The following is a 72,089-nucleotide window of genomic DNA, read 5'->3' on the forward strand; positions in this document are numbered from 1 at the left end:
GCCAGTACAGTTCAAAGCAATGTTGAAGGAGAGAGCGTCAGCTGACTCTCCCTCTCACATCATTCCCTGCTCTGCCTCTGACAGCCTTATTTGCGATGACATCATCATGCACTCATTGTGTGCCAGGCAGTGTAGCCGCCAAGACAGGATCCGGGAGCAGCGCAGGCATGATGAGAAGTGAGGATTGTGGGTTTTTTTTAAATGTAACAGTGAGTACTGCACTGTGGGGCCATTCTCGGGGGGCTATGTGGTGCTATGCTATATACCATGTGGTGCTGTACTATATACCATGTTGGGCTGTGCTATATACCGTGTGGGGCTGTGTTATATACAATGTGGGGTTTTGCTATATACCGTGTGGGGCTGTGCTATATACCATGTGGTGCTGTGCTATATACCATGTGGGGCTGTGCTATATACCATGTGGTTCTGTGCTATATACCATGTGGGCTGTGATATATACTATGCGGCTGTGTTTTATACTATGCGTCTGTGTTATATACTATGTGACTGTGTTATATACCATGGGGGGGTACATTATACATTATATTCCATGGGGATGTGGGCTGTATTATATTCCATTCGGGGCTATATTATATTCTATGGGGTGCTGTATTATATTTATTATATTCTTTGGGGGGTGATGGCATCATAGTGGGCTACATTATACCATACTAGCTGAAGAACCCGGTGCTGTCCGAGCATAGTAACTAACTACGGTTAGTTGTAACAAATTATAATGACTCTATATATATATATATATAGATGAGTGTATAGCCCAGCCCACTCCGCATAGCTACGTTCACTATAATATCCCACATCATCCCGTCAGCCAGTGCTACTGGACTACTACCACATTTCTGTCATGTGCTCTGTGCTCCTTTCTGGGGGGGCAGACGATGGCTGGGAGCTTATGTTCCTGGGGATGCTAGACTTCTCCCACCATGTCAGTGTCTGCTGAGGTGTTGTCATGCAGTGACAAAACTGTTGGTCATAGCAACCAATCACAGCTCAGCTACTTTAAACCAGCTCTGGTGAAATGAAAGCTGCTTTGTGATTGGTTGGTGATACACACATACATACATTCATTTTTATATATCGAGATATATAAAGATGAGTGTATAGCCCGCGCCCACTCCGCATAGCCACATTCACTATAATATCTCACATCATCCCTTCAGCCAGTGCTACCAGACTACTATACCTAATATCCCACATCATCCCATCAGCCAGAGCCACCGGACTACTAATATCCCACATCATCCCGTTAAAGCCACCTGACTACTACCCCTAATATCCCACATCTTCCCGTCAGCAAGAGCCACCAGACAACTACCACTAATATCCCACATCATCCCGTCACATCCGCCGGATTACTACCCCTAATATCCCACATCATCCTGTCAACCAGAGCCACCGGACAACTACCACTAATATCCCACATCATCCCGTCACAGCCACCAGACTACTACCCCTAATATCCCACATCATTCCTGTCAGAGCCACCGGGCTACTACCCCTAATATCCCATATCATCCCATCAGCCAGAGCCACCGGACTACTACCCCTAATATCCCACATCATCCTGTCAGCCTGGGGTCACAACCAGAGCGCAGAGTGGAACGGTCCTAACTTCCATACCGGGGATCCCTTTAAGAAAGCCTGGGATCAGAACCAGAGCGCTGAGTGGATTTGCCCTGACTTGCATAACAATGATCCCTTTAATAGAACCCTGGGGTCAGAATCAGAGCGCTGAGGGATTTGCCCTAACTTCTGTACAGGAGATCCCTTTAAGAGATCCTGGGGTCAGTACCAGAGCATTTGAAGCCAATTGCCCTGACTTCCATACCAGGGATCCCTTTAGGACTGGGTCAGTACCAAAGTGCAGATTGGATTTGCCCTGACTTCCATACCGGGGATCCCTTTAAGAGAGGACTGGGGTCAGTACCAAAGTGCATATTGGATATGCCCTCACTTCCATACTGGGGATCCCTTTAAGAGGGGCCTTGGGTCAGAACCAGAGTGCTGAGTGGATTTGCCCTAACTTCCATACATGAGATCCCTCTAAGAAAGGCCTGGGTTCAGTACCAAAACCCTGAGTGGATTTGCCATAACTTGCATACCATTGATCCACGGGAGGGGGGGATTCATTTCTGTCATGTGCTCTTTGCTCCTTTCTGGGGGGCAGACGATGGCTGGGAGCTTATCTTCCTGGGGATGCTAGATTTTTCCCACCATATCAGTGTCTGCTGAGGTATTACACTCCTCATAGTCCTCCATATAGTATAATACACTCCTCATAGTCCTCCATATAGTATAATACACTCCTCATAGCCCTCCATATATCAAAATACACTGAGCCTCCATATAGTATAATACACTACTCAGTCTTCCATATAATATAATACACCCGTCATAGTCCTCCATATATTAAAATACACTGCTCAGTCCTCCATATAGCATAATACACTCGTTATAGTGCTCCATAGAGTATATTATACTATATGGATGACTATGGGGAGTGTATTATACTATATGGAAGACTGAGGAGTGTATTAGACTGAGGAGTGTATTTAACTATATGGAGGACTATGGGGCACATTATATTATATGGAGGACTATAGGGAGTGTATTATACTATATGGAGCACATTATATTATATGGAGGACTCTGTGGTGTAAACTGTAGATGTGTTGCTGATAGCATGATACTGTATGGTGATCTGTTAGTGATCCATTAGTGATTGTATTGTCCCCATCATTATTTCTCAGATGGTGGAAAGAGGCCGGGAAACAAGTGTTGAATGACTTCAATATTGTTGATTACACTCATTTAGCGACCCAAACTCAGCGCATGTAAATACAATCGAAATGCTTCTGTGTGATGTGCAATATGTTAGGGCCCTATTTTAAACTTTGCCTAGTGCCCCACTTTGCCTAAAACCGGCCCTGGTCACAGGCACGCTGCTGTGACCACAAGGCAGTTCAGCAGATCTAATATGCTTCTGAACGCATCCTGGGGGACACATAGCGACCCTCACATATGACACTGGTCACTGCCTCACAATATATATAAAGCTCTTGGAAAATTTAAGAGACCACAGTTTTATAAAAATCAGCTTCTCTACATGTCTGACAGCCATTCCATTCCAGTGTCAGTTGAATTTCAGTACACCTAATTCTACTTAATGTACTTCTGATTAGGTGATCATCTGAACCAAATCTTATTTAACAAATGAAAGTATAAAAAACCCTGCTGTGGTGTTCACAATCCTTTTGCAATTTGGACAAGTTGGATGGCAAAACAAGTGCTAGTAATTCCCCAAAATTAATAGGAATCAAAAAATAACCTTTAACCATGCCAAAGGAGTTGAAAAGAAAAGTATTGAGTGAGGAAAAGAATGGCTCAAGCCTGGCTTTACTAGCAAAGGGATGCAGTGAGCGTCATGTTACCTCCATCCTTAAAATTTCTAAGAGGGCAGTCCATTGCATCAAGGTCAAGCAGCAGACATTGGGGACAACAAAGCTACAGACCGGCAGAGGGCAAAAACGACTCTCCACTGACCAGGATGACCGTCATCTTATTTGAATGTCACTCAGCAACCGCAGGATGTCATCAAATGACCTACAAAAGGAATGGCAAATGGCAGCTGGGGCGAACTGCATGGCAAGAACAGTTCATAACAGGCTCATAGAGGCAGGGCTCAAGTCATGTAAAGCTAGAAAAAAGCTTTTCATCAATGAGAAGCAAAGGTGAGCCAGGCAGAAATTTACCAAAGACCATAAGGATTGGACCATAGAGGACTAGAGTAAGGTAATTTTCTCTGATGAGCCTAATTTTCAGCTCTGTCCAACACCTAGTTGTCTATTGGTTACACGGAGACCTGGAGAGGAGTACAAGCTACAGTGACTTGCACCCACTGTGAAATTTGGTGGAGGATCGGTGATGATCTGGGGATGCTTCAGCAAGGCTGGAATTGGGCAGGTAAATCTTTGCGAAGGACGTATGAATCAAGCCGCATACAAGGTTAACCTGGAAAAACTGTTGATTCCTTCTGCTCAGGCAAAGTTCCCCAACTCTGATGACTGGTTTTTCCAGCATGTCAATGCACCATGTGTAGGGTCGGTGGGCCGAGCTGGGGGGGTGATCCCTCGATATACCGCGCAGTGACGTACAGACACACGATGAGGCAAGTTTCGGGTGCAACAGGTCCAAGTTTATTGTCCACCGTCCAACTGACGGCCCTCACAGCACACCGCAATACCTTTCTCACGGCCCTCTGTGTCCAGGGCCGCTTCACACACCGTACTTTACACCAGGGACGTATTTATACGTACCGCCCCTTTTTCACTCTGTGACGATCCTGTCAGCTCAGTCACTGTGGCCGCCTTAGGCCCGTACACCATCAGTACTTTACTGGTCAGTTTCGTCGTTCCAAATACGGTGTCCTACACCCAAAACCTCGTCTATACTGCGGTTCTTCCTGTCAGGACCACCCCCCTGACTTTCTCTCTCCTCAGTCCCCCTGGTTCGGTTTTCCTCACAGTGCACAAACTGTCGTAGTCCTCCTGTCACTGGAGCTCCCTCTGGGGACTGGAACTTTCTGGAACCCTCCTTCAAATTTATATCTTTCCTGGTTCCCTGTAATAATAATAATAATAATCTTTATTTTTATATAGCGCAGTTTGCACACATTTTCATCACTGTCCCTGATGGGGCTCACAATCTAAATTCCCTATCAGTATGTCTTTAGAATGTGGGAGGAAACCGGAGTACCCGGAGGAAACCCACGCAAACACGGGAAGAACATACAGACTCCTTGCAGATGTTGATGCAAGGCTGCAGCGCTAACCACTGAGCCACTGTGCCGCCCCTGTAACTCCTCCCCCCATGACCAACGGTTTCCTAAGCCCTAAGCTGATGTCAAGTCCTTTGCTCACACTCCTCCCTGCCCTCTAATGGTCAACCCAAGGTACTGCACGTCCACTACACTTTCTCAGCTGTTTCCCCACTGTAGTAACTGACACCTGTCTAAACTGTGCAAACCTTCCCTTCTCTATTCTGACACGTCCGTCCGTCAGTCAGGTCACCTTCCCTACACATGCCACACAGCTAGGTCAATCAATGTGTAGATGAAGGACCACCACATCAAATCCCTGTCATGGCCAGCACAATCTCCAGACCTGAACACCAGGAAGATGGATAGTCACAAGACATCAAACAAAGAAGAACTGCTTAAATTTTTGAACCAGGAGTCGCATAAGGTTACCCAGAAGCAGTGTGAAAGAAAGCATGCCAAGACGCATGAAAGATGTGATTAACCCCTTCACGACCAATGACGCCACGTAGGCGTCATGAAACCTGGTACAAAACTGACCAGTGACGCCTATGTGGCGTCATGACTTTAAAGCCCCCCTGCGGGTCGGGTGACCTAGGTCACTGAAAGGTCACCCGACCCGCAGATACAGGGGGCTTTGTTCTTCCCCACAGGGGGCGTGGCTTCGCCCCCACGTGACTACGATCGCTCTGATTGGCTGTTAAAAGTGAAACAGCCAATCAGAGCGATAGTAATATTTCATCAATGAAAATTGATGAAATATTACAATCCAGCCATGTCCGACGCTGCTGTAGCATCAGACATGGCTGGTAATAGCGATCTGACCCCCCCTCCACCCGTTAACGTGGGCGATCTGCCCCCCGCCACTGAATGACATCGGCGATGTGCCGCCGCTGTCATCATCTCCCCCCCGCCTTCCCTCCGCTACCCCCGGCCTCCGATCGCCCCTCCTCCCACCCCCCGGTCCTCACTGAGTGCCGTTATGGCTCCCGGTGTCCCGCGGTCCCGGACCATGGGCGCCACCATATTGGAAAATGGGCGCATGCGCAGTGCGCCCGCCGGCTGCAATTCCCATTTGTCAGGAACACCGCACTGCACTTGCTCACTGAGCCAGGGCGCGTGTCCTGAGTACAAAGACTGTGCACAAAGATACCTGCGGAGCGAGCAGCAGTGGTGACAATGCATGCTTCGGGACCTGAATCACGTGACTGCTCGGGGCGTGGCCTAAGCTCCACAGAGCTAGGAGCTGCAGGGAAACTCCTAGAAGGGAAACTACAGGACAATGTTACCAAGGAGCATAGACAGAGACAGACACCAGATCAAGCCGGGTCAAAGCACGAGATAGCAGTACAATAGGGGTAAACTGTAACGGAGTAACGATAGCCAAGCCAGGAGGTCAGAACCAGAAAAGACAATGGTACCAAAAACGAGAGACGGAGTACAGAGTGAAGGAACAAGCCGGGTCATACACGGGAAGCAAACAAACAATGCAGAGTACACACGCACCAGGGGTCAGACACACCAGAATAGCAGTATAACTGACAGAGAATGCCAGTATGGAGTGAGCATAAATACCCCTCCCAGATCCAAAGAGAGGCCGGCAATGTTAACCCTGTCAGAACAGGACATTAACCATGTCCTAACCATGACAGTACCCCCCTCCGGTGGCCCCCAGGTTTCTCAGGGTACCTGGCATGAAAAGCCCGCACCAGTCGATCAGCGTGCACCGAACTGGCCGGAACCCACGATCGATCCTCAACGGAATATCCCTTCCAATGGATAAGGTACTGAAGTCTCCGGCGCACCCACCGCGAATCAATGATGCGCCCTACCTCGTACTCCAGTTGACCCTCTACCAACACTGGTGGAGCCACGGATGAGGGATCTTCTCTAACTGTCCCCACAGGTTTTAATAGGGACCTGTGGAAGACGTTAGAGATTTTGAAGGAGGTGGGCAACTGTAATCTGTATGCCACCGGGTTGATCACCTCTACAATCTTGTATGGGCCAATAAATTTGGGGCCCAACTTCATAGAGGGTATTTTAAGTTTGATGTTACGAGTGGACAACCAGACTTTTTCCCCCACTGTCAACGCAGGAACCACCCCCCTCCTCCTGTCTGCAAAATGTTTGAACTTCTTCTGGGCTTTGGAGATGTTCCCCTGTACCTCCTTCCAGAGGGTTTTTAATTGTTGTACCATCCCCTCGGCACCTGGGCAATCCGAATCCATACGGGAAAATTCCCCAAACTGCAGAACAAACCCATAATTGACCAGAAAGGGAGGCTTTCCGGTAGACTGATTAACCCGACAGTTGAATGCGAATTCTGCCATGGGCAATACCTCACACCAGTCTTCCTGTCTGGAGGAGGCCAGGCATCTCAGAATCTGCTCCAATGACTGGTTGGTGCGTTCCGTTTGTCCATTAGATTCCGGGTGATAGGCAGAGGAGAATGACAACGTGACCCCCAACTTCATACAAAACGCTCTCCAAAACCTGGCCACAAATTGCACACCCCTGTCCGACACCACGTTCACAGGCACTCCATGCAGTCGAACAATGTGCTGTATAAACAAACGAGCCAAGGTTTCAGCAGATGGTAACGCAGGTAATGGCACAAAGTGGGCTTGCTTAGAAAATCTATCAACCACTACCCATACCACTGAGTTGCCCTTGGAAGGTGGAAGGTTAGTGATAAAGTCCATGGACAGGTGTGTCCATGGTTTATCCGGAATTGGCAAAGGCACCAATTCCCCGGCAGGCCGGACCTGAGAGCTTTTAGAGCGCGCGCACACCCCTCAAGTATTCACAAACCTTTTTATATCAGTACCCATAGAGGGCCACCAAAAACCCCTAGCTACTGCCCCCCGGATAGCTGCAATACCAGGGTGTGCACTTAACATAGAGTCATGAAATTCTTGAAGGAGTGTGGGACGGAATTGTTCGGGTACAAACAATTTACCTGGGGGTTTATTCCTGGGAGCTTGTGCTTGTGCTTCCAGAATCTCTCTCTGTAACTCAGAGGAGATTTCGGCTACAACCACTCCCGGTTGAAGAATGGAGGAAGGAGGTTCTGGAGGGGACACAGAATCAAAACTTCGGGATAAGGCATCTGCCTTTACATTTTTAGACCCTGGTCGGAACGTGATGGTAAATTGAAATCGAGAAAAAAAAAGTGCCCCCCGAGCTTGTCTGGGGGTCAATCTCTTAGCAGACTCGATATAGGCCAGGTTTTTATGATCAGTGACGACCGTAATGGGATGAGCGGCCCCCTCCAAAAAATGCCTCCATTCTTCAAAGGCCAATTTAACTGCTAACAGTTCCCTGTTACCGACATCATAGTTTCTCTCGGCCGACGAGAACTTCTTAGAGAAAAAGGCACAGGGTTTGAGGTTAGTCAGGGTAGAGGGGCCCTGTGACAATACTGCCCCCACCCCCACCTCCGAATCGTCAACCTCGACGATAAAAGGTCTTGACAAATCGGGTTGTACCAACACAGGGGCTGTAGTAAAACACTTCTTTAATGCCAGGAAGGAATTTTTTGCGGCCACAGACCAACTTTTTACATCTGCCCCTTTAAGAGTGAGGTCCGTCAAGGGTTTTACCACCTGCGAGAACCCTTTAATGAACTTCCTATAATAATTAGCGAAGCCCAGAAATCGCTGCAACCCCTTCAGGTCATGAGGCTGCACCTAATCTGTAATGGCCTGAACCTTCCCTGGATCCATGCGGAATCCCTCCCCGGATACAATTACACCCAGAAAAGACAGTTCTTGCATAAAAAATGAGCACTTCTCCAGCTTAGCATACAAATGGTTCTCCCGGAGTCTCATAAGCACCGTACGCAGATGATGCAAGTGTGACTGACTGTCCTCAGAGTAAATCAAGATGTCATCCAGGTAAATGACTACATAACGTCCAATCAAGTCAGAAAAAACAACATTAATAAAGTTCTGAAAAACCGCAGGAGCATTAGTGAGGCCGAAGGGCATAACCAGGTTTTCAAACAGCTCCTCAGTTGTCAGGAACGCTGTTTTCCATTCGTCCCCCTCCCGGATCCTTATAAGGTTATAAGCCCCTCGTAGATCGAGCTTAGAAAACCATTTGGCCCCTGTGAGTTGATTGCATAGATCAGGAATCAACGGGAGAGGGTACGTGTTCATAACAGTAATTTTGTTCAGTTCTCGAAAGTCGAGGCACGGTCGCAACCCACCATCTTTTTTCTTTACAAAGAAAAACCCCGCTGCCACGGGTGAGACCGAGGGCCAAATATGCCCCTTGCGAAGGCTTTCTTTAATGTACTCTTTCATAGCTTGGCGCTCAGGCCCGGACAAATTAAACAAACGAGCCTTGGGTAATTTGGCTCCAGGTACTAAATCGATAGCACAATCATATGGTCTATGTGGTGGGAGCGCCTCGGCCTCGCTTTCGGAAAACACATCTTTAAGGTCTCTCAGGTACTCCGGAATACCCTCCAGACCGACAGATGACACAGATACAGATTTTATCGGATTGACAAAAGGAACCGGGTTACAACACAGACCATTATCATTACATCCCCAATGGGTGATCTCCCCCTTCACCCAATCAATAAGAGGATTGTGGCGTTGCAACCAGGGCATTCCCAATACCAGTCCTGCAGGCAGATTATTCATAACGAAACAACTTAAATTTTCCACATGAGTGGAACCCACTTTCATAGAAAAAACTTCAGACATAAAACAAATTCCATCCCGGGTAAGAGGGGATGAATCCACAGCCACAATTTTAACAGGGTCTTTTAACCTGACTGTCCCTATCTTATTAAGAGTCACAACTTGGGCATCAATCAGATTAATGGAGGAACCACAGTCAACAAAGGCGGTGGTCATAACAGGACTGCCAGCAATTTCCAATTCAACCTGGAGGACCATTTTTATACGTGAGAAAAAATGTACCTGGGAGTCTGGACAACTTCCTCGATTGTTGCCCAGACTCAGTCGTTTCTCTGAAGGTTTCTCTGAAGAAGGGCAGGAGGGACAATTCCTTTTCCAATGTCCAGAGGCTCCACAGTAAAAACATAGTAGGTTGTCTCTGCGGTGCCTTCTCTCTTTCTCCTTAACCGAGACTGACCCAACGTTCATGGGCTCAGATACGGGTGAAGTGTCACACAATTTGGGGTACAAGGGAGACTCTTGTTGCATCATTCCTCTAGCACGGAGTCTCCGGTCCATACGGACCGCCTGCATCATGGCGTCCTCCAGGGTATCAGGAGGCGGATGTAATGCCAGAGCGTCCTGCAGATGGTCAGAAAGGCCCCTGCGAAACAACCCCCTCAGGGCGGCGTCATTCCAGGATACTTCGGCGGTCCAACGTCTAAACTCTGAGCAGAACCATTCAGCAGAGTGCCTTCCCTGCGTCACACTCATCACCATATCCTCTGCCAGACGCACTCTATCAGGCTCGTCATAAATGTGCCCCAGAGCCTCAAAGAACAAGTTCACTGACATACGTTCAGGAGCAGAGGAAGACAGAGAGAAAGCCCATGCTTGCGGAGCCCCCCGAAGTAGGGAAATAATGACCCCCACCCTCTGGAACTCATCCCCGGAGGAGCGGAGCCTTAGAGAAAAAAAAGCTTGCATCCTTCTCTGAAAGACCTGAAATCCTTTTTATCCCCTGAGAAGGGATCGGGCAATTTGACTGGAGATTCGGGGGATGCTAATGACACATCCCTACCCCCAGAACTAGAAGCCCCTGCATCGACAGCCCCCTGCACAGTAACCACCAACTGTTGCTGGGTATGGGCCATCGTGCGCTGTTCCACATTGAGTTTATGGAACATTTGGGTCAGGTGCTTGACCTGATCAGCCAAGGCTTGTATGGGATCCATGAGGATAACACACACTTTTTTTTTTTTTTTGTTCCTTCAGAGGAAAAAAAAACTGAAACGGTTAGTTATAATGTCAGGAACACCGTACTGCACTTGCTCACTGAGCCAGGGCGTGTGTCCTGAGTACAAAGACTGTGCACAAAGATACCTGCGGAGCGAGCAGCAGTGGTGACAATGCATGCTCCAGGACCTGAATCACGTGACTGCTAGGGGTGTGGCCTAAGCTCCACAGAGCTAGGAGCTGCAGGGAAACTCCTAGATGGGAAACTACAGGACAATGTTACCAAGGAGCATAGACAGAGACAGACACCAGATCAAGCCGGGTCAAAGCACGAGATAGCAGGACAGTACCAAAGGGCTTAGACAGAAAGAATAGTCAGGACGTAGCAATAGATCAGAAAACCAGAACAGGTATTAGACGGTACAATAGGGGTAAACTGTAACGGAGTAACGATAGCCAAGCCAGGAGGTCAGAACCAGAAAAGACAATGGTACCAAAAATGAGAGACGGAGTACAGAGTGAAGGAACAAGCCGGGTCATACACGGGAAGCAAACAAACAATGCAGAGTACACACGCACCAGGGGTCAGACACACCAGAATAGCAGTATAACTGACTGAGAATGCCAGTATGGAGTGAGCATAAATACCCCTCCCAGATCCAAAGAGAGGCCGGCAATGTTAACCCTGTCAGAACAGGACATTAACCATGTCCTAACCATGACACCATTCATTCATTTTGATCACTGTAATAAACTCTCACAGTGATCAAAATAGAATGAAAAGTAAATAAACCCCCCGTTTATCACCCCCATAGGCAGGATCAACTAATAAAATAAAGAAATTATTTTTATTTTTCCATTAGGGTTAGGGTTGGAAAGAGGGTTAGGGTTGGAAAGAGGGTTAGGGTTAGGGTTGAAAAGAGGGTTAGGGTTGAAAAGAGGGTTAGGGTTAGGGTTGAAAAGAGGGTTAGGGTTGGAAAGAGGGTTAGGGTTGGAAAGAGGGTTAGGGTTAGGGTTGGAAAGAGGGTTAGGGTTGGAAAGAAGGTTAGGGTTGGAATTAGGGTTAAGGTTGGAATTAGGGTTAGGCTTGTGGTTAGGGTTATGGTTAGGTTTGGGATTAGGGTTAGGGGTATGTTGGGGTTGGGATTAGGGTTAGGGATGTGTTGGGGTTAGGGCTGGAGTTAGAATTGAGGGGTTTCCACTGTTTAGGCACATCAGGAGGTCTCCAAACGCGACATGGTGCAACCATTGATTCCAGCCAATTTTGCGTTCAAAAAGTTAAACGGTGCTTCCTCCCTTCCAAGCCCCGACGTGTGCCCAATCAGTGGTTTACCCCAACATATGGGGTAACAGCATACTCAGGAAAAATTGCACAACAACTTTGGGGGTCTAATTTCTCCTGCTACCCTTGGGAAAATAAAAAATTGGGGGCTAAAAAAATATTTTTGTGGAAATTTTTTTTTTCACGTCTCTGCGTTATAAACTTCTGTGAAGCACTTGGTGGTCCAAAGTGCTCATCAGGCATCTAGATAAGTTCCTTGGGAGGTCTAGTTTCCAAAATGGGGTCACTTGTGGGGGGGTTCTATTGTTTAGGCACATCAGGGGCTCTGCAAATGTAACGATGACCGCAGACCATTCCATCAAAGTCTGCATTTCAAAACGTCACTACTTCCATTCCGAGCCGTTGCGTGTGCCCAAACAATAGTTCCCCCCCATATATGGGGCACAAGCGTACTCAGGACAAACTGTACAACAACTTTTGGGGTCCAATATATCCTGCTATCCTTGTGAAAAAAAAATTGCTGGCTAAAAATCATTTTTTTTTAGAAAAAAAAATATTTTTTATTTTCACAGCTCTGCGTTATAAACTTCTGTGAAGCACTTGGGGGTTCAAGGTGCTCACCACACATCTAGATAAGTTCCTTGGGGGTCTAGTTTCCAAAATGGGGTCACTTGTGGGGGGTTCCACAGTTTAGGTACATCAGGGGCTCTGCAAATGTAACATGATGCACGCAGACCATTCCATCAAAGTCAGCATTTCATAATGTCACTACTTCCCTCCCGAGCCCCGACGTGTACCCAAACAGTGGTCCCCATCTACATATGGGGTACCAGCGTACTCAGAACAAGCTGGACAACAACTTTTGGGGTCCACTTTATCCTGCTACCCCTGTGAAAAAAAAATTGCTGGCTAAAAATCTTTTTTTTTGAGGAAAAAAAAATATTTTTTATTTTCACGGCTCTGTGTTATAAACTTCTGTGAAGCACTTGGGGGTTCAAGGTGCTCATCACACATCTAGATAAGTTCCTTGGGGGGTCTAGTCTCCAAAATGGGGTCACTTGTGGGGGGTTCCACAGTTTAGGTACATCAGGGGCTCTGCAAATTTAACATGATGCCCGCAGACCATTCCATCAAAGTCAGCATTTCAAAATGTCACTACTTCCCTTCCGAGCCCCGACGTGTGCCCATACAGTGGTTCCCCCCCACATGTGGGGTACCAGCGTACTCAGGACAAACTGGACAACAAATTTTGGGGTCTAATTTATCCTGGTACCCTAGTGAAAATAAAAAATTGCGCACTAAAAAATAATTTTTTGAGGGAATTTTATTTTCACGGCTCTGCGTTATAAACTTTTGTGAAGCACTTGGGGGTTCAAGGTGCTCACCACACATCTAGATAAGTTCCTTATGGGGTCTAGTTTCCAAAATGGGGTCATTTGTGGGGAGCTCCAATGTTTAGGCACACAGGGGCTCTCCAAACACGACATGGTGTCCGCTATTGATTGGAAGTAATTTGCATTTCAAAAAGTCAAATGGCACTCCTTCCCTTCTGAGCCCTGCCGTGTGCCCAAACAGTGGTTCCCCCCACATATGGGGTACCAACGTACGCAGGACAAACTGGACAACAAGATTTGAGGTCCAATTTCTCCTGTTAGCCTTGTGAAAATTAAAAATAGTGTGCTAAAAATCATTTTTAAGGAAAAAAAAATATTTTTTATTTTCACTGCTCTGTGTTATAAACTTTTGTGAAGCACTTGGGGATTCAAAGTGCTCACCACACATCTAGATAAGTTCCTTAGGGGGTCTAGTTTCCAAAATGGGGTCACTTGTGGGGGAGCTCCAATGTTTAGGTGCACAGGGGCTCTCCAAACGTGACATGGTGTCCGATAACGATTGGAGCTAATTTTCCATTCAAAAAGTCAAATGGTGCTCCTTCCCTTCCGGGCCCTGCCGTGCACCCAAACAGTGGTTTATGACCACATATGAGGTATCGGTGTACTCATGAGAAATTGCTCAACAAATTTTATGATCCCTTTTATCCTGTTGCCCATGTGAAAATGAAAAAACTGAGGCTAAAAGAAAATTTTTGTGAAAAAAAAGTATTTTTTTTAATTACAGATCAATTTGTGAAGTACCTGGGGGTTCAAAGCGATCACTATGCATCTAGATAAGTTCCTTGGGGGGTCTAGTTTCCAAAATGGGGTCAATTGTGGAGGAGCTCCAATGTTTATGCACACAGGGGCTCTCCAAACACGACATGGCAACCGCTAAATATTCCAGCATATTTTCCATTCGAAATGTCAAATGGCGCTCCTTCCTTTCTGATCCCTGCCATGCGCCCAAACAGTGGTTTATGACCACATATGAGGTATCGTTGTACTCAGGAAAAATTGCCCAACAAATTTTAGGATCCATTTTATCCTGTTTCCCATGTGAAGATGAAAAAATTGATGCTAAAAGAAAATTTTTGTTGGAAAAATTAAAATGTCAATTTTTTCTTTCCACATTGCTTTAGTTCCTGTGAAACACCTGAAGGGTTAATAATCTTCTTGAATGTAGTTTTTAGTAGCTTGAGGGGTGCAGTTTTTAGAATGGTGTCACTTTTGGGTATTTTCTGCCATATAGACCCCTCAAAGTGACTTCAAATGTGAGGTGGTCCCTAAAAAAAATGGTTTTGTAAATTTTATTGTAAAAATGAGAAATCGCTGGTCAAGTTTTAACCCTTATAACTTCCTAACAAAAAAATATTTTGTTTCCAAAATTGTGCTGATGTAAAGTAGACATGTGGGAAATGTTATTTAGTAACTATTTTGTGTCACATAACTCTCTGGTTTAACAGAATAAAAATTCAAAATTTGAAAATTGCGAAATTTTCAAAATTTTCACCAAATTTCTGATTTTTTGACAAATAAATGCAAAAATTATCAACCTAAATTTACCACTAACATGAAGCCCAATATGTCACGAAAAAACAATCTCAGAATCGCTAGGATCCGTTGAAGCGTTCCTGAGTTATTACCTCATAAAGGGACACTGGCCAGAATTGCAAAAAATGGCCTGGTCATTAAGGTCAAAATAGGCTTGGTCTTGAACGGGTTAAAAGTCATGGTTATTCCACAAAATATTGATTTCTGAACTCTTCCTGAGTTAAAACATTAGTGTTTTTTCCAAATGATTATGAACTTGCTTTCTTAGCATTATTTGAGGTCTGCAAGCACTGCACTTTTTCATTATTTTGACCATTTCTCATTTTCTGAAAATACAAAATTTAGTGCTTGGAAATTCGAAGACATGTTGTCAGTAGTTTATAGAATAAAAGAGAAATTTTACATTTTACCCAAAAATATACCTATAAAGAGAAAAATCAGACAAACTGAAAATTTTGCAGTTGTCTCTTTTTACTAGAGCTGTATACTTGGATCACTATGTACAAACAAAGGTCAGGTAGGACAAGTTAAATCCCAGATCAGCAGGGTTTGAGTTTCACTAAGAAACAGGAAGTAGATTCGGGGAAGCTGACAGCCAGTGTGTGAACTGTAGCTAAGGCCGGTTTCACACTAGCGCATTTTCAACGCGCGCACGGCCGGGGGTAGCTCCGCCCCCGATCCGGCTCTCTGCCCGGCGTGCCCGCCCCTTCCTTGTAGCGCCGCCTCCTAGCGGACAGCGGCGCCTGCGATCGGCGCACCCTATCTTTAGCATAGGGTGCGCCGATCGTGCGCAGGCCGTGCGCTAGTTGCGCTTTGACCTGCGCTGCGCACTTTTGACGGTGCGCCGTGCGCGCCAAAATCCGAAAAGTTTGATTTTGGCGCGCACGGCGCACCGTCAAAAGTGCGCAGCGCAGGTCAAAGCGCAACTAGCGCACGGCCTGCGCACGATCGGCGCACCCTATGCTAAAGATAGGGTGCGCCGATCGCAGGCGCCGCTGTCCGCTAGGAGGCGGCGCTACAAGGAAGGGGCGGGCACGCCGGGCAGAGAGCCGGCTCGGGGGCGGAGCTACCCCCGGCCGTGCGCGCGTTGAAAATGCGCTAGTGTGAAACCGGCCTAAGAGAGATGTGCCGGGATCTCTCTCTGAAAGGAGTTATTGGATCCAGCTGGATGAACAAGTAGGTGGACTGTGCTGCTGGAATAAAATAAAGCCCCCGTTACACATAGCGATATCGCTAGCAATATCGCTGTAATGTCACCGATTTTGTGACGTAGCAGCGATATTGCTAGCGATATCGCTATGTCTGATACTTATCTCCGACCGGCTCCCCCGCTGCTCATCGCTGGTCGCACGAGAACGTCCTGGACCATTTCTCGTCGTCAGCTTGCTGCTGGGCTTCCTGTGGCGCCGACGAGCGCCGCGTGGAGGCGGGCGGGAGGACGTCAGGATCGCCGCGTCTGACAGGTAAGTAGCGACCCCCGACCCCTGCTATGTCGCTGGTGAGATCTGCCTGTGTGGCAGCTCACTAGCTACCACTTAGCGATGCACCAGCGATCCTTATCGTTGTTGGGATCGCTGGTGTATCGCTAAGTGTAACAGTACCCTTGCTCTTCAGAAATCATGATGAGAAAAAGGTTTTTTATTTACAGTGCATTTCAATGCTGTACTAGCATCTTTATCAAGTGAAGAAAACAAATGTCTGAATGGAGTGATTGAGGAGTCTGTCAGTCTGCTGGATGTAGCAGAGGCAAATGGGTTAACCGGTGAATGGACAGACAGTTTGAACCAGACTGGATGTGTTTCAATCTGAAAAGTGTTGGAAAGCCAGAATCCCTCTCTCAGAAGAGTCTGCACAGGCCGAGTGCAGAGAACCGTAAGTATCAGTGGTTGCTAACAACTAGATTCGGTGCCTTGTATATACATTCCTTATAGGAAAATTCATTGGTGCTACATATAATCTGACAGAAATTACACTCTCACTGTCATTTTCTTCTATGTATTAATTCATTCCAATTGGGTCGACAGAACCCTTGGACTGATGACCTGTTCAGTATCTCTTACTACATTCCTCATGTGTATTGTTTGGTAGTAGGCTAATTGTTCACTGAGGTCCCCTCCCACCCCCTTTCCCTCTTTGCACTTGTTATTTTCATGCATGTTTGCTATTTTATTTAGACCAATTAAAGGTTAAGTTTTATTAATATCCACTTTGCTTTCTTATACATTTTTTTGCCTTTTTTTTCTCTTTTTTTGTGTTGTTCCAATACATACAAAAGAAATAAACATGTGTATAATGAAATGTGTAATTGTAATCATTTTCTCGGAGAAGCTCTTAATTTTCTGGAACAATTTCAAGAGTGCCAACACTTTCGGCCATGACGGTGTGTTGAGGTGACATTGACATTACTAAAGTTGTGTTTGCAATACAAAGCCTGAAAAGGGTTCAATCCAGTTCTAGAAGACCTCAGAATGTGTTTTGCAATTTTGCAATTCATGACAAATTGATTAGCAGTGAGTGAAATTTTTAGTAAAAGTTTGACAAGTGGGTGAATTTAGATTTCTAAACATTCTATCACCTTTAGTGCTAATATTTTATTATGTTGTCATCGCTTTGTTCTTCTGAATAAATAATTGAAATGATTGTGCTCACTACATAACAATTCCACAGATATCTTGCTGTGACAATAGAAATGAATCTAATCCCTTCTGTGAATAGTACTGACTGTTTATATGAGAAATCGTGAACTACATGTTCTTCACTTCTTTCATCACGATCTTTGAAAGTGTCACGAAAAGTTGATTGCATAGATCAGGAATCAACGGGAGAAGGTACGTGTTCTTAACAGTAATTTTGTTCAGTTCTCGAAAGTCGAGGCACGGTCGCAACCCACCATCTTTTTTCTTTACAAAGAAAAACCCCGCTGCCACGGGTGAGACTGAGGGCCGAATATGCCCCTTGCGAAGGCTTTCTTTAATGTACTCTTTCATAGCTTGGCGCTCAGGCCCGGACAAATTAAACAAACGAGCCTTGGGTAATTTGGCTCCAGGTACTAAATCGATAGCACAATCATATGGTCTATGTGGTGGGAGCGCCTCGGCCTCGCTTTCGGAAAACACATCTTTAAGGTCTCTCAGGTACTCCGGAATACCCTCCAGACCGACAGATGACACAGATACAGATTTTATCGGATTGACAAAAGGAACCGGGTTACAACATAGACCATTATCATTACATCCCCAACGGGTGATCTCCCCCTTCACCCAATCAATAAGAGGATTGTGGCGTTGCAACCAGGGCATTCCCAATACCAGTCCTGCAGGCAGATTATTCATAACGAAACAACTTAAATTTTCCACATGAGTGGAACCCACTTTCATAGAAAAAACTTCAGACATAAAACAAATTCCATCCCGGGTAAGAGGGGATGAATCCACAGCCACAATTTTAACAGGGTCTTTTAACCTGACTAGATTAATGGAGGAACCACAGTCAACAAAGGCGGTGGTCATAACAGGACTGCCAGCAATTTCCAATTCAACCTGGAGGACCATTTTTATACGTGAGAAAAAATGTACCTGGGAGTCTGGACAACTTCCTCGATTGTTGCGCAGACTCAGTCGTTTCTCTGAAGGTTTCTCTGAAGAAGGGCAGGAGGGACAATTCCTTTTCCAATGTCCAGAGGCTCCACAGTAAAAACATAGTAGGTTGTCTCTGCGGTGCCTTCTCTCTTTCTCCTTAACCGAGACTGACCCAACATTCATGGGCTCAGATACGGTTGAAGTGTCACACAATTTGGGGTACAAGGGAGACTCTTGTTGCATCATTCCTCTAGCACGGAGTCTCCGGTCCATACGGACCGCCTGCATCATGGCGTCCTCCAGGGTATCAGGAGGCGGATGTAATGCCAGAGCGTCCTGCAGATGGTCAGAAAGGCCCCTGCGAAACAACCCCCTCAGGGCGGCGTCATTCCAGGATACTTCGGCGGTCCAACGTCTAAACTCTGAGCAGAACCATTCAGCAGAGTGCCTTCCCTGCGTCACACTCATCACCATATCCTCTGCCAGACGCACTCTATCAGGCTCGTCATAAATGTGCCCCAGAGCCTCAAAGAACAAGTTCACTGACATACGTTCAGGAGCAGAGGAAGACAGAGAGAAAGCCCATGCTTGCGGAGCCCCCCGAAGTAGGGAAATAATGACCCCCACCCTCTGGAACTCATCCCCGGAGGAGCGGGGCCTTAGAGAAAAAAAAAGCTTGCATCCTTCTCTGAAAGACCTGAAATCCTTTTTATCCCCTGAGAAGGGATCGGGCAATTTGACTGGAGATTCGGGGGACGCTAATGACACATCCCTACTCCCAGAACTAGAAGCCCCTGCATCGACAGCCCCCTGCACAGTAACCACCAACTGTTGCTGGGTATGGGCCATCGTGCGCTGTTCCACATTGAGTTTATGGAACATTTGGGTCAGGTGCTTGACCTGATCAGCCAAGGCTTGTATGGGATCCATTAGGATAACACACACTTTTTTTTTTTTTTTTTTTCCTTCAGAGGAAAAAAAACCTGAAACGGTTAGTTATAATGTCAGGAACACCGTACTGCACTTGCTCACTGAGCCAGGGCGTGTGTCCTGAGTACAAAGACTGTGCACAAAGATACATGCGGAGCGAGCAGCAGTGGTGACAATGCATGCTCCAGGACCTGAATCACGTGACTGCTAGGGGCGTGGCCTAAGCTCCACAGAGCTAGGAGATGCAGGGAAACTCCTAGAAGGGAAACTACAGGACAATGTTACCAAGGAGCATAGACAGAGACAGACACCAGATCAAGCCGGGTCAAAGCACGAGATAGCAGGACAGTACCAAAGGGCTTAGACAGAAAGAATAGTCAGGACGTAGCAATAGATCAGAAAACCAGAACAGGTATTAGACGGTACAATAGGGGTAAACTGTAATGGAGTAACGATAGCCAAGCCAGGAGGTCAGAACCAGAAAAGACAATGGTACCAAAAACGAGAGACGGAGTACAGAGTGAAGGAACAAGCCGGGTCATACACGGGAAGCAAACAAACAATGCAGAGTACACACGCACCAGGGGTCAGACACACCAGAATAGCAGTATAACTGACTGAGAATGCCAGTATGGAGTGAGCATAAATACCCCTCCCAGATCCAAAGAGAGGCCGGCAATGTTAACCCTGTCAGAACAGGACATTAACCATGTCCTAACCATGACACCATTCATTCATTTTGATCACTGTGATAAACTCTCACAGTGATCAAAATAGAATGAAAAGTAAATAAACCCCCCGTTTATCACCCCCATAGGCAGGATCAACTAATAAAATAAAGAAATTATTTTTATTTTTCCATTAGGGTTAGGGTTGGAAAGAGGGTTAGGGTTGGAAAGAGGGTTAGGGTTAGGGTTGAAAAGAGGGTTAGGGTTAGGGTTGAAAAGAGGGTTAGGGTTGGAAAGAGGGTTAGGGTTGGAAAGAGGGTTAGGGTTAGGGTTGGAAAGAGGGTTAGGGTTGGAATTAGGGTTAAGGTTGGAATTAGGGTTAGGCTTGTGGTTAGGGTTATGGTTAGGGTTGGGATTAGGGGTATGTTGGGGTTGGGATTAGGGTTAGGGATGTGTTGGGGTTAGGGCTGTGGTTAGGGGTGTGTTGAGGTTAGGGCTGGAGTTAGAATTGAAGGGTTTCCACTGTTTAGGCACATCAGGAGGTCTCCAAACGCGACATGGTGCAACCATTGATTCCAGCCAATTTTGCGTTCAAAAAGTTAAACGGTGCTTCCTCCCTTCCAAGCCCCGACGTGTGCCCAAACAGTGGTTTACCCCAACATATGGGGTAACAGCATACTCAGGAAAAATTGCACAACAACTTTGGGGGTCTAATTTCTCCTGCTACCCTTGGGGAAATAAAAAATTGGGGGCTAAAAAAATATTTTTGTGGAAATTTTTTTTTTCACATCTCTGCGTTATAAACTTCTGTGAAGCACTTGGTGGTCCAAAGTGCTCACCAGGCATCTAGATAAGTTCCTTGGGAGGTCTAGTTTCCAAAATGGGGTCACTTGTGGGGGGTTTCTATTGTTTAGGCACATCAGGGGCTCTGCAAATGTAACGATGACCGCAGACCATTCCATCAAAGTCTGCATTTCAAAACGTCACTACTTCCATTCCGAGCCGTTGCGTGTGCCCAAACAATAGTTCCCCCCATATATGGGGCACAAGCGTACTCAGGACAAACTGTACAACAACTTTTGGGGTCCAATATATCCTGCTATCCTTGTGAAAAAAAAATTGCTGGCTAAAAATCATTTTTTTTTAGAAAAAAAAATATTTTTTATTTTCACAGCTCTGCGTTATAAACTTCTGTGAAGGACTTGGGGGTTCAAGGTGCTCACCACACATCTAGATAAGTTCCTTGGGGGTCTAGTTTCCAAAATGGGGTCACTTGTGGGGGGTTCCACAGTTTAGGTACATCAGGGGCTCTGCAAATGTAACATGATGCACGCAGACCATTCCATCAAAGTCAGCATTTCATAATGTCACTACTTCCCTCCCGAGCCCCGACGTGTACCCAAACAGTGGTCCCCATCTACATATGGGGTACCAGCGTACTCAGAACAAGCTGGACAACAACTTTTGGGGTCCACTTTATCCTGCTACCCCTGTGAAAAAAAAATTGCTGGCTAAAAATCTTTTTTTTGAGGAAAAAAAATTTTTTTTTATTTTCACGGCTCTGTGTTATAAACTTCTGTGAAGCACTTGGGGGTTCAAGGTGCTCATCACACATCTAGATAAGTTCCTTGGGGGGTCTAGTCTCCAAAATGGGGTCACTTGTGGGGGGTTCCACAGTTTAGGTACATCAGGGGCTCTGCAAATTTAACATGATGCCCGCAGACCATTCCATCAAAGTCAGCATTTCAAAATGTCACTACTTCCCTTCCGAGCCCCGACGTGTGCCCATACAGTGGTTCCCCCCCACATGTGGGGTACCAGCGTACTCAGGACAAACTGGACAACAAATTTTGGGGTCTAATTTATCCTGGTACCCTAGTGAAAATAAAAAATTGCGCACTAAAAAATAATTTTTTGAGGGAATTTTTTTTTATTTTATTTTCACGGCTCTGCGTTATAAACTTTTGTGAAGCACTTGGGGGTTCAAGGTGCTCACCAAACATCTAGATAAGTTCCTTATGGGGTCTAGTTTCCAAAATGGGGTCATTTGTGGGGAGCTCCAATGTTTAGGCACACAGGGGCTCTCCAAACACGACATGGTGTCCACTATTGATTGGAAGTAATTTGCATTTCAAAAAGTCAAATGGCACTCCTTCCCTTCTGATCCCTGCCGTGTGCCCAAACAGTGGTTCCCCCCACATATGGGGTACCAACGTACTCAGGACAAACTGGACAACAAGATTTGTGGTCCAATTTCTCCTGTTAGCCTTGTGAAAATTAAAAATAGTGTGCTAAAAATCATTTTTGAGGAAAAAAAATATTTTTTATTTTCACTGCTCTGTGTTATAAACTTTTGTGAAGCAATTGGGGATTCAAAGTGCTCACCACACATCTAGATAAGTTCCTTAGGGGGTCTAGTTTCCAAAATGGGGTCACTTGTGGGGGAGCTCCAATGTTTAGGTGCACAGGGGCTCTCCAAACGTGACATGGTGTCCGATAACGATTGGAGCTAATTTTCCATTCAAAAAGTCAAATGGTGCTCCTTCCCTTCCGGGCCCTGCCGTGCACCCAAACAGTGGTTTATGACCACATATGAGGTATCGGTGTACTCATGAGAAATTGCTCAACAAATTTTACGATCCCTTTTATCCTGTTGCCCATGTGAAAATGAAAAAACTGAGGCTAAAAGAAAATTTTTGTGAAAAAAAAGTATTTTTTTTAATTACAGATCAATTTGTGAAGTACCTGGGGGTTCAAAGCGATCACTATGCATCTAGATAAGTTCCTTGGGGGGTCTAGTTTCCAAAATGGGGTCAATTGTGGAGGAGCTCCAATGTTTATGCACACAGGGGCTCTCCAAACACGACATGGCAACCGCTAAATATTCCAGCATATTTTCCATTCAAAATGTCAAATGGCGCTCCTTCCTTTCTGAGCCCTGCCGTGCGCCCAAACAGTGGTTTATGACCACATATGAGGTATCGTTGTACTCAGGAAAAATTGCCCAACAAATTTTAGGATCCATTTTATCCTGTTTCCCATGTGAAGATGAAAAAATTGATGCTAAAAGAAAATTTTTGTTGGAAAAATTAAAATGTCAATTTTTTCTTTCCACATTGCTTTAGTTCCTGTGAAACACCTGAAGGGTTAATAATCTTCTTGAATGTAGTTTTTAGTAGCTTGAGGGGTGCAGTTTTTAGAATGGTGTCACTTTTGGGTATTTTCTGCCATATAGACCCCTCAAAGTGACTTCAAATGTGAGGTGGTCCCTAAAAAAAATGGTTTTGTAAATTTTATTGTAAAAATGAGAAATCGCTGGTCAAGTTTTAACCCTTATAACTTCCTAACAAAAAAATATTTTGTTTCCAAAATTGTGCTGATGTAAAGTAGACATGTGGGAAATGTTATTTAGTAACTATTTTGTGTCACATAACTCTCTGGTTTAACAGAATAAAAATTCAAAATTTGAAAATTGCGAAATTTTCAAAATTTTCACCAAATTTCTGATTTTTTGACAAATAAATGCAAAAATTATCAACCTAAATTTACCACTAACATGAAGCCCAATATGTCATGAAAAACAATCTCAGAATCGCTAGGATCCGTTGAAGCGTTCCTGAGTTATTACCTCATAAAGGGACACTGGCCAGAATTGCAAAAAATGGCCTGGTCATTAAGGTCAAAATAGGCTTGGTCTTGAACGGGTTAAAAGTCATGGTTATTCCACAAAATATTGATTTCTGAACTCTTCCTGAGTTAAAACATTAGTGTTTTTTCCAAATGATTATGAACTTGCTTTCTTAGCATTATTTGAGGTCTGCAAGCACTGCACTTTTTCATTATTTTGACCATTTCTCATTTTCTGAAAATACAAAATTTAGTGCTTGGAAATTCGAAGACATGTTGTCAGTAGTTTATAGAATAAAAGAGAAATTTTACATTTTACCCAAAAATATACCTATAAAGAGAAAAATCAGACAAACTGAAAATTTTGCAGTTGTCTCTTTTTACTAGAGCTGTATACTTGGATCACTATGTACAAACAAAGGTCAGGTAGGACAAGTTAAATCCCAGATCAGCAGGGTTTGAGTTTCACTAAGAAACAGGAAGTAGATTCGGGGAAGCTGACAGCCAGTGTGTGAACTGTAGCTAAGAGAGATGTGCCGGGATCTCTCTCTGAAAGGAGTTATTGGATCCAGCTGGATGAACAAGTAGGTGGACTGTGCTGCTGGAATAAAATAAAGCCCCCGTTACACATAGCGATATCGCTAGCAATATCGCTGTAATGTCACCGATTTTGTGACGTAGCAGCGATATTGCTAGCGATATCGCTATGTCTGATACTTATCTCCGACCGGCTCCCCCGCTGCTCATCGCTGGTCGCACGAGAACGTCCTGGACCATTTCTCGTCGTCAGCTTGCTGCTGGGCTTCCTGTGGCGCCGACGAGCGACGCGTGGACGCGGGCGGGAGGACGTCAGGATCGCCGCGTCTGACAGGTAAGTAGCGACCCCCGACCCCTGCTATGTCGCTGGTGAGATCTGCCTGTGTGGCAGCTCACTAGCTACCACTTAGCGATGCACCAGCGATCCTTATCGTTGTCGGGATCGCTGATGTATCGCTAAGTGTAACAGTACCCTTGCTCTTCAGAAATCATGATGAGAAAAAGGTTTTTTATTTACAGTGCATTTCAATGCTGTACTAGCATCTTTATCAAGTGAAGAAAACAAATGTCTGAATGGAGTGATTGAGGAGTCTGTCAGTCTGCTGGATGTAGCAGAGGCAAATGGGTTAACCGGTGAATGGACAGACAGTTTGAACTAGACTGGATGTGTTTCAATCTGAAAAGTGTTGGAAAGCCAGAATCCCTCTCTCAGAAGAGTCTGCACAGGCCGAGTGCAGAGAACCGTAAGTATCAGTGGTTGCTAACAACTAGATTCGGTGCCTTGTATATACATTCCTTATAGGAAAATTCATTGGTGCTACATATAATCTGACAGAAATTACACTCTCACTGTCATTTTCTTCTATGTATTAATTCATTCCAATTGGGTCGACAGAACCCTTGGACTGATGACCTGTTCAGTATCTCTTACTACATTCCTCATGTGTATTGTTTGGTAGTAGGCTAATTGTTCACTGAGGTCCCCTCCCACCCCCTTTCCCTCTTTGCACTTGTTATTTTCATGCATGTTTGCTATTTTATTTAGACCAATTAAAGGTTAAGTTTTATTAATATCCACTTTGCTTTCTTATACATTTTTTTGCCTTTTTTTTCTCTTTTTTTGTGTTGTTCCAATACATACAAAAGAAATAAACATGTGTATAATGAAATGTGTAATTGTAATCATTTTCTCGGAGAAGCTCTTAATTTTCTGGAACAATTTCAAGAGTGCCAACACTTTCGGCCATGACGGTGTGTTGAGGTGACATTGACATTACTAAAGTTGTGTTTGCAATACAAAGCCTGAAAAGGGTTCAATCCAGTTCTAGAAGACCTCAGAATGTGTTTTGCAATTTTGCAATTCATGACAAATTGATTAGCAGTGAGTGAAATTTTTAGTAAAAGTTTGACAAGTGGGTGAATTTAGATTTCTAAACATTCTATCACCTTTAGTGCTAATATTTTATTATGTTGTCATCGCTTTGTTCTTCTGAATAAATAATTGAAATGATTGTGCTCACTACATAACAATTCCACAGATATCTTGCTGTGACAATAGAAATGAATCTAATCCCTTCTGTGAATAGTACTGACTGTTTATATGAGAAATCGTGAACTACATGTTCTTCACTTCTTTCATCACGATCTTTGAAAGTGTCACGAAAAGCTTCTCTGCATGTCATAATGAGCATCACTGCCAAATCATTTACTGTGTACAGTTTGGTCTAGACACTTAAAGAGCATTATGTGACTGCTTGCTATGTTAATGATGGTTGTGTCATAGTTTTGTGTTATTAAACGACAAAACAGCAAAGAATGATTCAGGATCTGATATGCAATGACAACCAGGCAAGTATGTTCTTAATAAAAAAAAACCAGGTATTACAAGTATCACTGTTTTCTCCATTGCTTCATCAAGGGACACAGGAATCATGGGTGTATGCTGCTGCCATTAGGAGGCTGACACTATGCACATAAAAAAGTTAGCTCCTCCTCCACAGTATACACCCCACCGACTGGCACTACATTAATCAGTTTAGCTTAATGTCAGTAGGAGGTGGACACGGGTCTTTCATTAGACCCTTATGTACCTCAATGTGCGTTGTTCCTTTTTAGGTTTCCAGAGGGATACAGTATGAATAGTCACTACTGTACTCCCACAGAGAGACTATGAGTATGGCATGTACTGCCACCCCGTATCCTCATATGTCTTCACGGCAGGACCAAGAGCCCTAACACAGGAGTGTGTGCATGAGGCTCGGATTAAGTCCTGCCTTCGTCTCCCTACCCACTCGCCCACCAGAGCCTGTCAGTTTGAGGAGACGTGGACGTCCCACGGAGGACCCTCAAGCGGATCCCGGACGTCCGACCTTCAGGGTATTGGAAGGTATGTTCTTCTATCCTAAGCCCCCCAGAAAGAAGATTGGAAGACCGAAGGACCTCTCGAGGCGGCTGGAGTTACCGCAAGAAGAAGAAGGGAAAAAAGGGGGTTTTCTGAGCGTATTTCCCCCCTTTATTTCACCAGGAATACCTTTTTTCTGCGGCGTTTGAGGATGGCACCACTTCAGAGGTCACGAGCTCTAGGGTCTCCAAGGAGCTTTGGGCCTTTTGGACAATGGGGCTTCTCCATTTGGGACCCCCCTTTTTCCCTGCTGGCATGTTGTTTGCACCGCTGCAGGAAATTCTCCGCTGCTGTGGGGACATTTGGGTGCCGCTTCAGAGACCTCGGCATCCCTTGCTCCTTTCCCCCCTGCTCCGGTGGTCGCCGCCTGTAATTTAGATCCCGGCTTCATCTCGGGCCTAGTTACAGCACTGGCTCCGCCCCTTCCTCTCTGCCTTTCCGGGAGGGTTTTTCTTTCGTCTGTCTCTCTCTCCCTCTCCTCTTCCTGTGTGGTGTCAGGCTCTGCCCACTACTCTCAGCTTCCACTGTGGGCTGGAGCTGCTGCCATATTGCTCCTCTGGACCCTGCGCTTAGCTCCGTCCCCCTCCCACCCCTCTTGTGTTTCCTCTACCCCGGTGCCTGGCTCCACCCACTGCTCCCTGCATCAGTACAGGATGACATTGGTGCCATCTTTCACCTACTGGTGTGTGCCCCTGGCTCCGCCCACTCCTCCCTGCCTCTGAGAACGGGCTTCCTGGTTCCTTACCGCCCACTCCCCTCACAGCACGCCCTTTTTTTTAAATTCGTTTATTTAAACATCAGGATACAAAGAATGTACAACATACACAATGATTGTGATAATAGGCATTATACAAAGCACACCTGTCTCCGTCCATAGCAAAATATAATACAAAAAAAATTGCACACTCTTATAGATAAACAAGGTAATATATACGTTTCCTTCCAAGCATATATACACTCACTGGCCACTTTATTAGGTACACCATGCTAGTAAGGGGTTGGACCCCCTTTTGCCTTCAGAACTGCCTCAATTCTTCGTGGCAGAGATTCAACAAGGTGCTGGAAGCATTCCTCAGAGATTTTGGACCATATTGACATGATGGCATCACACAGTTGGCGCAGATTTGTCGGCTGCACATCCCTGATGCGAATCTCCCGTTCCACCACATCCCAAAGATGCTCTATTGGATTGAGATCTGGTGACTGAGGAGGCCATTTGAGTACAGTAAACTCATTGTCATGTTCAAGAAACCAATCTGAGATGATTCGAGCTTTATGACATGGCGCATTATCCTGCTGAAAGTAGCCATCAGATGTTGGGTACATTGTGGTCATAAAGGGATGGACATGGTCAGCAACAATACTCAGGTAGGCTGTGGCATTGCAACGATGCTCAATTGGTACCAAGGGGCCCAAAGAGTGCCCAGAAAAAATTCCCCACACCATGACACCACCACCACCAGCCTGAACCGTTGATACAAGGCAGGATGGATCCATGCTTTCATGTTGTTTACGCCAAATTCTGACCCTACCATCCGAATGTCGCAGCAGAAATCGAGACTCATCAGACCAGGCAACGTTTTTCCAATCTTCTACTGTCCAATTTCGATGAGCTTGTGCAAATTGTAGCCTCAGTTTCCTGTTCTTAGCTGAGAGGAGTGGTACCCAGTGTGGTCTTCTGCTGCTGTAGCCCATCTGCCTCAAAGTTCGACGCACTGTGCGTTCAGAGATGCTCTTCTGCCTACCTTGGTTGTAACGGGTGGCAATTTGAGTCACTGTTGCCTTTCTATCAGCTCGAACCAGTCTGCCCATTCTCCTCTGACCTCTGGCATCAACATGGCATTTCCGGCCACAGAACTGCCGCTCACTGGATTTTTTTTCTTTTTCGGACCATTCTCTGTAAACCCTAGAGATGGTTGTGCGTGAAAATCCCAGTAGATCAGCAGTTTCTGAAATACTCAGACCAGCCCTTCTGGCACCAACAATCATGCCACGTTCAAAGGCACTCAAATCACCTTTCTTCCCCATACTGATGCTCGGTTTGAACTGCAGGAGATTGTCTTGACCATGTCTACATGCCTAAATGCACTGAGTTGCCGCCATGTGATTGGCTGATTAGAAATTAAGTCTTAACACACAGTTGGACAGGTGTACCTAATAAAGTGGCCAGTGAGTGTATATCATTCCAGTTTCACAAACCTTGTCATATCTTGCAACAGTAAGATCCTACAACCTCCTAAGCTACAACTACCACTACATCAACTAATATCTACTATTTCCGCAGTCTGGTTTCCTATATCATATTGTGTCACATGTGATGTCTCAGTCTTGCAAAGTGAGGTGAGAGGAATTCCACCTCTCCCAGATCTTTTCAAATTTACCCGGGCATCCCCTGTTTTGGTATAACGTGCGCTCATATGGAACAATTGAATTTACCAACTTGATCCAAAATCTAAGGGTAGGACATGAACCACCCATCCACCGCAGTGCCAGCACCTTCCGTGCCATAAACAATGTCTCGCGCAAGAAGACCCCAGCATAGCGATCCCAAATCTCCTCCTCCCATACCCCAAACAAGCAGACCAATGGCTCTAGAGGGACAGGGGCCTGCACCAGGGATGTCAGTAGTGTAGTCACCTCTTTCCAGTAGTGTAGGATAGTGGGACATTGACACACCATATGAATAAAATCAGCATCTGGCGAGTGACATTGCATACATTCTGATGATTGAAGCCGACCCATTCTAAAAAGTCGCAATGGAGTCAAATATGATTGATTATATACAACTGTATCATTCTGTTATTAATAGACGGTGATACTCCAATCGGAATCTCCAGAATCTCCTCCCATTCTTCTCTCTGCGTATCAAGGATGAGTCGTTCCCACTTCATCTTAATAGAACTTATGGCCGATTCTTACCCTATTGACAGCATATATGTGTACAAAGAAGATATGAGATCCTGGGGGCCCTGCGAATTAGGAATTCCTATCAGAGGTAACGACGAAATAGTACGGTCCACACCCCTGTCCCTCATATGTGATTGAAGAGCCGATGTCAGCTGCAGATAGCGAAAAATTGAGATCTCGGAATATCATGTGCGGTCTGCAATTGTTCAAAAGACTTTAATGTCCCCTGGTCATACAAATCTCCCACTGAAGAAACGCCACACTGGGTCCAAAAAACAGCGGATGGGTGATTCAGTAACTCCGGAAAATAGTTATTACTCGACAGAGGCATTTCAGCTATAACATCTTTAAACCCTATCACATTCTTGATTTGTCTCCATATTAATCGAGCCAGCCGGAGCAGGGGTAACATACGTGGAACGTTAGTTTTTTCCAACTCAAGGAAACCTAATGGGCAATCCGCTTGTGCAGCGTGAAGCAGGTGGCTTTCCGAATTAGGGAGGCAATTACCCGGCATCCAATTATTTAAAGCTTTAGCCTGCCCAGCCAAGTAGTATAGGAAGAAATCTGGCAGCGCCGCCCCACCTCCCTTCTTTGGTCTTTGTAAAGTGGACAATTTAAGTTTGGGCCTAGTTTTCCCCCAAATAAAGGACGTGACCAGAGAGTTAAGATTAACAAAAAAGGACTTGGGCACCGCTACCGCACTGTGCTGGAGCGAGTAGCCAAATTTAGGGAGCAATATCATTTTAAACAGGTTAATGCGTCCAGCCACAGATAATGGGAGCCTACTACACGATGCCAATTTAGATTTAGCTAGTTCCAGCAACGGGTGGACATTAAGTTGTAGATCAAGCATACTATTATTAGAGATGTGGATGCCCAAGTATTTAAAACTAGATACAATATACAGCGAGGAGAGAGCCTCCAGCCGGGGCACCGGGGCATGGGAAAGGGGTAACAGGGCAGATTTTTCCCAATTTATATGTAAACCTGAATATTTACTGAATCTGTCTATAAGGGATATCACCTGTGGCAAAGTTTCTTCCACATCATTCAAGAATATCACCATGTCATTGGCATATAGGCCTATGGTATCTACCCGACCTGCTATATCTATACCTCAGATATTAGGGAAGGACCTTGTGCGTATTGCTAGTGCCTCAATCGCAAGGGCGAAGAGGGCCAGGGAAAGAGGGCAACCCTGATGGGTTCCCCTATGCAATGCGAAAGACTAAGATATAGAATTATTTATTATAATACGGACCTTAGGTTTCATGTATAATATTTTGATCCATGTTATAAATTTATTGCCAAAGCCATACCTTTGTAAACATGCGGAGAGGAAAGGCCATTCAAGAGAGTCAAAAGCCTTGGCAGCATCTGACGATGCCAATGCCCATCTGTTGTTTGGCACCAGGGAGCTATATTGGACTATTGACTGGACTCTTCTGATGTTAATAGAAGTACTTTTACCAGGCATAAAGGCCGTTTGATCAGGATGTATGAGATTCAATATAATGGAATTCAGTCTGGTAGCTAGAATCTTGGTGAAAATTTTATAGTCCACATTCACTAATGAAATGGGACGATAGGATCCACATTCTAAAGGGTCCTTCCCCTCCTTCCGAAGTACTATGATATTAGCTCCATAAAAGGACTCAGGCATAGCATTCTCTTCCCATATTCCCCGAAATACCTTCACCAAAAGTGGCGTCAGTATATTCCGATACTTCCTTTATAGTTCAATAGGGAACCCATCAGGTCCAAGGGCCTTCCCAGAGGCCATGTCTGTCATAGCATTATCTATCTCCTCTGCGGCGAACACAGCGTCCATAAGGGCTCATTGTTCCGAATCTAATGTGGGGAATGATACATCTGACAAATAGTCTAAACACCCCAAAGTGTCAAAGTCACTTTTAGATTCATATAGTGACCTGTAGTAATCCTGAAAGCAGCCAAGAATCTCCTCGGTCGAAGACACCAGTGTGCCGTCCGACCTGCGAATCTGCAATATTGTATTAGAGGTGCTATGTTGGCGCTCCAGATAGGCCAAAAATTTCCCGTCTGGTTCCCCAATTCGAAATAGGATTGACGGGTGAAGAATAGTTTGTGCTTAGATTTAGTATCCACATGTTGAGTATATAACCTTTGGGCAGATATATATGTAGCCTCTGCGTCTTTCAGTCGTTGCTCCACCTCGCCATCTTTCCTTGCGGTCACCCGCTTAATATAAGAAATCGTGGAGGTCAAACAGCCCCTCAGGTATGCCTTAAGGGCATCCCAAAATAAGTTAATATCTTGGGGTTCCGGATGGGACGTAATGAAACAATTCAACTGATCAATCGTTCTGTCAGGAGACCCCATCAGTTTTAACCAGAAAGGATTCAACTTCCAGGCTATCCCATTGTTCACATACCCAAATTTGAGTTTAAGGATAACTGGACTATGATCTGAGATCCCCTACTTCCATGCTCTATATCAGCCACCCACATTGCCAAACCGCCAGAACCAAATGTATAGTCTATGCGTGACAGAGAGCATTTAGTGGATGAGTGGCAAGTGTATTCCCTTAACTCAGGGTGATGCACCCTCCACAAATCCAACCACCTGCCACCCCCCATAAATGATGACAACGGCGTTGTAGTCGTTGGAGAGGGCCCCCCAGTCACTCCATCATCCAACCTCAATTTATCAAGGTGGTTGTTCATGACCATATTAAAGACGCCCATACAAATAACATCTGCGTCTGGGTAGTTAAGGGCAAAACTCATTGCCTTCTGCAGAATGGATATACGAGCCAGGGGGGGTTATAAATACATAAGACCACATATTTCCTGGTATTTATCACTGCATGGACAAAAATAAAATGACCCTCGGGATCCCTCCGAGTCTCCCTCGCTTCCCATCTGACGCCCCTATGTACCAACAGAGAGACCCCTCTCGAGTAGCTGGTATGAAATGTATGGGCAGACCATTGAACCCAGGGCTTCTGAATGCACTGCACTGTATCCCTAGTCAGATGCGTCTCCACCAGGGCCACAATGTGAGGGCAATAATGTCTGACCTGTGAGAAGACCTTGATCTTTTTCCGAGGAGTTTTTATTCCCCTCACATTCCATGTCATACATATTAACTCCGACCCCATATTTTACTCTGCTGAACATGGTACATAGTATTACCTGGGCAAAATTTAGAGACATCACCTAGAGACTGAAATTGTTGTCGACTGCGATCATAACTTAAAAAATACTAAGAACCACTACGGAAAAAAAACAAATTGAATAAACAACAAACAATGTAGGAGCAGAGTCCTGTACTCCCATCACAAAACGAACAAGGGGATACCATCACTGAGCCCAGTGTCCGGTATTGTTGGTAACCTGGACGTCTTCGAGTAATGCTCCAATCGGCCGATAAATAGAAAAATACCAACTAGCACTAGATGCATTAGGATTCTTTTTCAGCAGACCCTCCATGGGATCGTAACCACTCCGCCGCCGGGTCTGTAAAAAATAAAGTAGAAACCTCGTGGACCACCTGCAGCCGGGCCGGGTAAATCATAGAGTACACAACATTCTTCTCCCGTAGATGTCTCTTGACCTCCGTAAACTGCACTCGCTGTTTCTGAAGTTCCGCAGAGAAATCCGGGAAAATCGAGATCGTGGCATTGTTGAACTTGATAGGACTCTTTTCCCGCACCTGACGTAGAGCCACGTCTCTATCCCTGCAGTTGAGGATGCGCGCCAGAAAGGGTCTAGGCGGGGCTCCAGGAGGAAGAGGCCTAGTAGGGACTCTATGAGCCCTTTCCACTGCAAAGATTGAGGAGAATTTGTCACCCAAAGTGGTTTTAAGCCAGTCTTCTAGGAATTGCTCTGGGTGTTGTCCCTCCGATCGCTCCGGCAGGCCAATAATTCGGATGTTATTCCGACGCATTCTATTTTCCAAGTCATCTGCTTTTTGCCTCCACGCATTCATGGAGCCTGCCAGTTTCGTTAGTTTAGCTTCCATGGGTGTGATGGTGTCTTCTACCTGGGATACCCGCGTCTCCACCTCCGTAATACGGCCCTTCATGGCTTGCATATCCTGTCTGAGGTGTCCCACTTCGGTGTATACATCCTCTATCTTCCCAGACAGAGGCATCCTGGTTAAGGAGATGGCCTGCATAAGTTGTTCAGACGCCTGACTAAGGGTTAATTCCTCCTGCTCACTTTCCTCCCCACCCTCAGAGGGGCGGATCTTACGCTGAGCTTGTGAGGGATTATTTTTATTAGATCTTGAGCCCTCAGCATGGTCTAATCTGGCGTATTCCTTTAGCCTTTCAGCCGCTGTTCCAGACCCCTTAAAACGACTCATTGTAGCACAATAGGGCACAGCCAGGTAGCGGAGACAATGCACTCCAAATCCTCCAGAATCAGAGCTACAGACGGGGTATAATGGTCAGATGGTGGCTGCAGGGTCTCAGAAGCAGCACTGACCCGCAGCGTCACACAGCGTCACACTGGAAGGTAGTGTCCAGCTCCAGACGGCAGACAAGGGGCCCCCACTGCCCAGGGAGAGACCCCAGGACCCCACAGGGATAACAGCCAGTGAGGGATCCAAGTCCCTATAATGATGCCGCTGACAGGGCAGGCGATATAGTGGAGAGGGGAACGCACGGCCCAATCTTCCAGGGCACACACCGCTTGCTCCCCTCAATCTGTCAGAGTGTCTGCTCACCTCCCTGTTGCTCCTTCAGCGCTGCAGCAAGGGAGCCCGGCGCCGCATCTCACACAGGCATAGCGCGCGCCTCCAAGATGGTCGCCGCCCCGTGCAGGCCCCGCCAGCAGCCCGAATCTCTGCAGCCACAGGGGGGTCAAAAATCCAGCCCCGCTCTCCCACGGGGATCCTGGAGCACCCCATAGTCCAGAGGAGCCAGAGGACGGGCAAATCTCAGCAGAAGTAAGGGTCCGCTGGCAGAGTATTTTTCAGGATGGCAGGAGCTCTCAGAAGCACGTCCTCACCGCAGCACTACATAGCCACGCCCCCCAGCATGCCCTTTCTGCCCTGCATCTCCCTGGCAGATGCCATTTTCCAGCTGGTGTATCCGGGAGTTCATTCCTTCTGTGGGACCTGCCTGCCCTACTGATCTGCGTAGCCTCTACAGCCTGGAAGTCTCCTACAGGATATCTGCCATGAGTAGCTCTGCACTGCAGACTGACACTCTCCTCTGCTCTCCTGTCCCCTAGCCTTCTGGCACCGCTTAGTGGGTCTGCTCATCATGCCTTAATCTAAGTCACTTTGTTCTCGTCCTCCAACTTCATCCTCTTCCTCTGCTTTAGTCAGTCACTTTGCTTGTTCATCTTGTAAACGCAAACTTCCCTCACGTCATTCCTCTCCCCTCTGTCAGGACTGCAGCAACCCCATTGAACCCACCACCCAGGAGCCCCTGGTTGCCCCACGTGAGAGGGAGGCCCCTATCCCTGGGTGGGCTTCCTCTCTGTCACAATCTGTGGCAGATTTCACCAGGGTGTCTCAGACCCTGGTGTCCGTACTTGATGGGTTGCCCCGAAGACTTCCGCAGGAACCATCAGCTCACAGGAAGCTCCGTCTGAGCCTGCCAACATTAGCAGCAAAAGATCCAGACAGGAGCACCGGTCTGAATCCTCTTCCCATTCCATATTGCCCCACAGTCTGTTTCAGCGACCTCCTTCTTCCTGGTCCTCCTCTCCCAAGTCAGGCAAGGCTTTCTCGGATGAGCCCTCTGAGGATGTTTTGGAGCTGGGTTCGGACCAAATCGCTGACATGAGGGATATGGTTCAGAGCCTCATTGGAGCGATCAACCAGATCTTCGGCATCAAAGACTCTCCTGCGGAACCCGCAGATCAGGCGGTTTTGTTCAGACGGTCTAAACCACCTTCCAAGGTCTATGCTCCTCATTCTGAGTTCGAGAAGCTTCTGGCCAGGGAAAGAGAAAATCCAACCAGGCGCTTTCAAAGAGGAAAGTGCCTTGGCATGTTATATCCTTTTTCTCTGGAGCTCACCGCCAACTGGTCAGCTTCTCCCTCAGTGGACCCGCCTGTCTTTAGACTATCTAACAACACGGTCCTTCCGATTTCTGGTGGAGCATCTTTGAGAGATTCTAATGTCAGAATTATAGAATCTTTTGCAAAGTCAGCTTTCGAAACGGCCGCATCTGCTCTAGGTCCAGCCTTTGCTTCCACTTGGGTTTCAAATGCCATAACCAAATGGGCTAAGGATCTCCACCAAGGCATTCTGGCTGGAGCCCAGCCAGAGCAGCTGGCAGAGCTCGCCAACCAGATTTCTCACGCAGGCGAATATTTGGTCTCTGCCTCCCTGGATGCCGTGTCTTGCGCAGCTCAGGCGTCCAGCAACGTTGTTGCAATTCAGCCTACAGTTTGACTTAAGGCCTGGCAGGCGGACTTATCATCAAAAAAGTCCCTTACCAGCCTACCTTTTCAGGGATCGAACCTCTTTGGCACCAGGCTGGACCAGATTATTAAAGACGCCACTGGGGGCATAAGCTCTCTTCTTCCCCAGCCAAACCCATCAGCCTCTTCCAAAACGGCAGTTTCAGCCCTTTCGGCCCTTCCGTCGTGTCGCGACGACAGAGCCTTTTTCCAACAGAGACCGCTAGCGTGCCAAGATAGGAAGAAGGTTTCCTTTAGGCCCACTCCTTCCTGGCACTCCCATTCCTCCCAAGGTAGATCCAACAGGTCCAGAGCTGGAAGGTCTACCTCTGCATTACTGTCAACAAAACCCCACCGCACCACCCTAGTTGGGCTGCCGTCTCCTTTCCTTCAGGGACATCTGGCTCGCCTCGGTGGAAGACGCTTGGGTCAGGGAAGTTGTATTCTCAGGATGCAGCATAGAATTTGTTTCTCAGCCCTGGGATTGATTCTTCAAATCCCAACCTCCGAGAGACGCCGCTTTGGACCCGGGTTTCTTTGCATCCACTGCCTCTCTTCTCAATTCGGGGGTGATTGTTCCCATACCAGAAACAGAACGCTTCACAGGTTTCTACTCAAACATGTTTGTAGTGCTGAAAAAAGGCGGCGTGGTTCAGCCCATTCTGGATCTCAAATTACTGAACAAAATGGTCTGCCTGTGACATTTCAGGATGGAGTTCCTTCATTCAGTAATCGCTTCCATGGAGGCACAGGAATTCCTGTGCTACATAGACATTCAGGAAGTCTATCTGCATGTCCCTATCTTGCCAGGATATCAGCAACTCCTGCGCTTCGCGATACATCAGGTTGTCGCCCTGCTGTTCGGTCTCGCCACCACTCTCAGGGTTTTCACAAAAATCATGGCAGTGTTAATGGCCATCGTGAAGATCAGAGGTCTCATGCTCTTTCCGTACCTCGACGACATCTTCATCAAAGCTCCGTCCTTGCCCCAGGCTCACGAAAGTCTGACCATTGTTCAGGACACCCTGTCCCGATTCGGATGGATCATCAACAGAAAAAAGTCCTGCCTTGTTCCAACACAACGTCTTGTGTTTCTAGGCATAATGTTCGACACCCGTCGGACAAGGGTCTTCCTCTCCAAAGAAAAGAGGGTAACTCTATAGCGGGATGTTCGCTCGCTTCAGGGCCCCCGGCTTACTTCCTTCAGATCAGCCATGAGGGTCCTAGGGAGGATGGTGGCGATGTCGGAAGCGATTCACTTCGCTCAATTTCACTCAAGACCACTTCAGCAGGCCATTCTGTCACAGTGGAACAGGTCTGTCTCCTCCCTTGATCGTCCAGTTCAACTCGAGTCAAACAGCCCCTCAATTGGTGGCTGACATTGTAGCAGAGTGTATCTTTTGAGAATCCACCGGTACACAGGAGAACTTCACTGAGCAAGTTATTTTCAGTAAACAGCATTTACTTCTTATGGGTAAACATGAGATAAGAATTCAGAAACACACAGCCTGTGCTGCTGGTATAATACAGTCAAAAGCAAAAGTAAAACTAACGTCAACAATAGAGCTTCCCTCCCCACAATACAGTAAACATTTAACTTCACACTATCGCCATCTGCTGTCAGGCTAGTGTAAAGTCCTCCTTTACATAAACAATAAGTCCATTTCTTTTGCATATGCCAACACCCTTTCTCAACAGTAAGGACTTATTCAGTCAAACCCAACTTTTTTATTAGTCTCTGGTGTTTATCAGCATTCAACGCCTTCCTGAAGATGTCTGCTGTCATTTCTTCAGTAGGATAATCCTATACTTCACATTTCCCAAGTCTTTGATTTCAAAATGTTGCTTCAGGATTTTTAGAATGTTTGCTTTATCCCTTTCTTGTTCAGAACAAATCAAAATGTCGTCTACATATATGAGTACATAAATTCATCTATTCATCAGCCTTTTTGTGTACAAGCATGGATCAGCTTTGCTTCTTTGAAAATTTTCATTTAAAAGCACTTCCGTGATTTTATTATTCCACGCTTTAGCTGCTTGCTTTAAACCATATATGCTTTTCTGTAATTTGCAAATGTTGGGTTTCTTTCATCTTTGAATCCTGGAGGTTGTTCCATGTAAATGTCTTCTGTTAAATCTCCATTCAAAAATGCTGTCTTTACATCCAGATGTATCAGTTCCATCTGTTTCATAGCTGCAACTGTAAGTAAAGTTCTTATTGTAGTATGTTTGACAACTGGAGCAAATGTCTCATCATAGTCTTCTCCATATTTTTGAGAATACCCTTTAGCTACGAGTCTTGCTCGGTATCTTTCAGGAGTGTCATCTGTTTGATATTTTACTTTAAAAATCCATTTACATCCTATGGCTTTTCTTCATTCTGGTAAATCTGTCAGTGTCCATGTATTTGAGACATGCATTGATTTCATTTCTGTTTCTGTTGCTTCTATCCATTTATTAGCTTCTTCTTTAGGGAGTTTAGATATGTCTTCCCAAGAAGTTGGTTAGTAAATTTTACTTGTGCTTGTCTTGTATGAGAGACGTTTTGGTGGTTTACCTTTGCTTTCTCTCATTGAACGTCTTGGTTCTGTGTCTGTTTGTAGTTGTATTTCTTCATTTTCAGTATTCTGTTCTTCATCAATTTCAACTACTTTCTCATCAGATACCTCTTCAGCTATGTCACTGCTATTTTTCTAATTTTTTGAGTCAATTGAAATCATAGTGTTTTCATTTAGATCCTCAATGAATGTCACACTGTTACTCACCGTGACTCTGTCTGTTTTGGGATCTAGGATTCTGTATCCCTTGCAATTTTCACTATATACAACAAATATTCCCTCCATGGATCTATTTTGAAGTTTGGAGCGTTTTTCTGTTGGAATGAATATAAAAACTTTTCATCCAAAAACTTTTAAATGATTGACACTTGGTTTCATACCTTGCCACAGTTCATATGGAGTTTTCTTCAGTTTTCTGGAAAAAAGTATGTTCTGTAGATATGTAGCTGTCACTGCTGCCTCACCCCAATATTTCTCTGGTAGTTTGGAATCTGTCAGCATACATCTCATCATTTCTGTCAGAGTTCTGATTTTCCTTTCTGCTACTCCATTTTGTTCAGGTGTGTATGGAACAGTTTTCTGGTGTTCTATACCATTTTGTCTTAAGTAGTTTTCTATTTTGTGAGCAGTAAATTCACCTCCATTATCACTTCCGATGACGATTGGCTTCCTTTGAAATTTGTTACTCGACCTTGTTACGTAGTCTACAAGTTTATCAAAAACTTCACTTTTGTTCTTAATTAAGTATGTGACTGTGTATCTTGAGTAGTCATCTATGAAAGTCATCATGTACCTATTTCCTCCTGATGTAGTCACTTTCATGGGTCCACATACGTCAGTATGCACCAAATCAAGTGGTCTCACTTTCTTTTGGAATAGATATTCTTGTGGCTTTAGATTTTATACAACATTCACATCTTACGGTAACTGAGCAATCTGATATCTTTAGATCTTTTGTCAATTCTTTTCTTTGTAGTTCCCTTATACTGCCAGGGTGTCTGTGTCCTAGACGTCTATGCCACACGTGAATACAGTTCTTGTGATCATGTGTACATACCTTCATCTGTTCCTTTGGTGTGTCAAGATGATATAATTGTTCATTTGCCTTGACATTGGTTATCACCTTGCTTCCTGCTAGGATTGCACACTCATTGTCTTTGAATTTTACAGTGAGTCCTTTGGCTGTTAAACGCTTCACAGATAACAATCCGCCTTCCAATTTTGGAACATACAACATATTCTGTACAAGTATCTTTGAATTTTGTCTGAACTTGTTTGAACAGTTTAGCATACCTTGTCCTATACCTTCTGTGGTTATTTTGCTCCCATCGGCAAGATAAATGGCTTCTTTCTTATCTAAATCAAGATCAGTGAAGTAATTCTTGTCACTTGTCATATGATTCGTTGCTCCTGAATCAATAAACCAACCAAGTGATGATTTCTTGTCTGTTACTTTAAATGTGCCATTCCAATTATTCTCACACGAATCAGAAATTGTGTTTTTCACTTTCGGTGTATGCTCTTTATGTTGTAATTTTTGTAGTTCTGCTTTCCATATGATACAGTCTTTCTTTAAATGACCTTTTTTCTTACATCTGTAACATTCTCTTGTCTCTTTATTATAAGGTTTTTTTACATTCTGTAGCTTTAAGAGCGTTTCCACTGTCCTTTTCAGTAGAAGAATCATTTGTCTGTTCTGTTCTTCTCTGATATTCATCTATTAGTCTGGTTTTCACAAAATCTAATGTGATGTCTTTTTCTGGTCTTGTCTCTAGGGCATTTATCAAGACTGTATACAAATCTTGTAAACTGCACAATAGTATTGCTGCTACATGACTTTCTTTAATATCTTCACTAATAGACCTTAGCTGTGATATTACTTCCATCATTGATAATATGTGCTTCTGCATATCGTCATTTGCACTCAATCTCATACTGTAAAGCTTTCTTAATAGAAATAACTTGTGATTTAAACTAGATCTTTCATATAGCTTTTTCAATGCGTCCCACATTCCTTTTGCTGTTTCTTCATTCCTTATGTAGATTAATTGAGCATCATCCACTAATGAGCTAATGGTGGCTCTAGCGTTTCTATTCTATCTATCTCATGTCTGATTATCTTCATCAGGTCTATCTGTAATGATTACTTCCCATAGATCATCTTTAGATAACAACATCTCTACTTTGAATTTCCATAACTGATAATTTTCACTGTTCAGCTTAGCTACTGTGAGTTTCAGCTCAGTGCTGCACATCATTTTAATATAATCTTACTTGTTTTATGAAGATATTCTTCTTTCTTCTTTCTTCTTGAGAGTTCCCGTATATCCTGTGTGTGGTGATTCTCTAATTATCTCCAGTGTGCGGTCATCCAGTTCCTGGGATCATAAATTCCTTTGTCCCTCTGTATCTGGATTTTTTCTTTTCAGTCTCCGTTCACTGGGTTTTAGCTCCTTCTGTTAACAGAGATTATCTGCTTCTCCAGTGTCTGGATTTATTGCTTGGAGTTATCTTCTGGGTGTCTCTGTCCTGGGTGCCTGGGATTCTGCGTCCTGGGTGTCTGGGATTCTGTGTTCTGGGACTATCTCCTGTTCTGGGCCCATAATCTGTAGCAGAGTGTATCATTTGAGAATCCACCGGTACACACTGAGCAAGTTATCTTCAGTAAACAGCATTTACTTCTTAAGGGTAAACATGAGATAAGAATTCAGAAGCACACATCCCGTGCTGCTGGTATAATACAGTCAAAAGCGAAAGTGTCAGGATCCTGTCAGCACCAGCATGCAGCCTCCGCTGAGCAGGGACTCACCCGCACTGTAGGGGGGCCTGGGGTCAGGTACAGCCGGAAAGTACAGATACACAGGACCTGTGGATGCTGAAGTTTCGCAAGCAATCACAGGACCTACGGTCTTGTGACTGCAAGGGGGCCGGGCTTAGCGTCCTGCTTTCAGAGATGGCAAGACACTATACAGAAATACTCAGAGTCAGGCAAAACGGAGGTAATACACAGAGATATCAGTAAAGCACCAGGGATGAGACAGAACGGATAGTCAGGGCCAAGCAGAAGTCAAAACCAAACATACATAGAAGGTACCAAGCAGAATCCAAAGCAATATCCAGAGAACAGACTGAGTCGTACACAGATTATCAAGCAACCAGAACACAGCACAAACACACTCAGGGGTCACCACACAATGCCAAGGGCGAAAATATAACTGACGGGGATGGGAGCGTCCTGAGGCTATAAGAAGCTTCTCCCAGAACCAGGGAGAGGCCACAATCATAGCCCCAGGTGTGCAGGTAAGCCTGCACCGGGATCACAACCTTTAACCCCAGAAATGCCAGTCATCAGCACTGGTTCCAGACATTAACCCCACGTGTGCGAGTCAAACCCGCACTGAGATCATGACAGAAAGTAATACTTTCATCAACAATAGAGCTTCCCTCCCCTCAATACAGCAAACATTTAACTTCACACTATCGCCATCTGCTGTCAGGCTAGTGTAAAGTCCTCCTTTACATAAACAATAAGTCCATTTCTGTTGCATATGCCAACAGACATCACCTCTCACCTCCCAGGGCAGGTCCACTGGCAAGTTGTGATGACGGATGCCAGCCTTCTCAGCTGGGGTGCGGAGTTTCGCCATCTGACCATCCAGGGTCGTTGGTCGGCACAGGAGGCTGCACTGCCAATCAATGTCCTAGAGATATGGGCAATTTTTCTGTCCCTACATCACTGGGAAAAGCTTCTCAAGGGTCTTCCAATCCAGATCCAGAAGGACAATGCCACAGCGGTGGCATACATCAACCACCAGGGAGGGACTCAGAGTTCCTTGGCGTTGGCCGAAGTCTCTAAAATCCTTCATTGGGCAGAGGTAACAGTGCCAGTAATATCCGCGGTGCACTTTCCTGGCATGGACAACTGGGCCGCTGACTTTCTCAGCTGCGAGGGCCTCACGGCAGGGGAATAGTCCCTGCATCAGGAGGTGTTCCATCAAATTTGCTTTCGTTGGGGGACCCCAGATGTGGACCTTATTGCATCCCATCTGAACAGGAAAGTCCCACGATTCATTTCCAGGATCCGAGATCCTCTCGAGGTGGGCGCCGATGCTCTGACCATTCCTTGGTCTCAGTTTGTGCTCCCCTATCTGTTCCCTCCCCTTCCTCTTCTTCCCAAGCTGTTGAAGAAGATCAAGGCGGAAGGGATGTCAGTCATTCTCATCGCACCAGATTGGCCCAGAAGGTCTTAGTTCGTGGACATCGTCAATATTCTCACTGACGCACCCTGCAAGCTTCCAGACAGATCAGATCTGCTGTCTCGGTGTCCGATCTGCCACCCCAATTTTCAGTCGCTCAATTTGATGGTGTGGCCATTGAAACCGTGATTCTGAAGGAGTCAGGTTTTTCAGATCGGGTAATTCACACCATGATCCTGGCTAAGAAGCCATCGTCTTCCGGAATATACTATCGCACGTGGAAGTCCTATTTCAGTTGGTGCGAGTCCATTCACATCCCACCTATGTCCTTTTTGCTCCCTTCTATTCTGGCATTCCTCCAGGCAGGCCTGGACACGGGTCTTGCCCTTAGTTCTCTAAAGGGTCAAGTATCGGCGCTTTCCATTCTTTTCTAGAAGACATTATCCTCTAGACCGCAGGTCTAGACTTTTCTTCAGGGGGTAGCTTATGCAGCATCTCCGTATCGGACTTCCGTGAATCCCTGGGATCTCAATCTAGTCCTAGAGGCCCTACAGGGTTCGCCCTTTGAGCCTCTCAAGGAAGTTTCCCTGTCCTTTATCTCCTGGAAAGTTGCCTTTCTCGTGGCCAACACCTCCATCCACTGCGTCTCAGAGTTAGCGGCCTTTTATTGTTGCCCTCCTTTCTTGGTGCTTCCCTAGGATACGGTGGCCCTGCGGCTTCCGCCTTCCTTCCTTCCCAAGGTGGTGTCCGCTTTCCACCTAAATGAGGACATCGTTCTACCTTCCTTTTGTCCTGCTCCAATTCATCCTCTGGAATGCTCCTTGAACAAGCTAGACCTGGTAAGGGCGATGAAGGTCTATTTGGCTAGAATTGCTTCTTTCCGGAAGACAGACTCCCTTTTCGTCATTCCGGATGGTGCGCGAAAAGGCCTGCCGGCCTCCAAGGCGACTATTGCTCGCTGGATCAGATCGGCATTTTGGAGACATATCGGGTAAAGAACAGAGTGCCCCCTCCGGGGGTTAAGGATCACTCTACCCAGGCAGTGGGTGCCTCCTGGGCGGTGCACTGCAGCTTTGCAAGGCTGCAACCTGGTCTTCTATCCACACGTTCGGAAAATTTTACAAGGTCCACTCCTGTGCTTTAGCGGATGCCAGCCTAGGCAGAAGGATCTTGCAGGCGGCGGTGGTGAGTTCTCAGACCTAATGGAAGTTTGCTTTTCCCTCCCAGGGACTGCTTTGGGACGTCCCATGGTTCCTGTGTCCCCCAATGAAGCGATGCAGAAAACAGGATTTTTGGTTGCTTACCATAAAATATGTTTCTCGGAGCCTTCATTGGGGGACACAGCACCCTTCCATGTTTTACAACTCCTGTTATTTGTTCTGTGTGTTATGGTTACAGTTGCGTTGTCTGTTTGGTCTCTATTCTGTTGCTTCTCCTACTGCTTTCTCACTAACTGATTAATTTATTGTCAGTCAGTGGGGTGTACACTGCGAAAGAGGAACTAACTTTTTTATGTGCATAGTGTCAGCCTCCTAGTGGCAGCAGCATACACCCATGGTTCCTGGGTCCCCCAATGACGGCTCCGAGAAACAGATTTTACGGTAAGCAACCAAAAATCCTGTTTTTCCCTGGTTTAAAACAAACTTGCCAAGTTCTTTAGTCAGTCTTCAGGGAAGTAGATGGTTTTTGAGTGCCAATGAAACATTTGTTAATTGCCATGTCATCTTTTGCAGCCTCAATCCCTCCCAGGGGTGGATTATAATCGGGGAATCAAAGAAATCTGGGCTACAGCTCAGGCCCAAGGGGATGGAGAATATGATCAGGTTGCCCATATTATAGTCTTCACCAGTAGCTGTGTGCATCATAGGCAGCAAAAACAAGCTGCAGAGAAGTCGCACAAATCTGTTCTTGGCTTCCTGCCCTTTGAGGACATGCAACTGTAATGAATTGGTCGTTGGAAACTATAAAAAAAAGTGTAATCTTTGAAAATGTTTTAACTATAAAGTATGTCTTTTATGTTAATTGCATATATATATATATATACCTTCTGTTTGGGAAGTCATGATCTTTACACAACATTAAAGTTTACACAGTCATTTCACCCCTTTTGAAAAAGCATCCAACGCGAAACGCGCGTCAGGGGATCACAGGAGGGTACATTGGTGTACTGGTGATTATGGGTAAGTGATATTTATTTTGATACAGATGGGCACACTGATTTGTCAGTTGTTCCGGACAATGTTGTTTATATATGCTCATGTTCCTGTATGGATACTTTGCTTGGGATTTATCCTGTTGTACTGTATTACCGATATGCATATTGTATAACTCTTGGTCGCAGTATCACCATATGTACCTCTGTATTGGCCGTAGTATTCCTTCTTTCCTTTTTATTGTAAAAGCCTTAATATTGGTATGTACATCTTGTATATTTTCAAAATTATTTGAATTAATAAAATATAATTTTTTTATTGGATTAAGGACCAAAACTGTAGGATTTTCCAAATACAATCAATCAGATTGATGCTCTTGCTTTACAAAAAGCTATAAAATAAAGTGAAACTTTGATCATGATTGTTATTTCCCATGCAAAGCTTAGTGCACCAATATATTGTGTGAAGAGTGTGAAGAGAAAGGGAACATGTTGATCTTCTTATCCTAGGAAACCAACAGTTTATTTAATTCACGTAAGCTTTGTGTCACATCTGACATTTTCTAAAATTACAATAATAAAAGGGGGCCGAAAAAGCATGAAATGTCATCTCAACCTAATTAGCCTGTGCCCAAAGGCCGCACATTGATCGTCACATTGCTTATTATGCGGCAAGACATTCGATTCTTTGAACATCTTCAGGGCTGTAAAATTATTTTGGGTTTAGCAGATAAGAGAAGGATAAATTTAACGACTGTGAAAATCCACAGCATTAAAATGAATTGTGTGTAGTCAAAGTTTTACAAAGTCCTGCATACGTATAGCTACTTTTACTCCTGGGAAAAACAAGTTTAATAAACAGGAATGATTGTCATTTGATACATTTTTTAAGGAACTGGTGCTTATTCAGCACAGATGATGATGAGCAAGTTGTCAAGAAAAGACATGTCATCATCTGTTGACTAAGAGACACTGGGATAATATTACTGAAATGCTCCATGGTTTATGGGGTTTGTCACAAACATATATAATTGAGACTGTTTAATCTTATTGTGCAAGCTTTATACTTGAAGTGAAATGTCTGAGTGTAGAAGGATGCAGACATGACTCACAATCTGTCTTCTTACCACAACTGTAAACACGTACACACTGGTTGGAAAGTGAACCCATGTGTTATTACCACTGTATTAAGTGGCAATGTGTAAAAGTACTGTCAGCTCAGTCAGATTTTGCACTAGCCTCACTTGGTGTCATGACTCTGGGTCCATGGGATCCTGCCCTGTCCCTAACGCTTGTGGCACCCAAGCTCACCCTGTTCCACAGATTACTTCTGATAGTGAAGATGCCGGGGCCACTTACCATGCCTTAGCTCCTGAATCTGCCTTCAGTCTGTACCTTTCCCCCACCTAGGGAAGAGGGGAGTAGTAGTGTACCGTAATACACCAACCAGACTAATAAGGTAATACGAACAGGGATAATGGAAAATAACAATCATGCAAATATACTGACACAAACAACAGAGGTAAACACCAGGGAGTGGAGAATGGAGTACAACCAAAGTAGGAGAAGAAGGTGAATTCATTCGGATTCGTGTTCGGTTTCACATGCATTTTTACTCGAAGTCGGCAAAATTTGGTAAATTATTGCATTTCCACTAATGCTTTTGTTAGTACTTTGGCTAGGATAGTGGTTCTGTATAATGAGCGGGGGACGTGTTTTATGAATGGAGGGGGTGTGTATAGATCAGAGGTGCAGTGGAGTGTAATTTTTTTTAATAACTTAATGTGTGTACATTCCGGCAGCCAATCAGGGTGCAGAAACCATACACAACATGATGACACAAGGTCTCCTGTGATTGACTGCCAAAGTCACATGTCCCTGGCCATATAAAAAGCAGACATCTTGTTTTGCTGATGCCATTTTCTCAGTGTCACAGTGCAGAGAAGACGCTCCTGCTGCAAGTGAACTTGTCAGTTAGCTAGATAGGATCCTGTCCTGTGTGAAATCGATCTTCCAGCATCTAACTAGATTGTACAAAAACTGTGATGCAGTCTCAAGAGGCCCCAGTTGCTAATCCAAATCATCTCTACATATAAAAATCAATGTGTGTGTGTGTATGTGTGTGTGTGTGTATCACCCAGTGGCGGATTATAATGAGGTCAATTTGGGCAGTTGCCCCGGGCCCAGTGGGGTTAAGGGGCCCACAGCCCAGGCCAGTAAATTGCCCCATTATAATCCGCCACCGCGCAGGGCCGGATTATAGGCAGGGCAGGCGGGGCTTCAGCCCCGGGGCCCCCACCACAAGAGCTTCTAAGGGGGCCCCCACCACATTCCTGCTGGCTGCTGCAATGGCACTCCATCTTCTCCCCACCTAAAAGTGAGTGACCGTGGGGGCGGCATTATGTGCTCTGCTACCAGCAGCATCTACAAGTAGCGTGAACGCTGATGCTGCTGGTAGCGTGCAAAGGCTTGTGATGAGATCACAGGAGGGAAGGTGTCAGGGCCCCCGATCATGTGACCCCTGTCTCCTCCCCTCCTGTGACCTCATCACAGGTCCTGTGCGCACAGCACAGAGCACTGAGAGCAGCCATGTATGTGGAGTGCGGCTCTGCGGGTGGAGGTCGGTGCTGGAGGCTCCATTATTCTCTATGTGGAGTGCAGCTCTGCGGGTGGAGGTCGGTGCCGGAGGCTCCATTATTCTCTATGTGGAGTGCGGCTCTGCGGGTGGAGGTCAGTGCTGGAGGCCCCATTATTCTCTATGTGGAGTGTGGCTCTGCGGGTGGAGGTCGGTGCTGGAGGCTCCATTATTCTCTATGTGGAGTGCGGCTCTGCGGGTGGAGGTCGGTGCCGGAGGCTCCATTATTCTCTATGTGGAGTGCGGCTCTGCGGGTGGAGGTCGGTGCTGGAGGCTCCATTATTCTCTATGTGGAGTGTGGCTCTGCGGGTGGAGGTCGGTGCTGGAGGCTCCATTATTCTCTATGTGGAGTGCGGCTCTGCGGGTGGAGGTCGGTGCTGGAGGCTCCATTATTCTCTATGTGGAGTGCGGCTCTGCGGGTGGAGGTCGGTGCTGTAGGCTCCATTATTCTCTATGTGGAGTGCGGCTCTGCGGGTGGAGGTCAGTGCTGGAGGCTCCATTATTCTCTATGTGGAGTGCGGGTGGAGGTCGGTGCTGGAGGCTCCATTATTCTCTATGTGGAGTGCGGCTCTGCGGGTGGAGGTCGGTGCCGGAGGCTCCATTATTCTCTATGTGGAGTGCGGCTCTGCGGGTGGAGGTCAGTGCTGGAGGCCCCATTATTCTCTATGTGGAGTGTGGCTCTGCGGGTGGAGGTCGGTGCCGGAGGCTCCATTATTCTCTATGTGGAGTGCGGCTCTGCGGGTGGAGGTCGGTGCCGGAGGCTCCATTATTCTCTATGTGGAGTGCGGCTCTGCGGGTGGAGGTCGGTGCCGGAGGCTCCATTATTCTCTATGTGGAGTGTGGCTCTGCGGGTGGAGGTAGGTGCTGGAGGCTCCATTATTCTCTATGTGGAGTGCGGCTCTGCGGGTGGAGGTCGGTGCTGGAGGCTCCATTATTCTCTATGTGGAGTGCGGCTCTGCGGGTGGAGGTCGGTGCCGGAGGCTCCATTATTCTCTATGTGGAGTGCGGCTCTGCGGGTGGAGGTCGGTGCTGGAGGCCCCATTATTCTCTATGTGGAGTGCGGCTCTGCGGGTGGAGGTCGGTGCTGGAGGCCCCATTATTCTCTATGTGGAGTGTGGCTCTGCGGGTGGAGGTCGGTGCTGGAGGCTCCATTATTCTCTATGTGGAGTGCGGCTCTGCGGGTGGAGGTCGGTGCTGTAGGCTCCATTATTCTCTATGTGGAGTGCGGCTCTGCGGGTGGAGGTCAGTGCTGGAGGCTCCATTATTCTCTATGTGGAGTGCGGGTGGAGGTCGGTGCTGGAGGCTCCATTATTCTCTATGTGGAGTGCGGCTCTGCGGGTGGAGGTCGGTGCTGGAGGCTCCATTATTCTCTATGTGGAGTGCGGCTCTGCGGGTGGAGGTCGGTGCTGGAGGCTCCATTATTCTCTATGTGGAGTGTGGCTCTGCGGGTGGAGGTCGGTGCTGGAGGCTCCATTATTCTCTATGTGGAGTGTGGCTCTGCGGGTGGAGGTCGGTGCTGGAGGCCCCATTATTCTCTATGTAGAGTGTGGCTCTACGATTCGTGACCCCCGTCACGTGACGAGGGGGGCCCACAGAGTCTGAACTGCCCCGGGCCCTGGCTACCCTTAATCCACCCCTGGTATCACCAACCAATCACGAAGCATCTTTCATTTCACCAGAGCTGTTCAAAAGAAGCTAAGCTGTGATTAGTTCCTATGACCAACAATTTTCATTGCAACCAATCACTAAGCATCTCTCATTTCACCAGAGCTGGTTAAAAGTAGCTGAGCTGTGATTGGTTGCTATGCACAAGTTTTCTCACTTGACAACACCTCAGCAGACACTGACATGGTGGGAGAAATCTAGCATCCCCAGGAATATAAGCTCCAGCCATCGTCTGTCCCCCAGAAAGGAGCAGAGAGCACATGACAGAAATGAATCCCCCCTTCCGTGTGGTATCATTAAGTGACACACATGAATGTAGGAAAGTGCACATATTAAATGTCATGTGGATTTAAAATTTTCTCTCAGACACTTTTATGCATTATTGATGTGTTACTGTGCTCTGATGCTGTGAGTTTTTTTAAAGTGCTACTTTCCCCATAATTCACCTGAATATACCCATATAACACGTAATGCTTTTCCCATAACAACCCACTAAATATGATACTATACTGCATACAGATGCTGTACATCCATGAGCAACTCAGCCGGACAAATTACAAGTTGATGGTGCATGAAAATGTGTGTGAGGGTTTCTCTATTGTACTAATGTATAAGGTTTGTGCCTGTCCATTGGTGAAAAGCATGACTGTGATATTTATGGTGGCAGATAAGTGAGAATATCAGCCTGATCAGTAGAAAACCTGGGATCTTAGTGAACCATGTTTCTGTGCAATTTCACTATTCTACTTTTACTGGCTCTGACGGGATGATGTGGGATATTAGGGGTAGTAGTCCGGTAGCTCTGGCTGACGGGATGATGTGGGATATTAGTAGTCAGGCGGCTGTGACGGGATGATGTGGGATATTAGGGATAGTAGTCTGGTAGCTCTGGCTGACGGGATGATTTGGGATATTAGTAGTCCGGCGGCTGTGACGGGATGATGTGGGATATAAGGGGTAGTAGTCCGGTAGCTCTGGCTGACGGGATGATGTGGGATATTATAGTGAATGTGGCTATGTGGAGTGGGCGGGGCTCTACACTCAGCTTTATATATAGATACTTGCTGAAGAGCCCGGCTTGCCCGGGCATGGTAACTAACTGTGGTTAGTTATAGCAAATTATAATTATCCTCCATCCCATAGTCCCGTGCCCATATACCCATCATACATATCCACGATCCCATAGGCCCATGCCCATATACCCATGATACATATCCTCCATCCCATAGTCGAGTGCCCATATACCCATCACACATCCTCCATCCCATAGTTCCATGCCCATATACCCATCACACATCCTCCATCCCATAGTCCCATGCCCATATACCCATCATACATATTCGCCATCCCATAGTTGAGTGCCCATATATCCATCACACATCCTTCATCTCATAGTCCCATGCCCATATACCCATCATACATATCCTCCATCCCATAGTCTCGTGCCCATATACCCATCATACGTATCCGCCATCCCATAATCCCGTGCCCATATACCCGTCATACATATCCTCCATCCCATAGTCCAGTGCCCATAAACCCATCACACATCCTCCATCCCATAGTTCCGTGCCCATATACCCGTCATACATATCCTGCATCCCATAGTCCAGTGCCCATATACCCATCACACATCCTCCATCCCATCGTCAACTATTATGACATCATAATGAGCGGCGGGGCTTGCAACCTATGATGACATCAGCGTCGCCATGACAACCATTATGACATCATAATGAGGGACGGGGCTTGATACACACACACTTTTTCCCCATTATGTAGATAGGGGCAAAATTGTTTGGTGAATTGGAACGTGCGGGGTTAAAATTTCGCCTCACAACATAGCCTAGGACACTCTCGGGGTCCAGACGTGTGACTGTGCCAAATTTTGTGGCTGTAGCTGCGACGGTGCGAATGCCAATCCTGGACATACACACATACATACACACACTTGAGCTTTATATATTAGATAATCATTATAATTTGATATAACTAACCGTAGTTAGTTACTATGCCTGGGCAGCGCCGGGCTCTTCAGCTAGTTTGTGATAAAACTGTATTTTAATGACAAACCTGAAGGCCAGATTTCCACTTAAAAATCGTTCGGCCTAATATTGGGGTGCAACCAGGAGGCCCAATTAGCTAATCCAAATAGTTTGGGATAAAACAGTGTTTCAGTGAGAAACCAGAAGGCCAGATTTCCTCTTAAAAATCGTTAGGCATAACAGTGTTGTTCAGGCACACTAAGAAAATAAATAGTAACATAGTAACATAGTATTTAAGGCTGAAAGGAGACTTTAAGTCCATCTAGTTCAACCCATAGCCTAACATGTTGATCCAGAGGAAGGCAAAAAAAACCCATGCGGCAAACACTAAGCTCCACATAGGGGAAAAAAAATTCCTTCCCGACTCCACATACGGCCAGGGCCGGCGTTGGCAGCAGGCAGACCAAGCAGCTGCCTAGGGCCCCCGCTCTCCCAGGGGTCCCCAGCTATTGGCACATCACACAGCCGCTATGGGACCCCTGTGAGGCCGACTCCCCCTGCCGCCGCATTGAACTCTACCAGCCAGCTGACGCTCCCTCTCTCATCGCTCTGTCTCTGATACTGTGGGGGCACAATGGTGATGACGTCATTGCGCACTCACTGTGTACCAGGCATTGCAGGCTGAGACAGGAGCCAGGAGCAGCATGGGCACGAGGAGAGGTGAGGAATGTGTTTTTTTAATGTAACAGTGAATACTGTCTGGACTATGAGGCCATTCTCAGGGGGCGGGGTTATATACTATGCGGTGCTGTGCTATATACCATGTGGGGCTGTGGTATATACCATGTGGGGCTGTGCTGTATACCATGTAGTGCTGTGCTATATATCATGGTGCTGTGCTATATACCATGTGGGGTTGTGCTGTATACCATGTGGGGCTGTGCTATATACCATGGTGGGCTGTGCTATACACCATGTGGTGCTGTGCTGTATACCATGTGGGGCTGTGCTGTATACCATGTGGTGCTGTGCTATATACCATGTGGTGCTGTGCTATATACCATGTGAGGCTGTGCTATATACCATGGTGCTGTGCTACATACCATGTGGGGCTGTGCTATATACCATGTGGTGCTGTGCTATATACCATGTGGGGCTGTACTGTTTACCATGTGGTGCTGTGCTATATACCATGTGGTGCTGTGCTATATACCATGTGGGGTTGTGCTGTATACCATGTGGTGCTGTGCTATATACAATGTGGTGCTGTGCTATATACCATGTGGAGCTGTGCTATATACCATGTGGGGCTGTGCTGTTTACCATGTGGTGCTGTGCTATATACCATGTGGTGCTGTGCTATATACCATGTGGGGCTGTGCTGTATACCATGTGGGGCTGTGCTATATACCATGTGGTGCTGTGCTATATACCATGTGGGGCTGTACTATATACCATGTGGTGCTGTGCTATATACCATGTGGGGCTGTACTGTTTACCATGTGGTGCTGTGCTATATACCATGTGGGACTGTGCTGTTTACCATATGGTGCTGTGCTATATAACATGTGGTGCTGTGCTATATACCATGTGGGGCTGTGCTGTATAACATGTGGGGCTGTACTATAGACCATGTGGTGCTGTGCTATATACCATGTGGGGCTGTACTGTTTACCATGTGGTGTTGTGCTATATACCATGTGGGACAGTGCTGTATACCATATGGTGCTGTGCTATATACCATGTGGTGCTGTGCTATATACCATGTGGGGCTGTGCTGTATACCATGTGGGGCTGTACTATAGACCATGTGGTGCTGTGCTATATACCATGTGGGTCTGTACTGTTTACCATGTGGTGCTGTGCTATATACCTTGTGGGGCTGTGCTGTATACCATGTGGTGCTGTGCTATATACCATGTGGTGCTGTGCTATATACCATGCGGTGCTGTGCTGTATACCATGTGGGGCTGTGCTATATACCATGTGGTGCTGTGCTGTATACCATGTGGTGCTGTGCTATATACCATGGTACTGTGCTATATACCATGTGGTGCTGTGCTATATACCATGTGGTGCTGTGCTATATATCATGTGAGGCTGTGCTATATACCATGGTGCTGTGCTATATACCATGTGGTGCTGTGCTATATACCATGTGGGGCTGTGGTGTATACCATGTGGGGCTGTGCTCTATACCATGTGGTGCTGTGCTATATACCATGTGGTGCTGTGCTATATACCATGGTGCTGTGCTATATACCATGTGGGGCTGTGCTGTATCCCATGTGGGGCTGTGCTTTATACCATGTATTGCTGTGCTATTTACCATGTAGGGCTGTACTGTATACCATGTGGTGCTGTGCTATATACCATGTGGTGCTGTTCTATATACCATGTGGGGCTGTGCTGTATACCATGTGGGGCTGTGCTATATACCATGTGGTGCTGTGCTATATACCATGTGGGGCTGTACTGTTTACCATGTGGTGCTGTGCTATATACCATGTGGGGCTGTGCTGTATACCATGTGGGGCTGTGCTATATACCATGTGTGCTGTGCTATATACCATGGTGCTGTACTATATACCATGTGGGGCTGTGCTATATACCATGTGGGCTGTGCTATATTCCATGTGGGGCTGTGCTATATACCATGGTGCTGTGCTGTATACCATGTGGGGCTGTGGTATATATACCATGTGGGGCTGTGCTGTATACCATGTAGGGCTGTTAGGTATACCATGTGGTGCTGTGCTATATACCATGTGGGGCTGTGCTGTATACCATGTTGGGCAGTGCTATATACCATGTGGTGCTGTGCTATATACCATGTGGGGCTGTGCTGTATACCATGTGGGGCTGTGCTATATACCATGTGTGCTGTACTATATACCATAGTGCTGTGCTATATACCATGTGGGGCTGTGCTGTGTACCATGTCGGGCTGTGCTATATACCATGTGTGCTGTGCTATATACCATGGTGCTGTGCTATATACCATGTGGGGCTGTGTTATATACCATGTGGGCTGTGCTATATACCATGTGGGGCTGTGCTATATACCATGTGGGGTTGTGCTGTATACCATGTAGGGCTGTTAGGTATACCATGTGGTGCTGTGCTATATACCATGTGGGGCTGTGCTGTATACCATGTTGGGCTGTGCTATATACCATGTGGTGCTGTGCTATATACCATGTGGGGCTGTGCTGTATACCATGTGGGGCTGTGCTATATACCATGTGTGCTGTGCTATATACCATGGTGCAGTCCTATATACCATGTGGGGCTGTGCTATATACCATGTGGGCTGTGCTATATACCATGTGGGGCTGTGCTATATACCATGTGGGGTTGTGCTGTATACCATGTAGGGCTGTTAGGTATACCATGTGGTGCTGTGCTATATACCATGTGGGGCTGTGCTGTATACCATGTGGGGCTGTGCTATATACCATGTGGTGCTGTGCTATATACCATGTGGGGCTGTACTGTTTACCATGTGGTGCTCTGCTATATACCATGTGGTGCTGTGCTATATACCATGTTGGGCTGTGCTGTATACCATGTGGGGCTGTGCTATATACCATGTGGTGCTGTGCTATATACCATGTGGGGCTGTGCTGTTTACCATGTGGTGCTGTGCTATATACCATGTGGGGCTGTGCTGTATAGCATGTGGTGCTGTGCTATATACCATGTGGTGCTGTGCTATATACCATGTGGGGCTGTGCTGTGTACCATGTGGTGCTGTGCTATATACCATGTGTGCTGTGCTATATACCATGGTGCTGTGCTATATACCATGAGGGGCTGTGCCATATACCATGTGGGCTGTGCTATATACCATGTGGGGCTGTGCTATATACCATGTGGGGTTGTGCTGTATACCATGTAGGGCTGTTAGGTATACCATGTGGGGCTGTATTATATACTATGCGGCTGTGCTATATACTATGTGGCTGTGTTATATTCCATGGGGGGTACATTATATATTATATTCTATGGGGAAGGCTGTGTTATATAATATGGGGGGCTACATTATTTTCTATGGGGGGCTGTGTTATATTTATTATATTCTATGGGCTGTTATTGCATCATACTCTATGATGGGGCTACATTATACTATGAGGAGGCTACATTGCATTCTATGGGGGGGCTAAATTATATTGTATGGGGGCTTGATTATACTTTATGAGTGGGCTACATTATATTCTATTGGGGCTGCGTTATACTATATGAGGAAGGCTACATCTAATATATAAAGCTCAGAGTGTGTATGTATGTATGTATGTGTGTGTGTATGTATGTGTGTGTGTATGTCAGCTACAGCCACAAAACGACACAAAACTTGGCACAGTCACATGTCTGGACCCCGAGAGTGTCCTAAGCTATGTTGTGAGGCAAAATTTTAACCCCACACATTCCAATTCACCAAACAATTTTGCCCCTATCTACATACTGGGGAAAAAGTGTGTGCGCATCAAGCCCCGCCCCTCATTATGATGTCATAATGCCCCTAGCTGCATACTGGGGAAACAGTGTGTGCGTATCAAGCCCCGCCCCTCATTATGATGTCACAATGATTGCCATGGCGACGCTGATGTCATCATAGGTTGCAAGCCCTGCCGCCGCCCATTATGATGTTATAATGGTTGACTATGGGATGGAGGATGTGTGATGGGTATATGGGGACTGGACTATTGAATGGAGGATAAGTATGACGGGTATATGCGCACGGGACTATGGGATGGAGGATGTGTGATGGGTATATGGGCACTGGACTATGGGATGGAGGATATGTATGACGGGTATATGGGCACAAGACTATGGGATGGCGGATATGTATGATGGGTATATGGGCACGGGACTATGGGATGGAGGATATGTATGATGGGTATATGGGCACGGGACTATGGGATGGCGGATATGTATGATGGGTATATGGGCACGGGACTATGGGATGGAGGATAATTATAATTTGCTATAACTAACCACAGTTAGTTACTATGCCCGGGCAGCGCCGGGCTCTTCAGCTAGTTATACTATATAAGGGGCTGCATTATGCTCTAAGTCTAAGGGGTGGCTGCATTATACTATAAGAGGGGGGCTGCATTATATTATATGGCGGGTTACATTATATTGTATGGTGGGACTGCATTATACTCTGGGGTGGCTGCATTATACTCTGTGGGGTGGCTGCATTGTACTGTATCGAGGACTATGGGGAATACATTATACTATATGAAGAACTATGGGGTGCATTATACTATGGGAAGTGGATTGTACTACATGGATGACTGGTGGTGTATTATACTATATGGAGGACTATGAGGATTGTATTATATTATATGGAGGACTGAGTGTATTTTAATATATGGAGGGCTATGAGGAGTGTATTATACTATATGGAGGACTATGAGGCGTGTATTATCCTATAGGGAGGGCAATAAGGAGTGTATTATAGTATATGGAGGACTATGGGGAGTGTATTATACTATTATAGAGGACTATGGGGAGTGTATTATACTATATGGAGGACTGAGGAGTGTATTATACTATATAGAGGAGTATGGGACATATTATATTATATAGAGGACTATGGGGTGTAAACCGTAGATGAGCTGCTGATAACATGATACTGTAAGGTGATCTGTTAGTGATCCATTAGTGATTGTTCTGTCCCCATCATTATTTCTCAGGTGGTGGAAAGAGGCCGGGAAACAAGTGTTGAACGACTTCAATATTGTCGATCACACTTATTTAGTGGCCTGAACTCAGCGCATGTAAATACAATCGAAATACTTCTGTGCAATAAGTTAGCATTTGGGGCCCCATTTTAAACTTTGCCTAGGGCCCCACTTTGCCTAAAACCGGCCCTGCATACGGCAATCTAGTTCCCTGGATCAACGCCCTATCAAGGAATCTAGTATATATATATCTTGTAACACTATACTTTTCAAGAAAGGTATACAAGCCCTTCTTAAATTTTAGTAGTGAATCACTCATTACATCATACGGCAGAGAGGTACATAGTCTCACTGCTCTTCCAGTAAAGAATTTGCGTCTGTGACTAAACCTTCTTTCCTCCAGACGTAGAGGATGCCCCCTTGTCCCTGTCACAGGTCTAAGAGTAAAAAGATCATTAGAAAGGTCTTTGTACTGTCCCCTCATATATTTATACTGTACATTATAATAAGATCACCCCTAAGCCTTCGTTTATCAAAACTAAATAACCCCAAGTGTAATAACCTGTCTTGGTATTGCAGACCCCCGACCCCCCAGTGCTCTAATAACCTTGGTCACTCTTTTCTGCTCCCGCTCTAGTTCAGCTATGTCTTTCTTATACACCGGAGACCAGAACTGTACACAGTATTCTAATTATGGTCACACTAGTAACTTGTATAGGGGTAAAATTATGTTCTCCTCATAAGCACCTATGCCTCTTTTAATGCATCCCATTATTTTATTTGCCTTTGCAGCAGCTGCCTGACAGTGGCCTCTAAATGTGAGTTTGTCATCCACCCATACACCAAGGTCTTTTTCAGTGACAGTTTTGCTCAGTGTTTAACAATTAAGCACATAATTATACATCTTATTTCTTCTGCCCAAGTGCATGACCTTATATTTATCCCCATTAAAGTTCATTTGCCATTTATCAGCCCAAGCTTCTGTATATAAATCTTCCTGTAATATTAAACTGTCCTCCTCTGATTACCCTGCAGAGTTTAGTGTCATCTGCAAATACTGAAATTATACTTTGTATGCTCCCTACAAAGTCATTAATAAATAAAATAAAAAGAAGCGGGCCTAAGACCAACCCCTGCGGTACCCCTCTGCTGAGACCCAGTCCGTGTGTGCTCCATTAATAACCACCCTTTGTTTCCTATCCATGAGCTAGCTCTTAACCCACTTACACATATTTTCCCCTATCCCCATTATTCTCATTTTATGTATCAACCTTTTGAGTGGCACCGTATCAAAAGATTTTGAAAAGTCCATATACACCACATCCACTGCGTTCCCTTGGTGCAGTTCAGAACTTACCTCTTCATAGAAGCTTATCAGATTAGTCTGAAAGGAGCGGTCCCTCGTAAACCCATGTTGATATTGGGTCATGAGGTTATTCCTCTTCAGATACTCCAGTATAGCATCTCTTAGAAAACCCTCTGTCACGATCTGTGTTTAGATTTGTGGCAGCTCTGAATCCTCTCAGTTTAAAACTTTTTTCCTTTCAGGCCATTGGGGGTTAATGTCAGTTTTTTCCCTTGCTGGTCTGCTGTGTAATTGCATTGCTGCTGGGTTTGCTGATGCTTGGTGACGACTCCCACATCCTTTAAAAGGTCACCTGATGCATCAGCTGACTGTTGGTGATGCAGGTCCTTTCTGGAGACCAACCTAGCAGGAGCAGCTCTCTGGTGTCTACCACGTTTAGTGTTAAAAGGAATCTGTCACCCTTTTTTTGCCCTATCAGCGGCTGGCATCGAACTAATGCTGTAGATAAGCCCCTGATATAACCTGAAAGATAAGAAAAACACGTTAGATTATAGTCACCCGGGTTTGCGGTCCGGTCCAACGCCTCCCATCTTCTTCCCTTCCTGTAGTAGCTCCAGCTCAGGCGCACTGCTCTGCCCTGTTGAGGGCAGAGCAGAATATTGCAGTGCGCAGGTGCCAGACCTCTATCGGCGCCTGCGCACTGCAGGACTCTGCTCTGCCTTCAACAGGGCAGAGCAGTGCGCCTGCGCCGGAGCTACTACAGGAAGGGTAGAAGAGGACGGCATCGTATAAAGATGGGAGGAGCCGGACCGCGACAACCATCAGACTGGACCGCCCCCTCCGATGAGTATAGTCTAACGTGTTTTTCTTATCTTTCAGGTCACATCAGGGGCTTATCTACAGCCTTACAGAATGCTGTAGATAAGCCCCTGATGTCAATGCCGGCAGCTGATAGGGCAAAAAAAGGGTGACAGATTCCCTTTAAGAGTCCTGTTGCTGGTGATATCTGCGGTGTGGAGGTTTGCAGCCTTGTATATAAGCTAAGTGTCGTATTTTTGTTACCTCGTCCCTTCTGTGCCTGTTCCTCTCCCCCTGTGTTTCTTATCAGTAGTGGCTAGGCTAGCATCTTATGCCAGCTAGTGCACTAGCGAGTAGAGTTGAGCGAAACGGGTCGATCAAATTAAAAAATGCCGACTTTGGCTAAAGATGGGTTTCACAGATCGAAACCCGACCATAGCGTGAGGTCGGCCATGAGGTCACCGAGCCGAGCACCAAAGTCGCTTTTCAAATAATGCTTCCAGCACCTTTTCTCAGCCAATGAAGGTGGACGCACACTGTGGGCAAAGCGATGACATGGGCAGCGGCCACCACCATCTTAGAGAAAGGCATTGAAGTGATTGGCTGGCTTTGTGTGGCGTCACAGTGGGTATAAAAGGCCGTGACCGCCGACCGCCATCTTACTTCTGCCGATCTTAGAATAAGGAGAGGTGCTGCTGATTCTGAATAGGGAGAGCGTAAGGCAGGGAAGAAGAAAAAAAAAATTGCTTCTGCTGATAGCGCTTTTCACTGTATAGTTAGTTAGTGTGGAGTGAAAGGGGAGGATTTTTGTTGTGTGCAGCAGTGCTGGTGGTGATTAGGCTGCCTTTTAAGGCTACCTGATACAGTCATATGTTAAAGTTTGGGCACCCCTATTAATGTTAACCTTTTTTCTTTATAACAATTTTGGATTTTGCAACAGGTATTTCAGTTTCATATATCTAATAACTGATGGACTCAGTTATATTTCTGGATTCAAATGAGGTTTATTGTACTAACAGAAAATGTGCAATCTGCATTTAAACAAAATTTGACCGGTGCAAAAGTATGGGCACCCTTATCATTTTCTTGATTTGAACACTCCTAACTACTTTTTACTGACTTCCTGAAGCACTAAATTGGTTTTGTAACCTCATTGAGCTTTGAACTTCATAGCCAGGTGTATCAAATCATGAGAAAAGGTATTTAAAGTGGCCACTTGCAAGTAGTTCGCCTATTTGATTCTCCTATGAAGAGTGGCATCATGGGCTCCTCAAAACAACTCTCAAATGATCTGAAAACAAAGATTATTCAACATAGCTTTTCAGGGGAAGGATACAAAAAGTTGTCTCAGAGATTTAACCTGTCAGTTTCCACTGTGAGGAACATAGTAAGGAAATGGAAGAACACAGGTACAGTTCTTGTTAAGCCCAGAAGTGGCAGGCCAAGAAGAATATCAGAAAGGCAGAGAAGAAGAATGGTGAGAACAGTCAAGGACAATCCACAGACCACCTCCAAAGACCTGCAGCATCATCTTGCTGCAGATGGTGTCACTGTGCATCGGTCAACAATACAGCGCACTTTGCACAAGGAGAAGCTGTATGGGAGAGTGATGCGAAAGAAGCCGTTTCTGCAAGCACGCCACAAACAGAGTCGCTTGAGGTCTGCAAAAGCACATTAAGACAAGCCAGTTACATTTTGGAAGAAGGTCCTGTGGACTGATGAAACAAAGATTGAGTTGTTTGGTCATACAAAAAGGCGTTATGCATGCGCTGTATTGTTGACCGATGCACAGTGACACCATCTGCAGCAAGATGATGCTGCAGGTCTTTGGAGGTGGTCTGTGGATTGTCCTTGACTGTTCTCACCATTCTTCTTCTCTGCCTTTCTGATATTCTTCTTGGCCTGCCACTTCTGGGCTTAACAAGAACTGTAACTGTGTTCTTCCATTTCCTTACTATGTTCCTCACAGTGGAAACTGACAAGTTAAATCTCTGAGACAACTTTTTGTATCCTTCCCCTGAAAAGCTTTGTTGAATAATCTTTGTTTTCAGATCATTTGAGAGTTGTTTTGAGGAGCCCATGATGCCACTCTTCATAGGAGAATCAAATAGGAGAACTACTTGCAAGTGGCCACTTTAAATACCTTTTCTCATGATTTGATACACCTGGCTATGAAGTTCAAAGCTCAATGAGGTTACAAAACCAATTTAGTGCTTCAGGAAGTCAGTAAAAAGTAGTTAGGAGTGTTCAAATCAAGAAAATGATAAGGGTGCCCATACTTTTGCACCGGTCAAATTTTGTTTAAATGCAGATTGCACATTTTCTGTTAGTACAATAAACCTCATTTGAATCCAGAAATATAACTGAGTCCATCAGTTATTAGATATATGAAACTGAAATAGCTGTTGCAAAAACCAAAATTGTTATAAAGAAAAAAGGTTAACATTAATAGGGGTGCCCAAACTTTTACATATGACTGTAGCTGCATTGCTTTGTGCACACTGCTGTTCAAACTGCTTTTTTCAAAGCACTCCAACTTTTATTATTTTGTTCTGGTGAGTTACCAAGCGTTCTTTTTTTCACACACCGTATAGCGGTGTACGCTCCTCACACACTACCATGTACCGGCTGGTATCACAGACAAATAGAAGCTATCTGGGTGTGACTCTGGAAAAACAAGCCGAGGAGATTTTCCATTTTTCCAGACCTACACCTTATAGAGCTGTCCGCTTTTCAAACAGTTTCATATATCTGCTGTTTGATTACCGTCAAAACTAGACAGAGACAGCGTGTGTCAGTCCGTATACAAATAGACAGAGATTGACAAATTTCCATACAGACACCGTATAGCGGTGTACGCTCCTCACACACTACTGTGTACCGGCTGGTATCACGGACAAATAGAAGCTATCTGGGTGTGACTCTGGAAAAACAAGCCGAGGAGATTTTCCATTTTTCCAGACCTACACCTTATAGAGCTGTCCGCTTTTCAAACAGTTTCGTATATCTGCTGTTTGATTACCGTCAAAACTAGACAGAGACAGCGTGTGTCAGTCCGTATAGAAATAGACAGAGATTGACAATTTTCCATACAGACACCGTATAGAGCTGTCCAATTCTCAAACAGTATTGTATATCTGCCGTTCGCATTGCAGTCACATCTATACAGAGTCAGCGTGTGTGTGTGACACTCTGTAAATACATATACGGAGATTGTTAGTTACACAAAAAACTCATAGAGCTGTACACTTCTGATACAGTTCCGTATTTCTGCTTGTTGGATTACAGTTAAATATATACTGGGAGAGCATCTGTGACTAGCAAAATATATACGAAGATTTAATTTTTTTAATACACCTTACACAGCTGGACGCTCCTCATACAGTACCATCTCTCTGCTGGTATTTTTGGTACATTTTCCCAAACATGAGGACGTATGGTGGAAGAGTCCGCGGACGTGGGCAGGAGGGCGCAGCTGGTACTGATGGTGGTGGTGCATCGGTTGGTTCTGGCAAAAGCACAGTAGCAGCTAAGGCAGGAGGTGTTGAGCCTGCGTCATCATCTGGCCCAAGAAGGCCTGTAAGGTTCCCTTTTCTTGGAGTAGGAAAACCGCTTTTAAAGCCGGAGCATCAGGAACAGGTTTTGGTGTACATTGCCGAAACAGCCTCCTCTTCTGAACGTTCGAAACCTGCAAGCACGGAGTCATCAGTGCAGGGTTCTGGTCAGGAAAAACACCTTTCCTTGTGTCCTTCACCCCCACCAAAAGTTAAGGATGCGGCAGCCCACACTTCAGATTACTCTATGGAGCACTTTTCACATACCATGCCTGGGTTATCCAGTCAAATCCTGAATTCCCCAGTCCAAGATGAATCTGACATGGAGTGCACTGATGCACAGCCACTGCTAGATGATTCTGCTGGTACATTGACCCAGAGCACTACATTACCCTCGCAGTCTACTGAGCCAGAATCTGATCCTGATGAAACTCAGGTGCCCCTTCCCGCATACTATCCCACCTTACACGGTGACACAGAGGAAGGTAAAGAGGAAGGTGCAGATGACTGTGAAGTTCTTGACCCGGATTGGCATCCATTGGGGGAGGAGGGTGGCGCTGGCAATAGTTCAGATAAGGAGAAGGATCCGCAGCAGGCATTGACATCGCAGCAGCGGTTATCTGGCAGGCCCGTGGCTGTCCAAAAACGTGGACCAAAAACTAAAAGAGTTGCAGGACAGCTTGGCCAGACGGTCAACTTAGCACAGCGTGCAAGGCCAGAAAATGCATACCATAGTAGGAAGAGTGCAGTGTGGCACTTCTTTGTCCAAAATCCTAGTGATGAGGCAAAGGTTACCTGTAAGAAGTGCGGAAGGACCTTTAACCGAGGTAAACAACAAATTTGAATACCAGTTGCATGCTTAGACATTTAATCAACATGCACTTGCAAGTGTGGACGGACTACAAAACCTCAGGTACCACATGTGCACCTGCTGCGACTGAAGGTAGCCAGCAACGCTCCATCGCTTCCACCACTGTAAGACTACCGCCACCATTCAGCACACCACCAGCACTAAATGTGGAGGTGTCGCCGCAAGGCCAAAGCACTCAGGGAATCACAATGGTTTTGCAACACAACACTGAATCTAGGCCATCACCACCAACACCATAATGAAAAGTATAATATTACAGGGTATATACACTAGTCTCCTTAATATTGCATTGATCCAGGGAGCTAGTCTGATTGCCGTATGTGGAGTCGGGAAGGAATTTTTTTCCCCAATGTGAAGCCTACTGTTGCCACATGGGTTTTTTTTGCCTTCCTCTGGATCAACATGTTAGGGCAAGTTAGGATAGGATATGGGTTGAACTAGATGGACTTAAAGTCTCCCTTCAACCTTAATAACTATGTTACTATGTTACCATCACCAACCCCCTCTCAGTCCGTCCGGTCCACCGCTACTTCCCCCATATGCAGCTCTCCAGTCCAGCTCACCCTACCAGACACTCTGATTAGGACAAGAAAGTACTCATCCTCTCATCCGCGTACACTGTGTTTGAACACCTACATTGTCAAACTAATCTCATTAGAGATGATACCCTACCGTTTGGTTGAAAGCGAAGCTTTCCATGAGCTCATGGTCTACGCTGTCCCACGCTATGTCCTACCCAGTCGGCACTTCTTTTCTCGAAAATCCATCTCTGCCCTCCACCGGCATGTGAAAGACTGCATTGTCCATGTACTCAAACAGTCAGTGAGTGGAAAGGTGCACCTCACAACAGATGCATGGACCAGTAGGCATGGCCAGGGCTGTTACATGTCCATCACTGTGCACTGGGTTAATGTGGTGGATGCAGGCTCCACAGGGGACAGCGGCGGTGGAACAGTGCTGCCTAGCCCACGGTATAGGAAACAGTTGGCTGTAGGCTTTCGACCCTCCTCCTCCTCCTCCATAAGCGAAAGCTCGTCGACAGAGCGCAGTCACACGAGCACTCCATCTGCAGCTGGCAGTGATGCACACGAGGTGTCCCACTATCGAACAGCTAGTGGTAAGCGTCAGCAGACTGTGTTAAAGATGATATCTTTCGGTGACAACAGACACACCACGGAGGTACTGGCAGACTACTTTCAGTGACAAACTGAGTCATGGCTGAGCAGTCTACATCTTGAGGCAGGCAAGGTAGTCAGTGATAACGGCCGTAATTATGTGGCAGTCATAGCCAGTGCAAAACTCCCACACATACCTTGCCTGGCTCACACTTTCAACCTGGTGGTGCAGTGCTTCCTTAATAATTATCCGGAGTTAACATCACTGCTCCATAAGGTGCGAAGACTGTGCTCGCACATCTGTCGCTCGGCCATACACTCCAGTCGTATGCAGAAGCTGCAGCAATTGCTCCACCTCCCCCAAGCACCGCCTAATCATAGACATTGCAACAAGGTGGAACTCCACCATGCACATGGTTGAGAGGCTGTGCGAACAGAGGCAGGCTGTAATGCATTTGTGGGAGGATACACGGGCAGGCAGTTTGAGGGAAGACATGGAATTGTCGGGTGTGCAGTGGTCAAAGCTGAAAGACCTCTGGAAAGTCCTTCAGTGTTTTGAGGAATGCACACGGCTGGTAAGCGCAGACGACGCCATCATAAGCATGAGCATCCCACTTATGCGTCTGCTCATGCAAAGTTTGACACACATTAAGGATCTGGCGTCTGCAGCAGAGGAGGAGGAACAGGAGGAGGAGGAGGGAAGCCTTGCTGACAGTCAGCCATTGTCTGGTCAGGGAACTGTCCTGGACGAGGTGTAGGAAGAAGAGGAAGAGGAGGAGGATGAGGGGGATGATTATTTTGGGCAGGAGGATGCTTCTCAGGGGGCAAGAGAAAATGTTGGCGTTCCAAGGTCAGGTACAATGTTTGTGCGTGACTGTAGGGATGTGAATTTGCCATAAAGTGCTCCTCCACCCAGCAGTGGCAGTGCATTATTGACACCTGGAACATTGGCCCACATGTGCGATTATGCCTTGCGGATCCCAAAAAGGGACCCCTGCATTGCCAAAATGATGAAGGATTACGACTACTGGCTAGCCAGCATCCTCGATCCATGCTACAAAGGCAAATTACACAACATCATACCACAGGAGAATCTAGAGATCATATTGGCTAACAAACAAGCAACTCTGGTAAACCGTTTGTTTGAGGCTTTCCCAGTACACAGTAGCGCTGCTGGTTCTCCCACGAGCCATAGTGGGCACAATGGAAGAGGTGTTTGTGGTGCACACAGCCGAAGTGGCGTTGGAGACAGGGGTTTAATGACCATGTTGTGGAATGATTTCTCAAGTACCGCTCACACGACTGCTCATACTGCATTGATTAAAAGTGACAGGAGACAGCATTTGTCAACTATGGTTACAAACTATTTCTCCTCCCATATCAATGTTCTCCCTCACAGGTCATTCCCCTTTGACTATTGGGCCTTTAAACTGGACACCTGGCCTGAATTGGCACACTATGCCTTACAGGAGCTCGCTTGCCCTGCTGCTAGTGTGTTATCTGAAAGAGTCTTCAGTGCTGCTGGATCAATCCTGACAGAAAAAAGGACTCGTCTATCGACCCAAAATGTTGATGATCTAAGCTTCATCAAAATGAACCATGCATTGGTTTCAAAGGATTTTGTCCCACATTCCCCTGATGACACATAGGTTGCCAGAAAACTGCCTCGCTTTTGTCCTCCTCTTCCTCGGACTTGCCCAATTCCACCATTTGCAGCAGCTGAATGTCCAGCCTACACATCAACATATGCCATTTTTTAAACCTCCCTAACTGGTCTGCCCCCCCAAGGGCTGGGGTCAACACCTGGCGCACACGGGCAAGTGCCGTTGCTCTGAACAGGTGGATAGGCCCACTGATGGCCAACGGCACTGGCACAGGGCCCCTCATAGTACAATACAGTGTCTCTGACGGTGGGGGGGCCCACTCGCCGTCAGACACACCAGCGTACTATGAGGAGCCCTGTGCCAGTACCGTCGACCACGAGTGTGCCCCCCCTGCTTGGTCATGGCCACAGCACTTGCAGGTTGCAATACTTACCTCTCCCTGCTCCACCGCTGTGTAGTCTGGGCAGTTAAATCCTTCACAGGGACGGCCACTAGAAATTTGGTGTATTGATCGATGATGGTTAAGATGTAGCTATGGCCTGTCCTGCTGGCCTCTACCTTCAGATGATCAATGGCTACCATTTGTAAAGCACGTCAACTTACAAGCGGATGCAGTAGTGCTTTATGATCACCTTTCACAGTTGTGATAGTCACAGACGTGTGACATTCCTGCCAGCATTTTTCAATGTCTCCTCTCATGCAAATCCAATAGAATCGCCTACGGCCTGTGGCTTCTGTCTTTTGCACTCCAAAATGACCAGACACATCATGATAGGCAGTGAGGACCATGTCTACATCTCTCCCTGTGATCACAATTTGATGGAGACGAGTAACGGTGATGTGATCCACGCTACTGCGATAAAGCAATCCTTTCTTCACAAAGAACCTGTAACAACCCTGCTGGCGTCACTGCATGGCCTCCCATCCCTCGCACATCAACTTACTCACTGCTCTGGGTCATGCTGTGAATTCTGTCTGTTGCCAGTCCTGTGCTCTGTGCTCTGTGCCTCTGCTCTCCTGTATGTTTCCTGGCAATGTGTGTATAGGGGGTGGCGCCAGAACTCTCTGGTTCTTATGGAGTCAGGGTGCATCTGTCTAATCTGTCCCTGACCAATCACCTAGAGCCCTTGACTATTTAGTTCCGCCACACCCCCTGAAACATGGCCTGTGCAATGTCTAATCTCAGTTAGTATCCTGCTGCTGAGGAAGCCAGGCCCTGTCCTGTGTATTTCCTCCTTCTCTGGAGGAATACTTCTTGTCTTGCTTTGTACCTTGTCTGCCTGCCAGGAGGCTGAATATCTTGGCCCTTGAGTCTCGGTCCCAGTACCTTGTCTGTACTCTGTCCTACCTTAGTCTCCCTTTCTCTTTGTCTGTGGCTTCCTTCCCTGCTGTGTCTTCATTGTGTCCTCCCTGTCTGTGCATTTGCACCCTTGCAGCTCCGTCTGTGCATCTTCACCCTTGCAGCTCCGTCTGTGCATCTGCACCCTTGTAGCTCCGTCTGTGCATCTACACCCTTGCTGCTCTGTCTGTGCATCTGCACCCTTGCAGCTCTGTCTGTGCATCTGCACCCTTTCAGCTCTGTCTGTGCATCTGCACCCTTTCAGCTCTGTCTTCTCTACTGCTGCAGAACTTCTTGCCGCATTTTCTGCACAGACCTTGTGGTTCAGCTCTACTCCGCACTCCTGCGGCTCCGCCTACTCCGCACTCCTGCAGCTCCGCCTACTCCGCACTCCTGCCTATATCCATACCTGCACCTCCTGTATGAACAGGTCCAAATCCTGTTCCAACATACACCACTCCCTCCTGCCTACACCTGCACCTGCTGTGTGAACAGGTCCCTACCTGTCCCTTCTCATACCACGCCAGTCTGTCCTGTGTCTCCAAGCCGTGCCCGCCTGTCCTGTGTCTCCAAGCCATGCCTGCCTGTCCTGTGTCTCCAAGAAGTGCCCGCCTGTCCTGTGTCTCCAAGCTGTGCCCACCTGTCCTGTGTCTCCAAGCCATGCCTGCCTGTCCTGTGTCTCCAAGAAGTGCCCGCCTGTCCTGTATCTCCAAGCCGTGCCCGCCTGTCCTGTGTCTCAGCTGTGCCTGTCGTGTCTACCTGCCTGCCTGTCTATAGCTTCTGTCCAAGTGACTTTTTTGTCCCTGAGTGGGACCATCTGCCACAGCCAGACACCACCCTGGAGTGGCACCCGACAGCTACCTGCCGCACAAGCCTGACCTCACCATCAGAGGCTCCAGAGAAGACCAAGGTAGCTATCGTAGTCACGCCCCTTCCAGGGTAGTCTGGTTTGTGGCACAGTGGGGCCCCCCAATCAGCCAAGGCGCGAGCGTGACAGTTTGCACAGGCCATGGTCCCCATTGAGTCCCATGTCCTTCCGCTTGCAGAGCATGATGGACTTTCTCTCTGCCAGTATGCGCATCTGGAAGAATTTGTTCCACCCTGTGTGGTTCCGATTGTTGAGACTTTTGAACCCATCATTGTCTCCAATGCCAACTACAACCAGCTCCTGGCTTATGAAAGGCTTGACCCTGCAGATCCTCCAAGATTTTATGGAGATCCTAAGGAGTGCCAAGGGTTCCTGGAGCAGTGCCTGCGGTACATTGAGTGGAATTCAGCCTGTTTCCCCTCTGATTGGGTCAAAGTGGGATATATAATGTCCTACTTAGCAGGAGAAGCTTTGATGTGGATCTGTCCCCTCTGGGAAGCAGGGGATCCTATCATCACGGGCCTAGATGCCTTCCTAATGGCCTTCCATAAAGCCTTTGAAGTACCCAGTCCAGCTACGTCTGCTAAGTCTTCCCTTTCCAGATCTGAGAGGCGCGCCAGATGGGCGAAACCAGTGAAGAAACCGCCTCGTCAGACCACGACCGCCGTCCGAAACCATCCAGTTCCTCCACCTGTTAAAGCAGCTACTTGAGTTGAACCCAAGAAAACTGTTAAGAGTGGGCTGGCAAAGCAGCAGCCTAAAACCAGTCATAAGAAGGGTAAGCTGTATTACTGCAGTTGTGAGGAACACCCGGACGGTCTCTGTCCAAAGGATCTAAAGCTCCAGAACCTTGGGCCAGTAGGAGAGGCTGCCCTTGGTGAGAGTACATCCCATCCATGAAAGTTGGTGACTGTTTCTGTGCCTTGTGGGAGCTTTGGCCCTGCAGATGTGTTAAAGCTGCAAGCAAAACGGAGTCTGTGTAGGGTTCCTGTTCCACAGCTCCAGAATCCGGTGAAGGTGTTTGGTGATGGTCATGCCCTACTTATGAACAGTCCAGTGTTGAAGGGACAACTACAGCTCCAAATTGGAGCGTTATATTTGGAGAAGTTTATCTTCCACTTGCTGACCAGTTTGCCCATCGGTCCTTCTGAGCCGGGTACTCTACTGCCCATTCTGGTCCGAAGACCCAGCATGGTGCTGCACTTGGAGCTACCTAGTCACCAGAGGTATCTAGTTCCAATGTTGCAAGGTCAGGCTACAGTGTTGTCACCTTCTCCACCTGATCTGCTGGCTACCAAGTCATGGTGTGCTGACGTCACGGATGAAAAGAAAGCAGTGGTGCCCTCTCCACACACCTCCTGTGACCAGTGCCCAGAAGCATCCCTGTCGCTTGAAAATTTTTCTCTGAGCCTTGGGCGAAGGATGGATCCAGTGATGGTACCCTAAACTTCCATTTGGCTAGTTGGTGAAGATACCTGGGCAGAGATGCTTCCCCCTGATCCTAAGGAGGAGGTCCAATTTTCTTGGGATATCGGGCTGAAGTTGGACTCAGTGAAGGTCTCTTCTGTTTCCATCTGGCCGGCTGATGTATGGGTGAAGTCTGATCTTCCAGGTCCCTGCTTTCTGCCACTCAGGAGGAAGAAATCCAAGTCCTTATACCCTCTGTGTTGGAAGCTGACTCCATCAGGCACCAAGAAGTTTGGCACTCTGGGATTCCTGATGGCACACTTATTCCACACTACCTGAAGGATGTCATGTCAACCTGGACTGTGTGTGGTCCCATACTCCTTCTTCAGGTCATTCTGGCAGGCTTGAGGAAAAGGGGCCGTAAAGGGGGGGACTGTAACAACCCTGCTGGCGTCACTGCATAGCCTCCCATCCCCCGCACATCAACTTACTCACTGCTCCGGGTCATGCTGTGAATTATGTCTGTTGCCAGTCCTGTGCTCTGTGCCTCTGCTCTCCTGTATGTTTCCTGGCTATGTGTGTATAGGGGGGCGGCGCCAGAACTCTCTGGTTCTTATGCAGTCAGGGTGCACCTGTCTAATCTATCCCTGACCAATCACCTAGAGCCCTTGACTATTTAGTTCCGCCTCACCCCTTGAAACATGGCCTGTGCAATGTCTAATCTCAGTTAGTATCTTGTTGCTGAGGAAGCCAGGCCCTGTCCTGTGTATTTCCTCCTTCTCTGGAGGAATACTTCTTGTCTTGCTTTGTACCTTGTCTGCCTGCCAGGAGGCTGAATATCCTGGCCCTTGAGTCTTGGTCCCAGTACCTTGTCTGTACTCTGTCCTACCTTAGTCTCCCTTTCTCCTTGTCTGTGGCTTCCTTCCCTGCTGTGTCTTCCTTGTGTCCTCCCTGTCTGTGCATCTGCACCCTTGTGTCCTCCCTGTCTGTGCATCTGCACCCTTGCAGCTCCATCTGTGCATCTGCACCCTTGCAACTCCGTCTGTGCATCTGCACCCTTGCAGCTCCGTCTGTGCATCTGCACCCTTGCAGCTCCATCTGTGCATCTGCACCATTGCAGCTCCGTCTGTGCATCTGCACCCTTGCAGCTCTGTCTTCTCTGCTGCTGCAGAACTTCTTGCTGCAGTTTCTCCACAGGCCTTGTGGTTCAGCTCTACTCTGCACTCCTGCGGCTCCGCCTACTCCACACTCCTGCCTATATCCATACCTGCACCTCCTGTGTGAAAAGGTCCAAATCCTGTTCCAACATATACCACTCCCTCCTGCCTACACCTGCTGTGTGAACAGGTCCCTATCTGTCCCTTCTCATACCACGCCAATCTGTCCTGTGTCTCCAAGCCGTGCCCGCCTGTCCTGTGTCTCCAAGCTGTGCCCGCCTGTCCTGTGTCTCCAAGCCGTGCCCGCCTGTCCTGTGTCTCCATGCCACGCCTGCTTGCCCAGTGTCTCAGCTGTGCCTGTTGTGTCTACCTGCCTGCCTGTCTATAGCTTCTGTCCAAGTGACTTGTCCCCGAGTGGGACCAGCAGCCACAGCCAGACACCACCCTGGAGTGGCACCCGACAGCTATCTGCCACACAAGCCTGACCTCACCATCAGAGGCTCCAGTGAAGACCGAGGTAGCTGTCGTAGTCACGCCCCTTCCAGGGTTATCTGGTTTGTGGCTCAGTGGGGCCACAAACCCCCCGGCTCTTGCCAATCAGCCAAGGCGCGAGTGTGTCACAACCGTTTTCGCTGTCTCCACAGACACAGTAATTGAGGGTCTGCATCGCCTCTGCAACATTTACCGGGAGGTTTTCCCCGCGATGAGTAATTCCCAAATTTCTGCTAACACTCAACTCTCCATCTGTACTTGTATCCATGTAGTTTCCAGTAGCGGAGAGTCTGGACTGGCTTACTGAGATTGAAATATAAATGAACATTTAAAAGTACCACAACACTGTTTACTGTTGTACGCTTCGACTTTCTCTTTTTCTACTTTTTAAATTCTGGTGTAATACATAGTGAGCCTGTGAGTGTCTGTGTCTGACTCCGGAAGTATAGACGGAAATTTACAATTACCCCTAGACTGGATACACCTGGTGTGTGCTGATACAGTACCTTTGTTAAAAATTTGTTATTACGGTATCATCCATTGGGAGTCAGCGTGTGTGGTTTACGCCTTCTATATATACGGTGAATCGGAGATACCAATTTTTACCCTATACTCGATACAGCTTGTATCTTGTTATACAGTACCTTTGTTCGACATTTAATATTAAGGTCAAATCCATACTGAGTAAGCGCCTTAGAGTGACTACGGGACTATGTATATGGA

This window comes from Dendrobates tinctorius, unplaced genomic scaffold, assembly GCF_039654945.1.
Source record: "Dendrobates tinctorius isolate UK_male_01 unplaced genomic scaffold, ASM3965494v1 ptg000003l, whole genome shotgun sequence".
NCBI lineage: Eukaryota > Metazoa > Chordata > Amphibia > Anura > Dendrobatidae > Dendrobates > Dendrobates tinctorius.